This window comes from Oryx dammah, unplaced genomic scaffold (assembly GCF_014754425.2).
Source record: "Oryx dammah isolate SB20612 unplaced genomic scaffold, SCBI_Odam_1.1 HiC_scaffold_17, whole genome shotgun sequence".
Classification (NCBI taxonomy): domain Eukaryota; kingdom Metazoa; phylum Chordata; class Mammalia; order Artiodactyla; family Bovidae; genus Oryx; species Oryx dammah.
The window spans coordinates 44,166,701-44,238,469 of record NW_024070201.1 but is presented as its reverse complement, the minus strand read 5'-3'; the positions used below and the strand labels follow the sequence as shown (position 1 = coordinate 44,238,469).

The following is a 71,769-nucleotide window of genomic DNA, read 5'->3' as shown; positions in this document are numbered from 1 at the left end:
AAGAGACGACCAATGGATCACTGAAGAAATCAAAGAGGAAATAAATACCTAGAGACAAATATGAAAACACAATGTTCCAAAACCCTGAGATGCAGCAAAAGCAGTTTTAAGAGGGAAGTTTATAGTGATACAAGCTTACCTCAGGAAACAAAAGTTCCCAAACAACCTAACCTTACACCTAAAGCAACTAAAGAAAGAAGAATGAACAAAACACAAAGTTAGCAGAAGTAAAGAAATTATAAAGATGAGAGCAGGAATAAATGAAATAGAGGCTACAAAAAAAAAAAAAAGAAAATATCAGTGAAAATAAAAGCTGGTTCTTTGAAAAGATACACAAAAATTGCTAAACCTTTACCAAGACTCATCAAGAAAAAAAAAAAACCTAAATCAGTAAAGTCAGAAATGAAAGTTAACAACTGACACCACGGAAATGCGAAGGATTACAAGAGGCTATTTCAAGCAACTATGAGCCAACAAAATGGACAATCTGGAAGGAATGAACAAAGTTAGAAAGGTATGATCTCTCAAGACTGAACCAGGAAGAAAGAAAATATGAACAGACCAATTACCAGTACTGAAATTTGAATCAGTAACTTTAAATCTCCCCCAACAAACAAAAGTCACACATGAATTCTATCAAACATTAGAGAAGAGATAACACTTACCCTTCTGAAACTATTCCAAAAAATTGGAGAGAAAGGAACACATCTGAACTCATTCTGTGAGGCAACTGTTATCCTGATAATGAAAATCAGACAAAATTATCACAAAAAAGAAAATTAAAAACACTTATCACTGATGAGCATAGATGCAAAAGTTCTCAGCAAAATACTAGCAAACCTACTCCCAACAATACGTTAAAAGGATTGTATACCATGATGAAGTGGGAACTATCCAAGGGCTGCAGAGATTTTTTTCAGTATCTACAAATCAATCAGTGTGATACACCACATTCACAAACTGAAGAATAAAAAGCACAGGATCAATTCAATAGATGCACAAAAAGCTTTTGATAAAACTGAACATCCATTTGATAAAAATTCTCCAGAAAGTGGGCATAGAAGGGATATACATAAACATAATAAAGGCTATACATAGCTTTTCATGGCTAGGTATAGCTAACATCATAGTCAACAGTGAGAAGCTGACAGCATTCCCGCTAAGATCAGGAACAAAACAAAGATATCCATTCTCACCTCTTTTATCCAAGTGTTTTGGAAGTCCCAGCTGCAGCAAAGAAAAAGGAAATAAAAGGAATCCAAATTGAAAAAGAATTAAAACTGTCACTGTTGCAGATGACTCTATATAGAAAGTACTAAAGGCAGGACCACGTTACTGGAGGTCATCAGTGAATTCAGTAAAGTTGCAGGATACAAAGTTAATATATAGGTGTTTGTAATAACCACCCCTAACCCACCACTCCAGAATAGGACTTGGCATTTAGAGAATGCTAACAAAGACGCACCTCCTACCTCCATTTGTTGTGCCAAGTATAAGGAATCTAGGATTCCTGGGGCCCACCTTGACTACTGCCCTGATGTGTATTTTAAACACCATTCACATTTCAAGGGTCTCCTACAAGAGAAGGGAGCGTGCACGTGGAGGGTGCCTGAGCACTCTAATAGGTCTGGCCTTTAAAACCACACTCTAGAAAGAATGGGGTCAAGAGAAATTATCACAAGTTGACGTGACCCCACGTGGATTCTCCTGGAGTTCTGCCCCAGCATTTTTTGACAGTTCTGACCTCCCAAGGACACAAGATGCCAGTTCACATGTGGAGCAAGCCAAGGCCTTCTACCCGTCCAGCGGGTCACCCTCAGACCCACACTCATGGGCTATCTGCCTTGCACTGAATTTTATCTCACTGAACTATGGGAAAAGATACTGAAAGGGAGTTCCTTCAAACCTCACCAGGCAAGGAGGCCCCAGAAGCCCCTTTATCTCCTGCCTCTCGAACCTTTTTCTTAGGCCCACACCGAAAGAGAGGAGTGCCAGCATACCCGAGGGTACATGACAAGGGTCTTTGGATACTTCCCAGGTTAACGTGGTGAAGCTGAGCTCACTGTGAACCATGAACAGGACCAGGCAAATTTGGAAAGCGCAAGAGAGGCTTTAGTAGGTGAAAATCATGTCCTTGGTATAACCCAGTTTCTTCAGGTTAGGGTGCGCAGCTGTCTGGATCAGGGGTGGCGGGCCACACACCAGGATGAGCGTGGACTCCCCAGGGGGAGGGAGGTGCTCCTTGATCATGTCCTTGGTAATGAAGCCTGAGCTGTACTTCCAGTCTGACGTTAAGCACAAAAAAGCTGTTGGCGGAGCCAGTTTGCATCCTTGACCCCAGGCCTCTTACCCTCCCTCCCTTAAGCCTGGGAGCTTTGTTGGCCAAAGCTTAGACATCTGTGCTGCTGTTTTCTGCAGAAACTTGAGAGTAGAGGATGTGGGTGGGTCCAGGCAGCCCTCTTAAGTATTTACCCCAGATCCCAGGCTCACTGCTGGGATTCTGAGTCCATGGCTGGTGTCTACCGGCTCTAAGCACTGACAAGGGTGAACAGCACAGTGAGACAGATGCACCCACGTGTAGTGTGAATCCAGGCAGAGAGCGGGAACTGTGCCCGGCAGTGGACCTGTCGTGTTTGGGGGCCCGCTCAGTTGGGTGGTGCCCTCTGCTGGCCAGAGAGCTCTATGACAAGGCAGGCATAAGTGCTGTGTGGGAGAGGCAGCCTGCCAGCGGTGTACACTGGTCGCTGGGTGCTGGCTGGAGCTGCAGCTGCTGGCTGGGGTTCAACTTGCGAGGACTGCTGTCCTAGGTGAGGTGAACGGTGCCAGGTGAAGGGGTAAGTCTCCATACTGGATGCAGTGAGTGATGACTCTGTGGGATGCTGTGTGGAGTGGGTGCTCAGCATAACCCAGGGATCCCTCTGATGCCACAGGGCAGTGTGTGGAGTGCCGCTGAGAAGCTGGACACCTACCCTCTCCTGCCCTTACAAACAAGTCAGCCCAAATCATCTCTCCCTCAAATTCCTGCATTTCCCAGTAGGGACATAGCCCAAGGCCTCAGCCACCAAGCTCACAACCAATCAACCAACCCAGGGACTGGTTGGGTCCAAGGCTGGAGCTGACCCATGGTGGGGACAAAAGGGGACCATACCAACAGGAGGCCTGTCCAGTGTATACCACAGGTTGAACTGCATTGGATGAGTTCTGGCAACTTCTTCAAGCTCGTTTCTCATCAAGATATCCTCCTCTGTCTAGGAAAAAAAAAAGCAGCATGAGCCGAGCTCCTCCAGGGCATCCTACTTGTTCCCCACACTAAGCACGTGGGTCCGCACATTCCTGTGCCGGTCTTCCAGTACTAGCTTGAGGGCTACCTGCAGACTCTGGGGCAACAAGTTCTGCTGAGGCTCCGGCACAACAAACACCCTCTGGTGGAGGGAAGCGGTGGGTGACTGCCCTCCACCTGGAAGGCTGTGTCTGAGCACTGGGCATCCCAATCCCAGCCCAGCTCCTGCATTCACCCTGAGTGCCAGGCAAGGCAAAGCCAGGAGAGCTACAGCAGAGGAAGACAGATGCTGTAGCCTCCACTAGGGAAACTGAGCAAAGCCAAAAGATCTGTTGCAGGCTCAGAGATTTGCTGCACATGAGTCCTGGACCTTAAAACTCGTCACAATCCTTGTGCTAACAATTTCATGTCTAGGATTCTGTTTAAGAAAATCATCTGTGATCAAGCCTAGGCACAGTTACTCATCACTGTATCATTTATATCCATGAAAACTGAGAGTAGCCTGGAAAAGGAAATTTAGTAAATGATGGTACAACTTGATATCGACTGATAAAAGTATTTACAAAGTAATAATGAGAAGAAAATGCCTGTGATGTAATATTGAGTGGAAAAAAAATGAAAAACTATAATTGTGACTACAGCACGTATAGGACAAAGACAAAAAAATGAAGTAAATTATTTACATGCTTCTGTATTTCCTGAAATTTCCACTAAACGCATCTATGATTTTATATTGGGGAAAAGCACAGAACTATGTATTAAAAACAGAAAGCTTAGTGCTTATGGTTGGTTGGGGAGACAGAATTAAAAAAACAAACAAACGGAAAAACAGGCCTAGACTCACTTTCTCTGGCTGCCAGTGGCCCTGCTTGAGCCCAGTGAGCCCTTCCACAGCCGCAGGCACAGACTAGCATGAGCTCAGTGGGCAGGGAAGGGCCGCAAACAGTGGAACGTTATTTCCCTGTTCAGGGCCGACTCAGCAGCACTGACCTGGTTGGCGAAGATGAGGGACATCACGGTCTTGTCGCCGGGCTTCCTGGTGATGCAGCGGATGAGCTGTAGCATGGGCGTGATCCCTGAAACACAGTGAGCACGCAGGCTGGCTTCCCCGCCCCCTCTGATGCCCACAGTCCCCGTTCTGCAGCAGCTTCACAGGTTTCCTTGATCTCGATTACTTTTCTCACTTCTGTGCCCAGAACTCAGCGTGCAGAACTACCCTTCATCTTGGTTTCTCTTCTAACGCAACAGTCCATCAAAAGCCCTTCTCATTTTCACAGGGCAGCATCGGCTTTGAAACTGGACTGCATTTTACATCCAGCTCCCTCACTGTCTGAGCTTTTTAGTGTCCTCGTTTGTAAAACAGAACCAATGACAAGTAAATGTGATAGTTTTTTTTAATGCCCATTATGCTGCCTGGCGTGTAGTAGTTCACATTACATGATTGTTCTCATCTTTGAGGCATTCATTTTCAAGGGATAGGGAGCATCAGGCTTGAATAGGATCCAGGAGCCCTTGGGAGCCCATGTGTGGGCCAGCCCAGCCTGCCCCCCAAACTCACCTTAGAAGCTCCAGGGGCTCCTGGTGTAGCCCCCATGTTGGTTAAGGGGAGCAGGGCATCCAGGATCAGAGTCAAGCACTGCCATTGACTTTGCATCCCCATTTCAAACAGCCAGGGAAAGAATCTCTGACATCGCCTCTTCCAGGACCATGAGCCCACAGTGAGAAAGGTCTCAGGGTCCACCCTGTGGATGAAGCCCCCAGTAGCCTCTTACCTGTGCCCCCAGCAATCATTCCCAGGTGGCGTACCAGTTTAGTTTCAGGCTCACTCGTTTTGTATGGTTTGAATACAAACTTCCCTGAAATCACAAGAGGGTACTTCTCATGTCTACAACTTGCACGAACATCGTCTTGGACCTCCTCAGCCAGCCCTGGTCCACCAGGGCCTAAAGGGGGAATAGAGCTGGGGCATTCTTGGGGAGTAACTATCTTTTCTCCTGAGGAAGGAGGAAGGCATGCTGAAGATAACATGGAGCCTCACAGAGCACTCTCATCCAAGCTAGTGAATGAGTAAGTGACGAGTGTGTGAGTAAATGATGAGTGTGCATTCCTTCCACCCATCAACGCTTTATCCATTTTTTAGCAATAGCCAAGTGCCTTTTGTGTATCAGGCATTGTGCTAGAGATACAGTGATGAGGAAATACCAAATCACCCCCTTACCTTCATGAACCTAATAATCTCAAAGTGGGTATGTGAATGAATGTATGAAGACTTCAAGGACAAGAGCATGTGACTCAAATCTTAGGAGTTTTCTAGAATGATGCAACAAGAGTGGGGATATTCCTCCCAGCTGGAGGCCTAGTGTGAAGCTCCCAGTACCTGACCCATGATAAAACAGGCACCCAGATGGCCCTTGAAAAAGGATGGTGTCCCCAATTTTCATGTTCTCCAAGTACTGAGTCATCTTCCCCCCTTCTGGGTGATTAGGATGTACATTTTTGAAGTAGATCTGAAAAATAAAGCAGCACAGTTTTCACACCTTTAGACCCGAGACTGCAGCCACATACAAGTCAGGAATATATTTGCTACCAGAAACTGTCAGGAGCAAATCCACTGTGCTCACAGTTGCTCTGAGCAACCCCTGAAGACTTTACTAGGGCGACAGCTTCACTGTTAAATGCCACTGCCAGGAAGCCCTGTCTAGCGCATGCACCCCTTCTCCACCCACTGCCCTGAACAGGCTTGCGACAGTGAGGCAGCTGGACATGGCAGGCATCCTTTACCTTGATGATTAAGTCCACAAAGCCTAGGTCGTCATCACTGGACACAGGCGTGTAAGCCCTGACCACCAGAACACCGTCAATTTTGGCCAAGAGATGAACATAGTTACCTACAGAAAAGACACCAAATGTTAAGACTGAGCAGGGCCAGCCTAAACAGGACCCAGGATTTCTCTAAAGCAGCAGTCCCCAACCTGTTTGGCACCAGGGACTGGTTTTGTGGAAGACAAATTTTCCACAGACGAGGGCAGGAAAGTGGTCTGGGGATGATTCAAGCACATTGCATTTATTGTGCACTCTATTTCCGTTTTGTGGCAATCTCAGGATATTCCACCGTGACTTTAGGGCTAGGATCTGGGTTCCTATGGGAATCTATCTAATGCCGCTGCTGATCTGACAGGAGGCGGAGCACAGGCAATAAAGTGAGCAATGGGGAGCAGCTGTAAATAGAGACAAAGCTCCACTCGCTGGCCTACTGCTCACCTCCTGCTGTGCAGCCCGGGTCCTAACAGGCCACGGACCAGTACCTGGTCATGGCTGGGGACTCCTGCTCTAAAGGGTTGAGCTTACAGGGGTTGGGGGGGTGCATAGTGTGGCAGGATGCATGGGAGGACGACCAAGAAGGGAAGGAGTCCAAGTCCAGGATGCCTGGATCCTAGGCCTGCCCTTATCACCACATGTGCAACCCTGAACAAGTCACTTCACCCCATACACCTGCCCTGACTCCGTCATTGTGCTTACTGTGTCCAAGTACTCTGTGGAGCAGGAAGAGCTAATTAAAGTTGGAGGCTGAGTATTAAAAATTATAGAAAAGTGTTTCATTTTTAAAGTAAAACATGCTGCCTTCACAAAGTCATTTCTTCCTAAACTGGATGTATCACAGGGGTCTATGAATGAATCACAGCCCCCTCATCTGTATCCTGCTGCCTGGAATGGAGCAGGCCTGGGCTCACAGGTATGTGGAGACTCAGGATTTAGATATCCATAGACCATGAGTTCCAGCAGAAGCACTGTGTCTCCCTGGCCCATGGGTCTGCTGAAGGGCAGAGTGAAGTTTTGAACCATGTAATTCTGCCTCTCCGAGGTAGACATGAGCAGACCACGGTGGCCAGAGTCCTATGGATTCAGCATCACATGATGAGCTGGGCCATTCAGGTTTCTGTTGGATCCAAGCTGGAAGACTTAAGTGACTAAGGCAATAGTGGTGAGGTCAAAAGCTGCAATCAAGAGATGGCAAGAGGCAAAGGCAAGAGGAAGTTCTGTGCCAGAGTATCTGAGGGAGGACAAGCCGTGTGTGCACAGGACAGAGAGCCTATATGCAGACAGAAGCAGAGATCAGGGAGAAGGAGGAGAAGGGAAGGAGGAAAAGGATGGATGGGGCATAAACCAATATCTCTGAGGGTCCCTGAAGCTTGACTATGGGTTAAGAAAGAACAGGCTTAGGATGGACAGACAACAAGGACTTATTGTATAGCACAGCAAACTATACTTAATATCCTGTGATAAACCATCATGGGAAAGAATGTGAAGAAGAAGAAATAAAACTCTGTCACTTTGAAATTAACAGAACATTGTAAATCAACTTTACTTCAATAAAATTAAAAAAAGGACCAGCTCAATGTCTCTGGCTATGGCCTGGTTGGTCACCAGGGATACCCAGGAATAAACACCTGCAGCAGCTTTCTGCTGAGAACTCATTTGATGCTGGAAACCTCAGAAAGGCTCTTTCAGATGCAGACAACCTGGGCCTGGCGTGGCAGCAACCTCAAAGAAAATGGGTCCGCACAACTGGTCCCGAGCCCCCATCTCTGACCAGCTTCATTTCAGCAGAGCTGGGATGCATGAGCACTCCCTGAATCTTCGTAGCTGACTCTCCCAGAAGCCTCTAAACTACTTTTCCCACTAACTGTGCACTGCCCACACCAGGACTGAGGAGAGTGGGTCATGGCAGTTTCTAAGAAATTCTACTTCTCAAAGGTTTTCATTCTTTAGTTTTCTTGCCAATAGGACTGGCCTCAGAGGCCAGGCAGAGGGCTGGAAAGCAAGCTGATACTCAGCTCTTAGGGCTGAAGAGAGGAAGAAACAAGGAGGCTCAGGGGCCAGGCTGACTGCCTGGTGGGTCACTTCCTCACTTGAAGAGGTGACGTCAAGGTTCTGTCCCCTGCGCACAGGACAAGCAGGCTCTGGATGAGGATCTCCACCAGGAAGGCAAACAGCACTAGCAGTTTGTACAAAGTTTCAGGCTCTGGGCCTAGCAGACACCAAGACAGACTCAGCCATCTGGTGGTGGTACAGATTGGTGTGGCTGTGCTCAGTTCCTCGGTCATGTCTGATTCTGTGTGACCCTATGGACTGTAGCCCGCCAAGCTCTTCTGTCCATGGGATTTTCCAGGCAAGAATACTGGAGTGGGTTGCCATTTCCTCCTCCAAGGGATCTTCCTGACCCAGGGATCAAACCTGCATCTCTTGCATCGGCAGGTGGCTTCTTTACCACTGAGCCACCTGGGAAGCCTGGTGGTACAATTAGAAATGGTATTAACTCGGAACTCTAGGACTGTTCAGGCTCGTACCCACAATGGGTACCTCTGTGTGTGTATGGATCTGAAGCCCCCGCTGAGAATCCATGTAGCGGGGTCGGGGGAGGACACCAATTTCCTCCTGCCTCTCCAAACATTCAGGGCCTTTCCCCCCACAGTAGGGGAACATCAATTCCTCCCATCCCTCCCAAGTGCACAGCACTTTACAGTTTGAATTTCACATCCATCCATCACTTCTCACAATACCACCAGTAGCAGACAGGCCTGGGAAGCCCCATTTTATAGACAGAGGCTCAGAGAGGTGAGGGACTTGCCTACACTTGCCCAGCAAGGAGCTGACAATGGGATCTTAGACATTCTGACTCTAGAGTCGCTTCTTTTCAATGCTCATCACAGTATCAGTGTTGTGTCAGCCCATATGGAACAATGAGAAAGGGAATGGACTGTCCCCAAGCCCATCTCCCCAGCTCTCTGAGCTTATATGGCTCAAGCAAGGTAGCAGGGTAACCTCTGCACCTCAGCTGAGTTTCTGATGGGAGCAGAGAGCCTGCAACACCCAGGTCTCAGTGGTGACAAAACCCCACTCACCTACAGGAAGCCCTAAGGCATGGTCCAGGGAGGGCAGTCCAAAGCGAAACCTCCGAGTGTTGTGGCTGATTTGCTGATAAAGTAGAGACAGGCTCTGTCAGCTTTCTGGCAGTCTTGCTGGGCAGCTCAGATGCCTGGGAAAGGAGCTCTCCACACACATACACAGACATGTGTATGCTCTGGAGAGCAAACCGGAGGCCACGGATGCCCACCCCACTGCCCTGGCCTCCCCAGCCACCACATGCCCCACACCTTGTCTTCTTCTCACATCACCCCACCCCCAGCCCTGATAGCAGAGGGGGCTCCTGCCCCATCACCTCTTTTTCAATCAAAGGCAGTGGGTACTTGGTATCAGAGTTCTGTAAGGTGATGTGACGACTCTTCATCACGTTCTTGCTCTTCAGGGCAAACAGGAGCACAGTGATCCCAATAACAGTGACAGCAAAGAGCAGGGACGGGTCCTACCGGACACAATGTGAGCAGGCCCCTCAGGTCCTGCCGGCGGAACCCTCTCCACACCAAAGGCATGTGTGAAGCTGGACGGTGCCTGAAACTAGGCAGAAGTAAAGGTGCCAGAATGGAAGGCGGGCTGAGCCTCCGGCAGACCTGAGTGTGGGGAGGGGCCAGCTGCAGATCGGACTAGCTGGGAGGTGTTAAACCCCCAGCCAGATGGCCCAGGAGTGCTAATGTCACCAGACCTTTCAAGCCCATCTCTCTATTTTGTCTACAGTCTAGGGTGCAAGCCCTGGAAGTCTCTCCCTTGAGGTGGAGGGGGTGCTTCTAATACACAGTTTGGAATGAAGGCCTCAATCCTCAGGATCAGAGCTAAAGAGGGGGGATTAGCTGTTGACATCTACGAGGTATAGGGCTCCCCTCCCCTACTCCCTCCTTCCAGGTCCGGCTAAGGCAGAGGTAGGGGTGGGGTGAGTACCCCCCGGTGCCAGAGCTGCTCCAGGTCTTTGCTCAGAATCCACCAACTCCCACCCTTAGCAAGAGTGTCCTTGCTCACAACCTGCCAACTCCCACCCTACCCACCCTTAGCAGGAGTGGACATAAATCTTTAAGTTGAAGGGTTCAGAGATAAAGGAAGTTATATGCACACACAAAAGAGAAAAAAACAGATGGAACCAGTTGAGACCACAATGGCAATGAATCTGACCTCCAGCAGACCCTGAGTCCTCCATTTTACTATATGAGCATATTAAATGACACACCTATTAGTAGTTGGGCTTCCCTGGTAGCTCAGCTGGTAAAGAATCCACCTGCAATGCAGGAGATCACTGATTCCTGGGTCAGGAAGATCCCCTGGAGAAGGGATAGGCTGTCCACTTCAGTATGCTTGGGCTTCCCTGGTGGCTCAGAGAGTAAAGAATCTGCCTGCAATGCGGGAGACTGGATTTGATCCCTGGGTTGGGAAGTTCCCCTGGAGGACTGCATGGCATGGCAACTCACTCCAGTATTCTTGCCTTGAGGATCCCCATGGACAGAGGAGCCTAGTGGGGTCACAAAGAGTAGGACATGACTGAGCGACTAAGCACAGCACAGCATTGGTAGCAGGACCAGACGTTAAGGACCAAAAATGGATAAAAAGGGGGTAGCACCCCACTCCCTCATAAAAAGCCCTGCCCCTTCCCCATAGACTAATGCATTTTATCCTTGTTACTCTTTAAATACATACTGCCAGGTGGGCAAGGAGTTGATCTGTGAACTTAGTTCCCTCTTCTCCATTCTTCGGCCACTGAATCAAGCTTGTGCCTTATACTCGCCTACGCAAACCCGAGTGGAAAAGGCACTCCCTGCCACCAAGCGAGGACCCCAACTGAATTCCGGAACAGCTGATTTGGGATACTCCGTTACCTTAGCACCCAGGATACACCCACATCCTTCGAGGCAGACCAGTGAGGGCTTGGCACTCACCTGCCAGGGACTCCGCGGGGCTCCCGCATCCGCCCCCCACCCTGCCACCCCTCCAGTGGGTGGATTTGGGAAAGGTCCTCCCGGCCCTCTTCTCACGCTGGGAGATCCCCGCCCCGCACCGGGCCTTCTCAGGCTCCGCCCCGCCCAGTGCCGGCCCCTCCCAGGCCTGCCGGGATGACACCGTCTCCGGGCTCCTCAAGGCCTGCGGAGTCCCGGGGACTCTGGCCGGCTCCCGCCCTGGCTTCTCTGGCCGCTTCCCGCCAGGGCCCCTGCTGCTGGGAACCCACCCGGAACCAGCCGCTGAACATGTCGGCGGGGCGCTGTCTGGGAGGCGGGGAGGACTCCGGGGACAGGAGCTAGGCCTGGAAACTGGCACCCAGGACGGGCGGTGGGCCCCTCTGTCGTCCCCACCCTGAGGGCCAGTGTTCCGAAGCTTCTTTCTCGCGGTATTCCGGCTCTGCTCCAGCCCTGTCCCCAGGACCCCAATCCAGGGACTTCCAGGGTGGAGCTGAGGCCCCCCGCTGGGAGCTGGGGCCTGCCTCGCATCCCTTGTTTATTACGTGGCTGCCCCTGCATCCTGGTCCTCTCGCCGGACACGCTGAGCAGCTCTGGTGGAGAACTTCCTCTACTTGCTTGTTTACACTTGCGGCAAAGCTGGAGGAAGGCTCTGCTGGTCAAAGAAATGGGAATCCACTCCAATTCAGAAAGCACAGAAATATATACAGCAGACATCCATAATAAGCTCCTACTCTGAGCCTAGTCCTTGACCAGGTGTTTGGAGGGGGCGGGCGGTGATTGAGTTAAAGAGGACAAAGCATTCATTCATTCTCTGTTGGGAGAGATGATAGGTACCCAACACAAGCCCAAGGAGGGTGCAGAATGGCAGGCGTAGATAGCTTTGGGGGGACTTCACAGCAAATTTCAGAACCTTGGTGATCCGCTCCCCCATCAATTCTCCCATCGCCAGTGGCAAGGGTGAATCCCTGCCTCCGGGGCCTGAGTAAGACAGAGAAGCCAAGAAATGGACTCCACTCCCAGCCCCACACACCACCACAGCCACATGCATAATGGAAGCCTCTCCACCCCAACACCTGCAGGTGCCAGGATATCATTGTCAGACACTTTAATTTTTGGCAATCTATTAATTGTAAAATGATGGCTTGTGAACTAATTTCATTACCTAATTACTAAGGAGGTTGAACATCTTTTTTTTCTCATGGAGTTTCTTTCTTTGAAAAAAAAATGATGCCTGCTTATGACTTTTGCCCATCTTTGTATTGAGTTGTCTTTTTCTCACTGATTTTTAGGAGTCACATATATTTTAGAGATTGCTTCTTTGCCAATTATATCAGTTACAAATGTTTCCTCCTGGTCAGCAGCTACTCTTCCTTCTTTTCTTCCATAGTGTTTTTTCTTTCTCCCTCCATCTTTGGATAGAAGTTTGTAATTGTAACGTGGTCAAATGTATCAAGCTTCAATCTTCAATCTTTTTCCCTTTATGGTTAGTGCTTTTTGTGACTTATCTATTCCTACCCAAGGTCAAAATATTCTATATTTTCTCTGGCAAGACTTAAAGTTTTTTCCTTTTAAGTTTTTCAATCACCCAGAATTGATTTCTGTGTACGATGTGAAGTACACAGAATCCAGTTTAATTTTTTCTTTATTGATTATGCATTGTCTTGGTAACATTTATTGTATTGCTTGCACCTGATCACTAACCTGCAATGCCAACGCTGTCATATATCAGTTGTTACATATTTATGAGTCCAGTTCTGGCCTCCCTGTTCTCTTACATTGATCTAGTTGCCCATCTCCTGTGACAATGCCATAATTCTCTAATTTCAATAGTTTATAACAACTGTTTATATCTTTTACTCTTATTTGGGTTTCAGTTCAAATATTACTTCCTTAGAGATGCCTGTTCCAATGCCCCAATTTAAGGAGATGTACATATTACATTCTGTTCATAGCTGTTACTTTGGTTTGTAGCTGCTGTTTCTGAGTATTTAATTGTTAAATATCTGACTCACATTAGTCTGGAAATCCCACTATGGCAGAGATTTTTTGTCCCCGGGGCTTAGTACAGTGACTGTCACGTAGATAACATTGAATAAATATTTAACAAAGGAGTGAATGCATTCATCTCTGCCCCGTAGCATTTAGCACGCTGCCTGACACAGAGTAGATACTTATAAATACAATGCACGGTAGATGCTCCAGAAATACTGAAGAAAGAACCAATCCTTTCCGAAAGTACGCTGTATGCCTTGCTTGCTTAATTTGTCTCTGTAAGATGTATCACCAGATGATAAACTACATATCTTACCTACTAGCCTACTGTCTTTCTCTTCCTGCCAAGATAAAAGCTCCATGAGGACAGGATTTACTTTGCTTTAACTCCTAGAACAGTGCCTAGGATTTATTGCATGAATGAATGAATGAACTTCATTTTTTCCCTTTGATTCAATTAAAAGTCTTTATTGACTTTGGAATCTAAAGATGCCTCACTTTGTTCTATGGCTTTCTTAGTGTTTTGCCTTTACCCTCTAGTCTCTCTTCTCATGTTCCCTGCATAGCATGGTCCCACTGTGTGACTAGAGGGGCAGATGGCACATCTTGCTTTCCTTAATCTTGGGGCAGGATGAACGTGAAAGTGTTAGTCACTCAGTCGTGTCTGACTCTTTGCAACTCTATGGACTATAGCCCGCCAAGCTCCTCTCCAGGCAAGAATACTTGAGTTGGTAGCTATTCCCTTCTCCAGGGGATCTTCCAGACCCAGGGATCGAACCCGGGTCTCCTCCATTGCAGGCAAATTCTTTACTGTCGGAGCCACAGTGGCAGGCATTTATCTGGGCTCCCAATAATTTCAAGAGGGTGATGATTCCCCTATCTCCTCAGCTCTTCTACACGCTTTCTATGTGTCCTTCAGATGCTCATGTGTGGCCAGCTTTTGGTTCAGCTTCTACTCATTTCCTGAAATAGACCACGAGCACATGTCTCACTCCCTACACCCCCAGCTTGGTAAGAGAGCCCAGCAAAGAGAAGCCCCTCAGCAAGTGTTTGCTGAAAAAAAAAGAATGAACATCTGTTGTCACTATTTGAGCCTATATAACAGTACCGAGCCCCTCTCATTGCTGAAAATTCCCTGGGGTAAACCAGTGCTCTGACTAAGTGGACGTTTGGAGTATGTGCTTCTTAAATCACCAGCTTGTTGTGGGGTTTTCATTAGCTTTTATCTTTGAAAATGATTTATTTCTATTTTATCCTTTGAACAAATGAGCAACTCTGGCCATTTTAAGCTTAAATTGTGTTAGGCTCAGTAAGAGTCACCCAAATGTACCACATCCCAATGCTGCCTAATGCTGCCTTATAGCTGCACTGAAGTTAAAGATTTGGGGTTAAGAGGTTAAGACTATCCTGGACTGTCTCATAGGCCCACACAATCATGATACTCTTTATAAGAAGGACACAGGAGGGAATTCCCTGGTGGTTCAGTGGCTAAGACTCCATGCTTCCAATGCAGGTCTGGGTTTAATCCCTGGTCAGGGAATTAGGTCCCACATCGTGCAACCAGGGTCCTGCATGTCACAACTAAAAGATCTTGTATGCCACAACTAAGACCCAGCACAGCCAAATAAATAAATAAATAAATAAATATTTTTTAAAATAGAAGGACATAGGAAGGGACAGAGGTGATGTGATGCCAGAAGCAGCAATTGAAGTGACATATTTTGAAGATGGAGGAATGGGCTAGAAATCAAAGAACACAGGCACCACTAGAAGATGAAAAGGGAAAGGGAAAGGATTTTCCCCTTGAGCCCTTTGAAGGAAGTATCTCTACTGATATCTTTACTTTAGCCCAGTGAAACTGATTTTATAACTCTGGCTTCTAGAACCTTCTAGAACTGTAAGGGAGGGACTTCCCTGGTAGCAGAGTGGTTAAGAATCTGCCTTTCAACATAGGGGACAGTGTTACGATCCCACATGCCATGGGGCAACTAAACGTGAGCACTACAGCTAGAGAGGTCACGTGCTCAAGAGCCCACATGCCACAATGATTGAGCCCACACACTGCAACTACTGAGCCCGCAGGCCTCAATGAAGGTCCTGTGTGTTGCAACTAAGACCCAATGTGGCCAAGTGAATATTAAAAAAAAGAACTGTAGGAGGATAAACTTGTGCTGCTTAAAGCCAGTAGATTTGTGGTAATTTGTTACAGCAGCAATGGGAAACTAATACGCTGAATGAACTATTGGTTTTGTCTCTTGTTATTCAGTTGCCAAGTTGTGTTCGGCTCTTTGCGACTTCACGTACTGCAGCATTCCAGGCTTCCCTGTCACTCACCATCTCCCAAAGTTTGCCCAAGTTAATGTCCATTGAATCAGTGATGTCATCCAACCATCTCATCCTCTGTCCCCCTCTTCTCCTTCTGTCTTCAATCTTTCCCAGCATTAGGGTCTTTTCCAATGAGTCAGCTGGAGCTTCAGCTTCAGTCCTTCCAAAGAGTATTCAGGGTTGATTTCTTTTAAGATTAACTGGTTTGATCTCCTTGCTTTCCAAGCACTCTGAAGAGTCTTCACCAGCACCACAGTTCAAAAGCATCAATTCTTCAGTGCTCTGCCTTCTTAATTGTGCAGCTCTCATATTTGTACGTGAGTACAGGAAAGACCATAGCCTTGACTATATGGACCTTTGTCAACAAGTCTCTTAGGACTTGTTCATTTATACTTGTGAGAAGGCAATGGCAACCTACTCCAGTGTTCTTGCCTGGAGAATCCCAGGGACGGGGGAGCCTGGTGGGCTGCCATCTATGGGCTCACACAGAGTCGGACATGACTGAAGTGACTTAGCAAGTCTCTTAGGACTTGTTCATTTATATTTAGATTTACTGAAAACTATATTTCCTGTAATTTGGATACGAGAAGGCAGGAGGTGGCACTCCCCTCTGATCTTGATGTTCTCCTTGCTCTAATTATGGGTATCTTTTTTTAATCTTAGCAGCCTCCTGCTGCCTGGCCACAACTTCAACTTCTTGTCTCTGGCAGGCCACGTGAGCAGCTCACCCACTCCACCACTTTTTCTGCACCCTGGCGCTCTCCTGTCCTCTGTGCATTGTCCAAAAGTGTCATCCTGAACAAAAGACCTTGGCAGGCAAATTTAGTTGACTAGGGTGAACTTTATAAGTGAACACAGATGGAGAACTCAAGCACTCAACCATGACCTAGGCAGAATACTACTTGAATTGGAGTTTCTTTGGTTTTCCTCTTCAAGGATTTTGAACTAAAGTATATTGATGCTGGGCTTCCCTGGTGGAGCTGTGGTAAAGAATCCACCTGCCAAGCAGGAGGCCTGGGTTTGATCACTGGTTGGGGAAGATCGCCTGGCAAAGGAAATGGCAACCCACTCCAGTATTCTTGCCTGGGAAATCCCCTGGACAGAGGAGTCTGGTGGGCTATAGTCCATGGAGTCGCCAAAGAGTTGGATATGACTGAACAACCAAATAGCAACAATATTTATGCTACCTGATCAGAATTCAGCACCGAGCCCTGCAAATGGACATAAAGCAATGGTAACGCTTTGCTTTCTGGAATGTTTCAACCTGGGCTTGTAGAACAGAAATGTGGCATGAAAAACTTGGCAAGCTCCTGGCAATCTGGGGCTGACACAGGCCTGATGGGATAAGACTTTATAAAGACAAAAGGCTTAAGACCCTGGGAGTGACCAGAATTTGCCAAAAACACTATATTTGGGAGGAATCAAAAGAATAGCTTGAGACAGTGTCATGAAATAGAAATAATCATGTACATAGAGAACAGATATGTGGTTGCCAAGCGGGAGGGGGTTGGGGGTAGGATGGAGTGGAAGGTTGGGGTTAGCAGATGTAAGCGTTTATACATAAAATGGATAAACAACGAGGTCTTACACAGAAATCTATATTCAATATCCTATGATAAACCATAATTGGAAAAGAATATAAAAAAGAATGTATGCATAAAACCAAATCACTTTGCTGTACAGCAGAGATTAGCACAACATTGTATATCAACTATATACTTCAATTAAAAAAAAATATATATATATAGGGAGAGAGAGAGAGAGAGAAAATAAAAACATTTCAAAAAAGGAGACTGGTTTGAGGAGTCTTTTTCCTGTTGTCCCCTCCCACACCCAGAAGAATGCTCCCTGAGCAGCTTTGTGGGCAGAGCTTCACCAATGATGCTAGTCGAGTTCCCCCCAGTGTTTATAGCAGTTGCTTCAACTCTTCCCAAACAGCATCTGTTGTGGTGGGGCTTGGGTAGAGCCTCCAGAAGGTAGTGTGTAATTGTGAGTTCACAGCTTGGGCTGTGGAGACAATAGGGAGTAACTAGGGCAGCAAATGAAGCTTCCAGGGGTGGAGTTCCACCTACACAGACAGGTGTGGCTGCCTGCCCAGGCTGGGAGCCTCAGACCTATATTAGGAGAAAGGCTGGTCTCCAGCAAGGGAAAAGGGGAAAATGTCCCAAAGAAAGATATGGAAGAAGGTATTCCCGTCTCCTAGTTGAATACAATCAGCCATTTCTGTTTTTTTTTTTTTCTTCTTTTTTTGAAAGCAATAACAAGTGAAGATGAAATAAACCAGGCTAAAGCTTCCATTTTGAGAATCATGATAGAACATTCTTTCTCATGGAACTGTATGGTTTACAAAGCACTTCCCAGAGTGGAAGATATCCCTCTGAAATTATTGTGGTCCTTTTATGACCACTTTAGTTTGGAAAAAAGAACCTCCAAGAGATTCCATGCCTTGTGTAAGGTCACAAAGCTAAGACACAAGGCCATGTTCCTGACTGTAGGTCTTTCCCCTATACCACGGCAACACATGATACAGTCAATGCATAAAAAGCATTTTGTTCGTAAGCCATACAAACTTAAACTCAATTCTTGACTTCAAATTTAAAGAAGCCTTCCGTTTTTCAGCTGCCAAACTGAAGCCCAGAAATGTCAAATGATGCTTTAGGAGAAAGGACTGTAATTGGGTCATTAGTACTGAGATTTCAGTCTTTCAGAGCCTGCAGTTTGATTAAGAGCAAGTGTAAGTTTCTTCCATTGTGGAAGAGAACTCAGATGGTACAGAAGTGTAGAAAGGCAGCTTTTTTCTCTGTCTTCCCTCCTGTTACCGTGTATCACCTGCCATGTTCCCATCTAAGTTCTCTTCCCCTCTGATCTGCTAAGGAACATTGCCCCAGCAATTCTTCCATCTTTTCCTTTCAATATCAGTTCCTTCTCTCTGCTTGACAATTCCTGGCAGAGTACATGTGTTCTGAAATTTTTCTCATGTTAAAAAAATTGGTGGTCCAGTGGTTGAGAATCTACCTGCCAATGCAGGGGACACACCTCTAGAGCCCTCAAGCTACAACTACTGTGTTCGCATGCTGCAATTGCTGAAGCCCATGCCTAGAGCCCGTGCTCAGCAACAAGAGAAGCCACGCAACGAGAACCCTGTGCACCTCAATAGAGAGTAGCTCCTACTCTCTGAAACTAGAGAAAACCCATAGGCATCAATGAAGACCCAACATAGCCAAAAATAAATAAATCAATTTTTTAAAAAGTGATAAAACCTTCTCTTGACTTCCATACCTACATTGAGATGCTATTCCATTTCTGAGTTTCCAGTTACAATAAAATTTCTTGAAGGAGTTACCTGTACACATCATCTTCAAATCTGTCTATCCAATTCTCTCTTGAGTCTACTCCAAAACAGCTTTCACTCTCACCACCATTGTTGAGATTTCAATATGCCAATGGTGCAAAATCTAATGATCAGTTCTCCATCAATTCCTTCTTGTTTCTACCCCCTGTAAACATCAAAGTGCTCCAGAGCTCCAATCTCAGTTTCCTTGGTGATCTTGTCCTATGACAGTTTAAATATCAACAATATGCTTATTCTACATACATAGCCTGGATCTTTTCCCCTGAACTCCATGTTCATATATTCAGCTGTCCACTTGATATTTCCTCTTGAATGGCAATAGGCAATTCAGATTTAACGTGATCAGATATAAAGTCACAATTCTCCCCCAGAATCCTGTGCCTTATAGCCATCTAAGGAAGTCATCTCAGGAGGAGAATACCCGAGATCAAAATAGTCATATGTAAATAGTTTAGATCCTTTCTTTGCCATGTTGGTTAGTATACATTGTTCAAAACATCTCATTTCAGGAAATGGCAGCATTGTACTTCCAGTTGCTCAGGCCAAAAACCACTGGGGTCATTTTTTACTTCTCCTTTTATACCTTAATTCAATTTCTCTGGAAGTCGCGTTGGCTCTTAGTTCAATGTCTGTCTACTTCTCACCATGTCCACTGCTTCTACTCAGATGTCAGTTTTTCACCCTGGTTATCAGTCTCTCAACTGATCTCCTTGCTTTGTCCCATGTCTTCTCCCAGCAGTCTAGTTTCAACATAGGAGCAAGAGTGAACTTGTTTAAATGGGTTGAGGCTCTGCTTCTCCATTTGATGTCTTTTCACTTGGAGTCTCTTTTCACTTGGAGGAAAACCCAATGTCTTTCCACTAGCCCATAAGGTCCCACACAAGCTGCCTTCCCATCCAACTTCTCTGATCTCCCTGTGTTCGTGCCTCTCCTGGCATTCTGACCTTCTGGTGGGTTTCGGTATGTCTCAGACATGCTCCCACCTCAGGTCTTTAGCACTTGCCATCCTCTGTGGCTAGACTGCTTTAGTCTCCAGATATCTACCTAGCCTTCACCCTTACCACCTTCAGATCTTTTCTCAGATGTCTCCTTATCAGTTTTCCCTGGACCATAGATTTTTTAAAACTGCAAACATCCTTCTATTTTGCATTCACTATCGCTCATCCCTGATTTATTTCACTCTATCATTTATTACCAACTGCTATATATTTTCTACTTCTTTATTATCTGCCTCCCCGTCTCCACTAGATTTTTGTCCATTTTGCTCACTGAAGTATCCCTTGTGACTAGATACCTGATGCAGATAGAGCCATTTACAAATGTTTGTTGATTAAATGAAGAGAGAAATCTAAGAAGAGCCTAAAGAGCACTCATATCCCATCAGAAAGAAAAGCCCTACTAGCCCCTTGCAATACATCATGTTAGAGTTCTTATTCTAGATATTTAAATTATGAGCTGGGCAGGAATTAGTAGCATAAAAGCAAGTCAGCCTCCCCCACCCCTTAAGTTAGGGAAAAAAAGACCAAAACTTTTTCAAGATGTGAAAAGATATATAAAATACTCCAGAGTATATAAAAATTATTGATAAACAGCAGTGGTTCAAAATACCTATTTTTGAGAAAACATTATTTCAGCCACATTGTCATGTTCATAATCTTGTTTCAAGTCAATTTGATTTCATTCAAAACAATTTGGAACCACAGTCTTGTTCGAATGGGTTTTCAGGATGCAAACACCTGAGAACAATACAGTCGTGTAACAGTAGTTCAAATCTTCCCTATTCCACATTTGTTAATGTGTATTGTTCAAAGCAAATATTATTCTAAGAAAACTAGAATGCCTACTATGTGAGTTGATTGTCTACAGGGGCAAATTCATGTGGCCCTAGAACTCTCAAGGATGACCTGAATTGACACATAATGAGCGAGACTAGCTTGCCTGGAAAATCCCATGGACGGAGGAACCTGGTGGGCTGCAGTCCATGGGGTCGCTAAGAGTCGGACACGACTGAGCAAATTCACTTTCACTTTTCACTTTCATGCGTTGGAGAAGGAAATGGCAACCCGCTCCAGTGTTCTTGCCTGAAGAATCCCAGGGATGGGGGAGCCTGGTGGGCTGCCATCTGCGGGGTCACACAGATTTGGACACGACTGAAGCGATTTAGCAGCAGTAGCAGCAGCTTTCTGTAACACGTGGCACTTTGTTAACCGTCATTGAATGTCTACTATATGCAGGCACTGGGCTAGTCTCGTTACAATCCAGGACATTGTTTATAAATAGGTGATTGTGGATATTAGGGAATACCCGAATCTGATCACATTGTTTAGGGTGCAGTATACTGTGTGTGGTACCTATGGTTAAGAAATATATGCTCTGAGTCATTGCATTACAGTCTATCCTGAGGACTGTTAACATGAGACAGGTATTCATGGGGCCTGAGAGAAGGGAAGTCAGAGAGCAGGCCTCAGCCCCGGTGTTTACTACCCTGCTTGGCATCAGAGCGTTCTGCTTCCTGGAAGGGTGACAGGGCTGCCTCTGAGGGTGATGGCTGGTCTCTGTTGTCCTTCAAAAAAGTTTGGCAGCAGAAGTTGGGAAGAGTGGATGTGCATATCCCATATCACATATTCCATTCACTAGAAGTGAACTGCCCCAGCCCTGCATTAAAACACCCACCTTTGTGTTTATATATCCTTCCGCTGATCCTGGGACTCGTTTCCACGAGCCTCCTCACTGAGAAAATCTTGACACAGTTGAGTTTCCGGTCTGACAGGGCTGAGGACCTGGACTCGTTGGGCACCTCCAGGACTTCATTTGAGGAGCCAGACACCCTCCCTGAAACAGAAACATTTCTTTCATTGGCTCTTAAATCAAGCTTCAACAAGCATTAAGAGCTTATTTCTTGCTTCTTTCTTCTTACTTTTTGATCTTGTGCCCAGAATCTTATGTGTAACATAGAAATTAACCCCAATAATTATGGTGTATGGAGTATCTATAGGACATAGTTAATTTTCTTATGTAGGAATAGGTTTCAGCTTGAGTCCAAGTTTCAGTTTCAGACTCTTCCAGGGATGTTTGAACAGGGATGGGATGGAATTAGCAGATGTCTATTTGCTTAGGGCTGAGGAGATTCCTGAGAAAGAATTTATATTGAGGGAGAGTGATTCAGGTATAAAAAGTCTGAGGAGATGACAAAAAGTTAATCATTTTAAGGGGTCAATTCTGAGAACATCATGGTGTCTTCTGTTCTTTTTTCCCAATTAAAAAAATGTAGTAAAATACACAACATAAAACTTACCATCTTAACCATTTCAAGTGTGTAGTTCAGCGGTATTAAATACATTATTATTGTGCAACCAATATCACCATCCTTCTTCATAACCTTTTTTTCACCTTGCAAAACTGAAACTAGATAATTTTTAAACAATAACTCCCCATCCCTCCCTCCCTGCTCCCAGCTCCAGTAAGCTGACCCAGGGATAGAACCTGCATCTCTGGCATCTCCTGCATTGGAAGGTGGATTCTTTTACCACTGCACCACCTAGGAAACCTCAATTATTAACATACAAATTTTACATATGTTAATAATAAGTCTGGTGAGAACTGAGGAGGAATAATGAATGCATGATTTATTGACTATATTCCACCTGTCCAAATAGGATGAAATAGATCTTTTGAAGCCATAGAGTTGCCTGCCCTACTCTATGCTGCAATCAGTAGTGATCTAATTCTGGAAGCAAGGAGAAAATATAAAAGGAATATCCTTTTTTTATTTCCTATCTGGAGTGGGATGCTTCTGAAAATCCAAAATAAGTGCTTTTATAAAGGACTATTCTATTCTCAAAAGTCTACAGAGGGTCCCTGAGCATCCTGGAGATTCTAACCTCCCATTGTTCCAGCAGCTCTACTAGAGGCCCCCTTACCAAGCCACCAGGTGACAACTAGAATCTTTCCCACAGGCTGCTAACTCCCCAGTCCCCCATGAGCATTGTGAGAGAGGGGAGAGACTGTGGGTGGTGAGCAAATCAGCAGGAATCCATGCCTCCCGAGAAGGGAAGCCACAGCACTGTCCACAGCATCCTTGGAGAGAGAGACGCACAAACACCTGGCGGCTTCAGAGGCAAGGATGACGATGCTGAGCTGCAGTAACTTGTTGACCTTCTCTCCACCTTGAAGGCAAGAAATCTCTTTGTTAAGGTCAATTAATGTCTAGGAAAAAAAAAGGCAGAATATATTTTTAAGGGGATATTTGGGCATTTTATTTGTAAAGACAAAGGGAAAGAGGATTCTACTGTGTGAATTAAAAGGTGTGTGATGTTTCTTGGCAAGCTGTCAAAGAAAATTATATTACCTGAAACATTTATAAGAAGTGACGGCTGTGAGAATAAGAAAGAGGGCCTACTACATGATTTTAATACAGTGCCTTCAAAAACTAAGGCTGAGAAATAAGTGGCTATCAGGATCATACTAGTGTATTAGTCTACATCCATGAATCCTGAAGCCAGGAGCATCAGCAGCCCAGAGACTAGCCACTGTACTTGGAGACCGTTCTTCAGAGAGGGAAGTCTATCTCTCTGTGGCTTCTTTGTCAGCTCCTGTTTATTCTCCTTCTTGAGCCATCAGACCATGGAATCTTGACTTACTAAGATTACCCACAAGCTGCCAATGGCCAAATCAAAAGACCTCTTTCCCTTTTCTTACAGGACTAGATTTTGTCCAGCATTTTACATTACTGACCATCCTTCTTTTTGAAACCTAAGCTCTCTCCCCACCTTCCATGCTTGTCCTCCTTCTCCCCTTCCTCTTCTGCTCACTCCTTCAGCCTTTCCTCAGCTTCTCCTCTCTCCCTTTGCTCCTTTTCCTCTGAAAATGGCCTTTTCCACGGCTGCAACCCTCACCCATATCTGCTACCTCTCAAATCACATCACCTGTGGCTGTTTTCCTAATCCCTATACATCTGTAGCTGGACATCCCACAAGTATCTCTAAAGTTACCTGATACAACCTTAACTCATCTGTACCCCTCACACTCTCCCCACATCTGCTTCTGCTATGATATTTCTTTTTTGGGCCAAGAGTACATGCAGAGGCAAGTATAGTATAGTGGTTAGGGGCACCGAGTTCTGATTTCAGACAGTCCTGGCATAGAATCCCTATTAGGCCACTTACTGGAGCAAAGAAATTGATCACTGAGCTTCAGTTTCTTCATCTGTAAAATTAGGGTTAAGAATAGTACCAATTTCTCAGGTTTACTGAGAGGATTATATGCACGTAAAGGGTTTGGCCCAGAGTAAGGAATAAATGTCAACTATTATTATGGTTTGAGCTTCCTGGGGGGCACAAGTGGTAAAAAAACTATTAGCTTTTATCTACACAGTCACTTGAGTCAGGTACCAGGAAGTTATTTGCGTATGTGTGTGACCTTTTCTTTCCTCCATTTTAAGCATTATTGATCATCAAATCTTATTGAATCTGTAGACACAATGTTTTTTGAAACTACTTTTTCCTTTTTGTCACCCTTGTAGTCCTCAGCATATTTTATTTGGACTCTTACATCTAAGCGTCTTCTCTACTGTCAGAGTAGTTTTTCTTTAGTACAGGTCTTTTTTAGCCCCTGTGCTAGAAGGGCAATAGTTCCCATCTCTTGACTACAAGATAGAGTCTAACATTTTTAGCACCAACATAAGACCCTTTACAACTGTAACTCAGGCTGTAATTTAAGGTAATCTCCACTCATTTCCCCCTTTCAAAGCACCAGATTCATAGGACTGCCCCCTTTGCCCCGACTATCCCTCTTTGCAGCCTTTCTGATCCTTTGTTCATGCCAGTTCCTCTGAATGGAAAGCCTTCCCTTCTGTTTCCCTAAATATCTCTGATTCTTTTAAGACGCAGCATAAGTGTCTAATCCTTAGTTAAGCCTTCCCTGATAGTTCTAGGAAGTCACTCCCTTCTCTTTGTTCCCTCTGACACAGTTCTCACATATGTTACAGTGTTTATCACCTTGTACTGAGAACAGTCGCACACCCTTCGTAAACCCTATGCTAGAAATCACAGGTTGTTTTATTTGCTTTTGCATCCCCAGAGCCTAACTGAGAGTCTGGCAAAAAGATGGTGCTCATTGGAGACTTGCACGTGACCATGGAAAATAATGAATGAACAGGGATCAGCTGTGGGCTTGGAAGGGTGGCACAGCACCAGAGCAGTGTGGAATTAGTCCCAAAGCGGGGCTGTGCAAGGATGGCTGGGCTTAAGCTGAGTCTAGTGCAGGCTCTGTCTGCAGTGGTCTGACTCTGTCACCTCAGCTTTATAAGCCTGTTTCTTTTCGTGAACACAGGGTAAGGGTCCTCACCTGTTCACACGTCAGGGGCAGTGTGAGAGACTCTGGGAGCAGGCGTGCAAGTCAGGAGTCTGTGAAGGGCTGTGGGGATGGAAGTTTCCCGGGACGCTCGTGTGAGGCTGATCGCAGACATGGAGGGGCCCGCATCCTGTGGCTGAGCCCCACACTGGAAGCAGCTGCTCATCGCCTCTCACAGGCACTCAGGCTGGAAGAAGGTGGTGATGCAAGTGAAGCTAGGCTACCGGCTGCGGTGGTGCCAAGTTGTAGTCCGCAGGGGTGCTTCAGGAGGCAGGGTAGCTTGCGAGGTAGGTGACGGACCTTTTCTAATAAGACAGAAGGAGTGTTAAATAATATGGAAGAAGGGAGGCTCATGGAGCCTGAGTGCTTGAACTCCCCCTGAAGGGGAAACAGCATGAAGTGAGGGCACCTGGTCACTTTGTGGGATGCTGTCAGACTGCCCCTTGTAAGTGCCCGCATGGCTCCAGGCAGACAAGGGCTCCAGGGAGGGATCCCTAAATGACTAGCTTGTTCTACAGTCTTGCGGGACGGGAAACAAGGGAAAGTGGCCTGTGGGCAGTAGAGGGTTCCCAGGAGAGGAGGAGGCCTCGACTGTGAAGCTAGACACAACCGACAAGCCTGGAATTGGCTCTTAAATCCTGTTTCTCTCTTTATAAAGAGAAGGGAGACTCAGTCCAGATCCTGTACTCTGGGCCAGAAACATGGTCAGTGCTGGGGGAGGCCCATGGTCTGTGGGGCTGCGGCAGTCACGGTGATGCTGGTGGCCAGGCAGGCTGGAGAGAAGGGAGGCGCCGAGGTCTCTTACCTGAGGGGAGCCATTGGCCAAGTCATGGATGCTTGCTTTCACCACCCAGGTAACTAGAAAGTGAGAAGGAAAGAAATCACAGATACGGTGCTTGCTTCGGCAGCACATATACTAAAACTGGAACGAAACAGAGAAGATTAGCACGGCTTCTGTGCAAGGCTGACACACAAATTTGTGAAGTGTTCCATATGTTTGTGTAAAATAGATGACCAGTGCAAGTTGGATACATGAAGCAGGGCACCCAAAGCCAGAGGGATAGGGTGGAGAGGGAGGTGGGAGGGGGTTCAGAATAGGGGGGTGCAAGTATACCCGTGGCTGACTCATGTTGATGTAAGGCAAACACCATCACAATATTGTAAAGTAATTATCCTCCAATTAAAATAATAATAAAAAATCACAGATAGGGCCTCATTAAGAAAATATGGGGTTAGGGGACTTCCCTGGTGGTTCAGTGCCTCAGAAACCATGCTCCCAAAGCAGGGGGCCCGGGTTTACTCCCTGGTCAAGGAACTAGATCTCACGTGCCACAACTGAGTTCACGTGCCACAACTAAGACCCAGCACAGCGAAATAAATATTAAAAGAAATCTGAGGTTAGGAGGTGGCTCTCCAAGGAGCCCTAGAATCGGAGGGAAAGCAAGGCCCCCATCTTGACCACTGTAATGAAGGCAGCAGCCAGTCTTCCAGAAGCCCAGCGAGGCTCTAGAGACTGCTCTCTTTTCTAAGTATAGATGATCCTAGGGCTCAGTCTGTTTGACATCACCTGGTGAGTTAAGAGCTCTAACAGGAGCATAATCAAGACTTGCAGCTGCATTCTGATGGTTGTAGCTATGCATCTTCATCATCTGCAGGAAATAACTCAGAGCCACAGTCCCAAGGCCCTGGTTAGCATGCCTGTCTGGGTTGGCTGAAGAGACTCAAGAGGGTGCAGCCAGAGGAAATAGGTTCATTACCAAAGTAAGTTTTCTTAAATAAAAATAAAATTTCTATAAAATGACAAGATACTAGGCTAGTCTAATTTTTTAAAAAAGATTTTGAAAATATCCAAAATTGGGAAAGTAGAAAATATCACAAGGTATTATGGGGAAATATTTTTTACAACACAAAGCAGTTAGTAGGAAAATCTGAGTGTTATAGCTGTTATTAGGAGCTGATAAATGATCAAAATTGAGTGAAGGTGAAAATTTTAAGCCTAACAACTAGCAATCAGGAAAGAAACAGAAAGTTATTGTCAACATCTTCAAGGAGTAGATGGCTGGTATATTTAATCATGTGGTATCATTATTTATTATTCTCCAGGTGTAAGTTTATGCAGAGCATAGAGCTAGAAGGACAGCTCTAAGAGAAAGTTGCTAAAAGAATAGATCTTAAAAAAAAAAAAAAAAAAAGAATAGATCTTAAAAGTTTTCATCACAAGGAAAAACAATTGTAACTATGCAGCGTGGTAGAAATTGACTACACTTACTGCAGAGATCATTTTGCAAAAATACAAATATAAAACCATTATATTGTACACCTGAAACCAATATGTTACATGTCAATTATAACTCAGTTAAATTAAAGGAGTGTTCTCCAGTTCTTTTCACAAAGAATGGCGATACCAAAGTCTGACAAAGGCAGATGATAGAAAACCATAGCCAGTGGTTCTCAAACCTTTTGCTCTCAAGTCACCTTTACACTTTGAAAAATATCACTGAAAATCCTAAAGAGCTTTTGTTTATGGAAGTAATATTTATCAATAGTTCACATGCTAGAAATTAAAGCAGAAATTGTTTAGATTATGCATTTTTAAGATAACCACAGTAGAACTATTAGGTATTAACAAATAACATGTATTCAAATAACCAAATCTTCTAAAATAAAATAAAAAAATTTACATTAAACTGGCATTGTTTCCCATTTCTTCAAAACTGTTTAATGTCTGGCTAAACAGAAGTTAGATGGAATTTGCTTCTTACATGCAGTCTGTTGAGATATCACACGTTATGTAGTCTCTGGAAAACTCTATGATACATCCCTGAGATAATGGGAGTGAAAGAGGATAATATGTGTTAGTATTACTATGAAAGTGTTAGTCCCTAAGTCATGTCTATTTGTGAAGCCATGCCAGGCTCCTCTGTCCATGGAATTCTCCAGGCAAACATACTGGAGTGGGTAGCCATTCCCTTCTCCAGGGGATCTTCCCAACCCAGGGACTGAACACAGGTCTCCTGCACTGCGGGCAGGTTATTTACCATCTCAGCCCCCAGGGAATGCTGGGAAACATTGAGGGTAGGAGATGAAGGTGACAGAGGATGAGATGGTTGGATGGCATTACCCACTCAGTGGACATAAGTTTGAGCAAACTCCAGGAGATAGTGAATTACAGGGAAGCCTGGCATGCTGCAGTTCATAGGGTGGCAAAGAGTTGGACACAACTTAGCAACTGAACAGCAATTACTATGAAAAGCCTTTTGACCTTGCAGACCCCCTAAAAGGATCTTGGAGATCCCCATCGGTCTCCAGACCACATTTTGAGAACCTCCACTGTAAGTCAATTTCAATGATGAATGTTGATGCAAAAATCTGAATGAAACATTAGTAACAGAGCCCAGCAGTACATTGAAAGATGAATGCATCATGTCCAAGTGGGATTCAGAACTGTAGGAACATTAAGTCTGCCAGGCTTCTCTGTCCATGAGATTCTCCAGGCAAGAATACTGGAGTGGGTTGCCATTTCATTCTCCAGGAGAACGTCCCGATCCAGGGATCAAACCTGTCTCCTACTTTGCAGGCCAGCTCTTTACTATCAGAGCCACAAGGGAAGCCCTTAGGAAATCTATTAACATAGATTTAATATACTAATAAGTCAAAGGAGAGAATCAGTCATTACAATAGATGCTAAAAATATTTCACAAAATTCAATATTCATTTCTGATTTAAAAATCTTAGGAAGAGAGATATAATAAAATATATCTCTGTCCAACAACCAGCCTCCTGTTTAATTAAAATATACTAGAAACATATTTTAGTGTGAAATAGTGTGAAGGGGCAGAAATTTCCCAAGCACTCAGGAACTCAAGTTCTGCTGGGTAAGCAGATTGCCTGTGATGGTGGTGAATGGGGAAGCATCCTAGTGGCTGACAGAGATGGTAGCTGAAAAATTAATGATCAATCAAGTTAAACCACGAGCTTCCACCATGCTCCATTCTCCAGGTGTACTTACGTATTGGTGAAGCAGCGAGCAAGGGTGACTACCTGGTCTTCCCAGCAACGCTTGGTGGCGATCTGCACACTGACCTGCTATGGCCAAGAACTGACCATGGCCTCCTGCCGCCCACAGTCTGGCTGGGAAGGGACCTGGAAAGGGGGAGAGAGAGTGGCGCTGCAAAGCCCACCCGGAAGGGGGCCAGCGAGACACAGCTCAGCTACCCATGAAACCTCCTCACCATCAAGTCCAGCTCTGAGCATCTCCCTGAGCAACTCTAATGATACCTGGAAATAATGAGAAATGCTTATTGAATTCTAGAAATTATATACACACACACACACACACATATATATAACTAGAAATGATGTTTTATACACACACACACACACATATAACTTATATATAACTAGAAATGATGTTTTACCCAAGAATAAAATATCAAGCTCACTCTTGACTTTTTTTTTTGGTACCACTTATCAAGTCTCCAAACACTTTAGATCCTATATTCACAATATATCTTGAATCCATCTTTTGTCTTTGGGCTTGGATCTTCAACATTGCTCACCTGGACTACTCTCCCTGGGGTTAATCTTTCCCTGTCCTCTCACTCCCAAATTAACCATCAAAGAATGCTTGCTTTGATTACATTACATTACATCACTCCCATCCAAGGGTTCCCCACAGTGTATGGAATAAAGTTGACCTCCTATTTTTCTTCGTCAAACAGCCCCAGTCAAACAGCAGTGTCCTAATCACCTCAGAAGTTATTTCTTGCATTTTCTGGTATTCAGGATTTTCTTGCATTGTAGTTTTTGGTGCACAGTTCCCCATTTGTTGTCAACTTTATGGCACCCCACTCCAGTACTCTTGCCTGGAAAATCCCATGGATGGAGGAGCTGGGTAGGCTACAGTCCATGGGGTCGCAAAGAGTCGGACACGACTGAGTGACTTCACTTTCTTTCACTTTGTCAACTTTATTAAAGTAACATCTATACAGAAATATACTCAAATAATAAAACACTTTAAATTAATTTCTAAGAAGTACAGCTGGAACCCAGATCAAGATTTAGACTATTAGAATCTCTAAAGACACTTCAGGAGTCCAGTCACTATGCCTCCAAAGCATAACTGCTATCTTGACATCTAACACCATCTATTAGTTTTGAATGCTTTTAGTTTTACATAAGTCTACTCTAGTCCCTGATGTAGGAAATGGCAACCCACTCCACTGTGCTTGCTGGAAAATTCCATGGACAGAGAAGCCTGGTGGACTGTAGTCCATGGGGTTGCAAAGAATAGGATATGAGTGAACACACACACTCTCTCTCTCTGTACATGTAACTTTCATTATTAGGATATAAATCCCTTTAAGATATCTAGGTTAGTACCTATGTAGTTCCCTGTACCCATCTCCTCCATGCCCTGAGCTCTGGTACAGAGATTTATCCAGAGAGGACACCAAATCAGGGCACCATATCAAGACAACATGAAAGGATGTCAACAGTTGAGGAATATATACAGGAGTTCATGTATTCTTCTTCCCTCTGTTGTGTAGATTTGAAAATTTTCAAAATAAAAGTGAAAGATAAAATAGCTTATTGGACGACTTATGCAATCCAGTTAGGTGTGCTATTTAAAACAGGACACATGTAAACTCTTTATCTTACCCTTTGTAAGTTTTTGTGTATTTGTATAAGGGAAGAAACCCACCAAAGTAGGTGGGAGTTCAGTGAGAGGGAACCAGGAAAGCCTCCCTTACTGGAGCTATTTGTGGATTATTTACTTTCACTCATCAAATATTTATTTGGCATTCCCTGTGTCCTGGGCATTGTGATAGGCACTGGGAATAAAATGATGAATAAAATCTAGCCGAGAGTAGTAATGAGACTCCTTGGCAGATAACCTGTGTAGTTCAGGCTGAGAAGACTTTGTTGACTATATCTCCCCCTGGTGGCCAAGAGTAGGAACCACTGCAGACACACCGCAAAGAGGTTCCACCTGGGGTTTCTATGACTCAGGCCGTCCAAGAAGCCAAAAAACAAAACCCAGAAAATTCAGACTGCTTCTATACTTCCTCATTAAAAGGGATACTCACCCAGCACACTCTGTTTTTCTGTGTTCCACGTGTCAGATAATTTATAAAATTGGGGCTGGTGCACAGGGATGATCCGGAGGGATGATGTGGGGTGGGAGGGGGGTTCATGTTTGGGAGACACCCGTGGCGGATTCATGTCAATGTATGCCAAAACCAATACAGTATTGTAAAGCAAAATAAAGTAAAAATAAAAATTAAAAAAAGAAATTTTAGTTAAAAATAAGGTGATTTTTCTTTTGACGAAATATCAAAATGGCAATCTGAAGATTCCTTTACCCTCAGCCTCTACTGCCCCCTCATCACGTTTCCCACAGGAACTTGGATGTCACACGTGGATGTCAGTGATGTTACGGAGGAAACAAGGAAAAGAGAAAGCCCAGCGTCTCAGTGCTTACCTGCATACAGACATAGCAGTTCACTCACTCTGTTTGCAGCGGATGGATCTTGTAAGTCAGATCAGATCTGGCAAACTATTTACCCAATCCTACTGCATGAATCACTTGAATTGGGAATTTGATTCTGTGACTGAAAGTATTTCAGTGCTGCTTTGAGCAAAGGGACAGTGACCACATCCCATCCAGCTCTATGTGATGGCTTTTTTGATATGGCAACTTGGCCAAGCTACAGCCTCCAGTTATTCAATAAAACATTAGTCTAGATGTTGCTATGAAGGGATTTTGCAGATGTAATTAAAGTCGCTAATCAGTTGCCTTTAGGTAAGGAAGACTGTCTTGGATTGTCTGAGTGGGCCTGACATCATTAGTTGGAAAGGCCTTAACACAGAAGGCTCCCCAGAAGAGCAAAGAAGAGAGCTTGTGGAGAATGGCCTCAGCCCACATCTGTGAAATTCCAGAGTCCTGTGATCTTCCCTTCCTGCCTGCCTGCCTTATAGATAGACTTGCTTAGTCAGCCCCCAAATCCTGTAAGACAGTTCCTGGCGACTTAGCTTGCTAGATCTCCCATAATAAAATATCACAGACAGGGTGACTTAGACAAAAATTTATTGCATCACACTTCTGGAGCCTAGAGGTCTGAGATGAAGGTGTTGGGAAGGTTGAGTCCTTCTGAGGATGAAGATGATAATGATGGACAGCCTGCTCCAGGCCTCTCCTCTAGCTTCTGGTGTTCTGCTGGCCATCTTCAGCATCCTTTGGTTCATAAAAGACCCATCACTCCAGTCTCTGCCTTCATGTCCGTGTGGCGTTCTCCATATGCGCATGTCTCTCTCTCCAAATTTCCCCTTTTATAAGGACATCAGTCATACTGGATTAGGGCCCATACTAATGATATCATTTTAACTTGATTGCCTCTGTAAACACACTGTCTCCAAATAAGGTCACAAAACGTGTCCTTAGATACTGGACATCAGAATTCCAATATTATCTTTTGGGGGTTCCTGGTTGAACCCTGGACCAATACACGGGCATGTGCTTCTCACGGTCATGTTCTCCAAACCAGCTTACCAGAATCACTGGGTTCTTCAGGTGGTACATTTCATGTCTCCAGAAACACGGATTCATTCTCTAATCCAGAGATGTTAAAATCTGGGTATAAGCATAATACAATTGCTCAGATCATGCAAACAAGGTCAGTGTTTAGGATTTATCAGAAAATTATTATTGCTAGAATTCTAGGGCATCTCGTCAGTTGGATTTTATGGGTATTTGAACCGGAAAGTGGAGTGTTTTAACTATAACCTGGGTTTGCCATAAGCAGCTCTTTATTGCTTAAAAAGAATGAACATCTTGAGAAGCTAGTAACTAGCTTTCTAGGATTTTGACTGAGTGCTCATGGGTGAGAGAGCTTGGAAGGAAGCTGAATCTTCTGGTGTCCAGGGACCAGGGGTTGGTGACAATACTTCATGTCTCTGAGCCTCCCTCGTGTGTCACACACCCTGGCTCCTGACCAACCATATCTTGTCTGATTTAATCCTTATTACATTCTTACCATGGGTTTATTACTTTCCCATAATAAGACTGAGGAGGATGAATCTTAGAGGACCCTTAGGTCACACATCTAGTAAGGAAAGGCCAACATGCAGACATACAGTTGATCTTCATTCTTTGTGGATTCCGAACTTTCAAATTCACCTACTTGCTAACATTGATTTGTTAATTCAAAGCCAGTCCTCCTGGTACTTTCACAGTCATTCATGGACATGTGCAGAGCATGAGAACTTTGAGTTACTTGAAGCACGTGTCCCGGCTGAGGTCTCAGCCACACTCTGTCGTCTTGTTTCAGCTCTCACACTGTAAACAAGTGTCCTTTCATGGGTCTGCCAGCACCACTTTCTGCTTTGTCTTGCTTTTTGTATTTTTGTACTTTTATTTTTTCACTTTCAGGCATGCTGTTTTTATCACCTTATTTTCTTTTTAAAAATGTTTTATTTATTTTTAAATGAATTTGTATTGCATTATAGTTGCTTTACAATGTTGTACTAGTTTCTGCTGTACAGCTATCTATATCTATCTATCTATAATATCTAGCTATAGTACATATACATACACATATATGTGAGAGTTGGACCATAAAGAAAGCTGAGCACCGAAGAATTGATGCTTTTGAACTGTGGTGTTGGAGAAGACTCTTGAGAGTCCCTTGGACAGCAAGGAGATCCAACCAGTCCATCCTAAAGGAAATTAGTCCCGAATATGCATTGGAAGGACTTATGTTGAAGGTGAAACTCCAATACTTTGGCCACCTGATGCGAAGAGCTGACTCATTGGAAAAGACCCTGATGCTGGGAAAGATTGAAGGCAGGAGAAGAAAGGGATGACAGAGGATGAGATGGTTGGATGGCATCACCGACTCAATGGACATGAGTTTGAATAAACTCCAGGAGTTGGTGATGGACAAGGAGGCCTGGCGCGCTGCAGTTCATGGGGTCACAAAGAGTCAGACACGACTGAGTGACTGAACTGAACTGAACACATAAATATTTCTTCTTTTTTGGATTTCCTTTCAGTTTAGGTCATCACAGAGCATTGAGTAGAGTTCCCTGTGCTACACAGTAGGTTCTCAATTAGTTATCTAGTTTATACATAGTATCAGTGGTGTGTATATGTCAATCCCAATCTCCCAACTCATCCCATCCGATCCCCCTTTCCCTCTCGGTATTCATACATTTGTTTTCTCTATCTATGTCGCTATTTCTGCGTTGCAAATAAGATTATCTGTACCGTTCTCTAGATTCCCCCTATATGCATTAATATATGATAGTTGTTTTTCTCTTTCTGACTTGCTTCACTCTGTGATAGTCACTAGTATGACTATTTTTGTGCTTTTCTGGGTGGGTGAAATGGCCCTAAACATGGTGCTCCAGTGCCATCTAGTGTTCCTAAGTGCAAAAAGGCTGGGTCGTGCCTTGCAGAGAAAATACATGTGATGGATAAGCTTTGTTCAGGCACAAGTTACAGTGGTATTGGCTGTGAGTGAGTTCAGTGTTAATGAATCAGCAATGTATATTAAATAAGGTGACCTGAAACAGAAATACAAATAAAAGCAGAGGCTGATAGGAACCTGGCTCCTCCGCATTACCCCAGGAGCAGTGGTTCAGGATTCCCAGATTCGGTGAATAAAGAGTTGACTGGACCCACGCCGAGCCCTAAATGTGGCCCTATTTACCACATCAGGAGGATGAGACTGAGTGGGTACCTCAGTCCCCTTACCTGTTTCATGAATGAAGGAAACTGTCGCCTGGAAGCCTCTGAAGGTCGCGTTTTCATTGGACTGGAAGCTGATGGACATTACCCTGGTGATGCTCACCACGGGGGTGGGGACAAGAAAGCCACACAGCCGAGCTGGTTCGAGCCCAGCCCAGGCACGACAGGATCGAGGGCCCAGCAAATAGACATGGCAGTGGATAGAAGAAAAAAGATTGTCCTTCAGGTAACTGTTAAGAAATAAACTTTTCCAGCGGATGTCACCATTCATTTTCAAAATGGAAAAGGCAGACTGCTTCTTTATACTACATATTTAACCTTGCTAACATTTCAATTCTGTTTATCTCCCAGATACTCCCATTGGGAATGCCACTAAGAGAACTGATTCCAGCCCCAGGGCTTATTTCAATGGCACTTCCCCCTCTGATCCCTAGACTATGTGGGCCTTCCATTCAAACGGTTCTTTGATTTTCCCTGAAGCTCTCCCCACCCTCGCTCCATGCCTCCCCCCACATCTGGGGAGAAGGGGGAGAGGTGATGAGAGCACAGGGGAGGATGAAGATGATGCAGGGAAAGGAACACGGAGCCACAGCCCATTTATTCCCTAAAAGGATTCCCAAGAAGGACCAGATCCAGATGCAAACTAGGGACGCTGAGGCTCCCAGGGAACACAAACTTATTTCTTTATTGCTTTTAAAAATGTATTTATTTTTTAATTGAAAGATAATCACTTTACAGAATTTTGTTGTTTTATGTCGAACCTCAACATGAATCAGCCACAGGTATGCAGATATCCCCTCCCTTTTGAACCTGCCTCCCATCCCCTCCCCACCCCACCCCTCTAGATTGATACAGAGCCCCTGCACAAACCTATTTCTTTCTTCCTTTCTACATCCCGGTGCACGCTCACATAGTCAGAAGTGCAGTCTCCATTTTCTTCTATTTTTAGGTCCTGAAATGAAAGCTGAGAAGGCTCCACATTACATTCAGAGTTGACAATATGAATACATTAACCGATTTTGATCAAGCGGAAGAATTTCAATTGTTCAACTTGCTCTGGAGCAAGATGAGAAAGGTAACGGGCATTTCTGAATGAGTTATATTACTTAGGAAAAGATGCTAAACCACAGGCTCCCAAACCTCTTGAAACATGTAAGCACCCAATTATGGGCCAAATGTAAGGGTGGGAAAACGCGCAAATATTTGAGCTCCCCAGCTGCCTCCTTAGAGGAGCAAAGGAACTTCGAAGAACAATGTTCAAGCAATCTGATATCCCCAACCAACCGAGTTTAAAGAGAGGAGCAGTGGGAGATAGAAATGATGAGGCAGCAGTCTAGATTTTATACACGCACGTGACGGGGATTCAGTGGATCCTAAACTTGGCAAAAGACACAGAGGCCTGCATGTCTGGGACAAGAAATGGAGCCAAGTGCTGATTCATGGTAACAAGACATGGGGTCAAGGAGACATGTCAGAAATAGGATTCATTCAAACATTTCTCAAATCCTTCCTGGAATTCTTTCTGGAAACAGATACTTTCAGTTACTCTGACCATTCTGTCTTATTGAAAGAGGTTTTTAAAAAAAGGAGGAAAATTACATAAATCTGTTTTAAACCAGAAATTTCCCACACAGGGGAATCTATAATCCCTATAATAAATAACTTAAAGAAAGTTCAAAATATTTCTAAAAGTGAGGGGGTTGCAGAGGCTGAGATGGTTAGATAGCATCACTGACTCAGTGAACATCAGTCTGAGCGAACTTCAGGAGACAGTGAAGGACGGGGAAGACTGCTGTGCTGCAGTCCATGCGGCTGCAAAAAGTTGGACATGACTTAGCGACTAAACAATAACAACAAACTTCTTTTGTTTAATATCGATAATATTTAAAACAGAATTTAAAATGTTCAAAGTTGGTGAACAGAACATGCAAAGCAATAAAACTTATGATGAATAATAAAAATAGACTCTTTTCTCTTTGAGTCAGATGGTATGCACATAGTTATGAACTGTCGTACCAACTTACAAATGACTGTCTCAAATGGGTCCTGCAGGGCAATGCTGCCGCTGGCCGGATGTGAGTGCGTCTTTTCACTGATGAATAGCACTCAGTGTACTTGGCTGTACACGTGTTTTTGAATCACTTCTAGCTCTTGTATGTTTAGACTTTCAACTAAATTTTGTCTTCTTCCTCTTTTTGGAAATATGCTCATAGTTAATCTTTTCTCCTCTGTCACTATAAGGTGGTGGTGGTTTAGTCACTAAGTCGTGTCTGACTCTTGCGACCCCATGAACTGTAGCCTGCCAGGCTCCTCTGTCCATGGGATTCTCCAGGCAAGAATACTAGAGTGGGTTGCCATGCCCTTCTCCAGGGGATCTTCCCAACCCAGGGATCGAACCTGGGTCTCCTGCATTGTAGGCAGATTCTTTACCAACTGAGCTATGAGGAAAGCCCTGTCACTACATAGCTGCCCTTAATCCCACTGCTTTTTGAACTGTCTGCCTGACTCTGCTCGGGTTTCAGGAACTTTTAGGAAGACAACAGCTACATTTGCCTTACTTCCTCTGTGTCTTCTCACATTTAAAACCTGTGTGATCTCGTTCTGCTACTGACATCTGACCTCACCTGACCTTTCAGCTGCCACCACCTCCACCTCCTTTCAATTGTCCATCTCAGTTATTCTACCTTCTTTATGAGGGGTTGAGGTGGGCACTAGCAGGTGCTCAGTCCTTCTTATGTTTTAAAAAAGTTCTGTCTTTTTACTTTGTTAACATTTAAAAGCATGTTTGAGATGAACAAAAGGTTTCAGAGCTGTACAATGGTTTCTCTGTGGAAGGGAGAGAGAAAAGAGGGAAGGAGATCAAGATCTATCAAGAGAAGAGGTGGTGGAGGGAGGGAGGGAGGGAGGGAGAGGAAGGAGAGCCAAAGAAGGTGGGGAGTCCTGTTTCTCTTCAAATTCTAACTTTGCGTGGGAAATTCTAGCTACTGGCCATACCTCTTTGTTTGTTTTGGTTTTTGTTTTAAAAGCTCTCTTCTCTGGACTGTCATAACACTGCACCAATTTGGTTCTTCCTGGGTCAGATCTTTTATTTTTTTGGCCTCAAATATACAAGAACTTCGAGGTCTTGTTCACCCTTGCTCCTTCCCCATTGTTTTATAATCTACTTTCTCTCCTTAATATACTTTATTGCTTTCAATAATTAAAGAGAAAATGTTCTAAGTAAATGCTGAATTCCAACCTTACCCTGACTGCAGTACCATCTACCTGAAGGCATGTCTGCAGACAGCCGCTAGTGTTAAGTGAACAAGCATACAAACAGACGGCCAAAACACCGCAGTCGAAGGCTGATATATTCTGTATCCTGACACTTAAAGCCCTCCCTACTTTGATCTCAGCCTCGCCTTCTATCACCCCTCCTGCTACACATTATGCTAGTCCCTGAAACTGTTCTGCACTGCACTTTTGTTATCTACATCCCACAACGTGTTTTGGTAACAGTTTAATTAATAAGGAAGAAATGCTTATTTCTTGAAAGGACTAGACATTGATGGAACAAGTTAACCTGGTACAAAGGTAAAGGCAGCTTTTCAACAAAAAGTAAAGGCACAGTTGCCTCTGCAACTCAAAAACGACAAAAAGTAAAGTGCACAGTTGGACAAAATGGCAAAAAATAAAGAACACAGTTGCCTCTGATCTCAAAAATGAAAGAATGATCTCTGTTCGTTTCCAAGGCAAACATTCAATATCACAGTAATCCAGGTCTATGCCCCAACCAGTAATGCTGAAGAAGGTGAAGTTGAATGGTTCTATGAAGACCTACAAGAACTTTTAGAGCTAACACCCCAAAAAGATGTCCTTCTCATTACAGGGGACTGGAATGCAAAAGTAGGAAGTCAAGAGATACCTGGAGTAACAGGCAAATTTGGCCTTGGAGTACAAAATGAACCAGGGAAAAGGCTAACAGGGTTTTGCCAAGAGAACACACTGGTCATGGCAAACACCCTCTTCCAAAAATGCAAGAGAAGACTCTACACATGGACATCACCAGATGGCCAACACCAAAATCAGATTGATTATATTCTTTGCAGCCAAAGATGGAGAAGCTCTAGACAGTCAGCAAAAACAAGACCAGGAGACGACTTTGGCTCAGATCATGAACTCCTTATTGCAAAATTCAGATTTAAATTGAAGAAAGTGGGGAAAACCACTAGACCATTCAGGTATGACCTAAATCAAATCCCTTATGATTTTACAGTGGAAGTGACAAATAGATTCAAGGGATTAGATATGATAGAGTGCCTGAAGAACTATGGACAGAGGTTTGTGACATTGTACAGGAGACAGGGATCAAGGCCATCCCCAAGAAAAAGAAATGCAAAAAGGCAAAATTGCTGTCTGAGGAGGCCTTACAAATAGCTGTGAAAAGAAGAGAAGTGAAAGGCAAAGGAGAAAAGGAAAAAAATACCCATTTGAATGCAGAGTTCCAAAGAATAGCAAGGAGAGATAAGAAAGCCTTCCTCAGTGATCAGTGCAAAGAAATAGAGGAAAACAATAGAATGGGAAAGACTAGAGATCTTTTCAAGAAAATTAGAAATACCAAGGGAACATTTCATGCAAAGATGGGGACAATAAAGGACAAAAATGGTATGGACCTAACAGAAGCAAAAGATATTAAGAAGAGGTGGCAAGAATACATAGAAGAACTATACAAAAAAGATCTTTATGACCCAGATAACCACGATGGTGTGATCACTCATCTAGAGCCAGACATCCTGGAATGTGAAGTCAAGTGGGCCTTAGAAAACATCACTATGAACAGAGCTAGTGGCGGTGATGGAATTCCAGTTGTATTTAAAATCTAAAAGATGATGCTGTGAAAGTGCTGCACTCAATAAACCAGGGAAATCTGGAAAACTCAGCAGTAGCCACAGGACTGGAAAAGGTCAGTTTTCATTCCAATCCCAAAGAAAAGCAATGCCAAAGAATGCTCAAACTACCACACAATTGCACTCATCTCACATGCTAGCAAAGTAATGCTCAAAATTCTCCAAGCCAGGCTTCAACAGTACATGAACCATGAACTTCCAGATGTTTAAGCTGGATTTAGAAAAGGCAGAGGAACCAGAGATCAAATTGCAAACATCTACTGGATCATGGAAAAAGCAAGAGAGTTCCAGAAAAACATCTATTTCTGCTTTATTGACTATGCCAAAGCCTTTGACTGTGTGGATCACAACAAACTGGAAATTCCTTGAAGAGATGGCAATACCAGACCATTTGACCTGCCTCCTGAGAAATCTGTATGCAGATCAAGAAGCAACAATTAGAACTGGAAATGGAACACCAAGCTGGTTTCAAATCAGGAAAGGAGTATGTCAAGTCTGTATATTGTCACCCTGCTTATTTAACTTTTTTGCAAATTACATCATGGGAAATGCTGAGCTGCATGAAGCACAAGCGGGAATCAAGATTGCCAGGAGAAATGTCAATCACCTCAGATATGCAGATGACACCATGCTTATGGCAGAAAGGGAAGAACTAAAGAGTCTCTTGATGAAAGTGAAAGAGGAGAGTGAAAAAGTTGGCTTAAAATTCAACATTCAGAAACCAAGATCATGGCATCCAGTCCCATCACTTCATGGCAAATAGATGGGGAAACAATAGAAACAGTGAGAAACTATTTTTGGGGGTTCCAAAATCACTGCAGGTGGTGACCGCAGGCATGAAATTAAAAGACACTTGCTCCTTGGAAGAAAAGCTGTGACCAACCTAGATAGCATATTAAAAAGGGGAGACATTACTTTGCCAACAAAGGTCCGTTTAGTCAAAGCTATGGTTTTTCCAGTAGTCATGTATGGATGTGAGAGTTGGACTATAAAGAAAGTTGAGTGCCAAAGAATTGATGCTTTTGAACTGTGGTGTTGGAGAAGACTCTTGAGAGTCCCTTGGACTGCAAGAAGATCCAACAAGTCAATCCTAACGGAAATCAGTCCTGAATATTCTTTGGAAGGACTGATGCTGAAGCTGAAAATTCAATACTCTGGTCACCTGATGTGAAGAACTGACTCATTTGAAAAGACCCTGATGATGGGAAAGATTGAAGGGGGTGACAGAGGACGAGATGATTGGATGGCATCACCGACTGTCTGGACACGAGTTTGAGTCAGCTCCGGGAGTTGGTGATGGACAGGGAAGCAGCTGTGCTGCAGTTTATGAGGTCGCAAGGAGTCGGACACGACTAAGCGACTGAGCTGAACTGAAAGCGCACAGCTGCCATCTAGTGGCAAGTATGGATAGTTGCAGGACAGAATACATTGGTCTGATATCAAGTATTTATCAAGAGATTTGTGTGCCAGGTGCTAGGTTCTAGGTACAAGGGATACAGCAGTAAACGCATCAGATAAAAACCTCTGCCCTCATGGTGTTCATGTAAGCGATTCTGTGGAGATCCACAGCCAAGTAAGGGTACCTTAACTAGGTAATGTTTGGGGGCTTGAAAGACCCAATTGCAGCTGGCCATATCGGTGTAGTCTTCAGGATAGTGAGGACTCTGTATGAGGCCTTCTTCAAACAGGATCGTTAAGGAGTCGCAGCCAGAATCTGCAATACAAAGGAGAAGGTCCAAGCAGTGGCATCACTATGGACAGAGGGGACCTCTTTGTTCTCACCCTTGTGTCCCCCACGAAAGATGCCCGAACTGACTCTTCAGGCAGAGCCATCAAGAAGGGGGAGGTCTGTGCACTGGTTCTGGAGAAGTCATCAAGCTCTCTTGGCTCATGTGGGTGGGCAACAAGCATGCATTTTCAAGACTTCACGAAGAGCCTCTGTACCCCGTGTCTCACTGACCTTGGGCTCTTTGCTGTGGAGCTCAGTGGGCCTTGGGTGGTTTCCCTACCCATCATCTAATTCCTATGGGGCCTCAACTTCTGCAAAAGGTCAGCATAGTGTATGATAAGAATAAACAATTTTACCAGGAAGGTAGTTTGGTTTAACAGCTTTATAGGTGAGATTGAACCCAACGGCATAATCTGTGTTATCAGAGATGAAGCTTAGCCTTATAGCGCTGGAGCTAACAAGAACTGATGAAGCCAGTCTCTCTCCACAGAATTTTGCTGCAACATAAGAAAGAAGAGTCTTTGCTCAGAGCTTAGAAAACAGCACCCATTAAAAGACTTACAGGGACCTGAACATTCATGATAGTGCAGGCTTGTCTGAATCAGGGCTTCTCAACTTTGGTACTACTGATGTTCTGAACTGGAATGTTCTGTGTGTTCAGGCCATTCTGCACAATGCAGGATGTTTTGCAGCATCCTGGCTGCAAAATTGTTTTGCAACATTCCCTCTAGTTGTGACAGCCAAAAATTGCTCCTGAGACATTGTTAAAGGTCTCCTGGGGGAAAGTAGGGACAGGCCATATTATCTCCAGTTTAGAACCATAGGAATGCGCCTCCATTTCTGTTTCTTACATAAGTAACTTTTGTCTCCTACATGTGGTTATCTGTTGCTGTCTTCCTTCTGAGCTGGATGAGGCAGGTAAAGGTTATTTTTATCCTCAGGAGAGCAGCATTCTGCCCAAGAGGCCCTGAGAGGCACAGCTATAGATCTGCATTTTACTCCCGATGGGCTCCAGGTCTGGCAAATGAGTCTAGGAAGCCTGGTTCCATGGGAAGCAAAGGCAGTAAGTGAAATGCACTGTGGCCTTCCAGCCCTCACACAGGCTCAGATTTCGTTCCTTTCCACCATCATTTCTAAGTCTCAACAGTGGAGACAGGAAACGTGCTGTTTATAAATGCCTTGGGGCTAGACATATTATAACCAGGCCCTGTTAAGTCTTCCTGGAATAGTGTCCCTTTGACAATGTGAAAATCCACTCACCAATAAGTGTGTCTTCTAAAGAATATATTGACAGGTAATTATGGTCACAAGACTCTGCATCAAAGTGGGAAAAACTGAGGAGCACATGCATTCCCTCTGGTACCAACAGGGTCCAGGCACAGTGTCTGCAGGTAGACACATTGAGAGGGTGTTATTTTCAGATAGAAAGTGGCTGTCACAGTCCAATGAGTGGGGCAGAGTCAAACTGGAGGTGGGACAAAGGAATGGATAAAGAAGATACGGTACATATTTATGATGGAATATTACTCAGCCATGGAAAAGAATGAAATAATGCCATTTGCAGCAACATGGATGGACCCAGAGATTGTCATACTGAGTGAAGTCAGAGAAGAAGAATATTGTATGACATCCCTTATATGTGGAATCTAAAAAGAAATGATACAAATGAACTTATTTACAAAACAGATTCACAGACTTAGAGAACAACCTTATGGTTACTGGGTGGTGGGGGGAGAATGGAGGAGAAGGATAGTTAGGGAGTTTGGGATGGACTTGTACACAGGGAGATGTTTAAAATGAATAACGAACAAGGTCTTACTATATAAGCACAGGGAACTCTGCTCAATATTATGTGGCAGCCTAGATGAGAAGGGAGTTGGGGGAGAATGGATACATGTATACGTATGGCTGAGTCCCTTTGCTGTCCACCTGAAGTGATCACAACATTAGTAATCGGCTCTATTCCGATATAAAACAAGTTAAAAAGAAAAACTGGAGGTGGGAGTTGGGGCAGGGGTGGCTACTCACTGCTTGCTCTCATAATATAGGAAGGGGCTTTCTGGGAAGTGCAGTTCCCCCTCCGATGCTCTGACCACATGATCATGCTCACTGCACGTGGCTGGGAGGGAAAGCCATGAAAATTAGGACTAACAGCAATGGCTAGCTATAGCAGCCCTCTCCCTCCAGAATACACGCAGACACTGGCACCTCTTGACTCTTCCTCATGCGCCCTTCCTTTCTCCATGAAATCTTTTCCTGTCTTGGCTTCTGTGACGCTTTATTCTTTTTGGTTCCTTGTAGATCTTGCTTAACTTTGAGATTCTATGATTTCTTCTCCTTTACTCTTCTTTCTCTGACCCCATAGATCCACTCTACGGATGCAAGTATTTACTAGATTTTGTTCTGAGTTTTCATTTCTCTCTACGTGAGCCTTCTGACCTAGTTCACTCATACTCTCAGTTTTAATTATATCTCTACCTAAACTTCTGATTTTTCAGAAGACCCCTCCTAGGTCTCTTCCCCTTAAACTTAACGTGCTACAAATACAATTCCTTTTCTGCAAAGCTGCTTCTGCTTCTGATTTGAATACTTTTTGTGTTCTTAGCTCTTCATGCTCAGAGATTTGGTGTCATCCTCCACTCCTTTTTTCTCACCACCCTTAAGTTAATGACTATCCAGTCCTAGTTCATCCTGTTTCTGTGCCCTCCTTTTCATTCTCTGGCCATTGCCCTAAATCAAGCCTTATTTTCTTGCATAATCTCATAATTCTACTACGCATTATTTCTCCTCCAGTTTATTCCCTATGTACAGTTCTTACAGCACTTCAGTATAGCTCTAATCTATTTATCTAGTTAGTCAACTCCTATTACTCAATAAAGTCTAAATTTTTTTGACTGGTGTTCAAAGTTTCCATAATTTGGTCTCAAGTTATATGTTTAATCTTCTTTCTCATAAAACCCCTCACATATCCTACACTTTAGCTGCTTTGACTTACTGGGTCTCTATTACACCCTAAATTTTCCTATCTTCATCTTTTAGTATCCATCTTCTCATAAGAATGATTCCTTGAGCTGGAATATTTTTATTTACCTGTATCCCATCCCACCTGACAAAATTCTATTCACCCTTTATTCTCTAAGGTTCAGGTTAAAAGATGTCTGTGCTCCAAAGCCTCCCTTGTCTTTTTGTCTTTTTTTTTTTTTTTTTTTCCAGCTAGAAGCAGCCATTCTCTCCACTGAGCTCTCAGGGTACTCTTTTCCCACTTTGCTCTTTGGAGTTAGTTCTACAGACTCACAGAACTGCTGAGCTAAAGATGCCTTTGAGACCATCTGGTCCAAACTGCTTCCTTTTTGGATAAGGAGACTCAGGTTCAGAGGTAGAAAGGAGCTTGCCCCCAGTCACAGAGTGAATTCACTGAAGACTTGCAATGTAACCCTGGGGTGGGTTCCCTGTGCTTTCTGAACAAGCTGAGCTCAGAAACCTGAGCACTATCCACTTCACCTCTTCCCTCATGTCTGAGATGCAGGTTGAGAATTTGACAACTGTTTGTTGAGTTGTGCCGGAGCTCTGGATTGACAAGAAGTGAACTGGGAGGGAACGTGGGGCTCCTGCTGGTGAGGGTGTGTCCTCACTGGCTGGGGATGAATGACAAGTGCGCCAAGTGCTATTCTTATACACAGTGAGTATGGAGAACTCTTGCTGAGGAAGACTTTTGATCATAAAGGGAACCGATATTCAGAAATAGTAGAGATTAATCCATGTTCCCAGAAGAGCAGGCAATGAAAAATACCCACCTCTGGAGCTCTTTCTCTGCTTCCCTGGGAAAGAAAAAGAAAGATGGGATTCAAGGTTTGTGGTATCTTGAATAATATTTCAAGAAGTTAGCATCTCCCTGGCAAAAGTGCACAGGTTTTTAAGTTAGTTTGCAGCTAATGGAAATATAATCTGTGGAAAGAACAGAAGGGATAAATTGACAAAGCAGCAGAGGGGCCTTTGTGTTTTATGAAAATGATTCACTCTCTTTATTAAGTGGGTTCATTGGCTTGGGGATTATGCAAAGCAAGAAGAGGTCATCTGGGGTACGCTTCTAATTTTTCATGACAAGAGAGGGTAGAGATGGAAATAATGTACCCACAATCACAAAAGAGTTGCTGAGATAGCTATGACTTGAACTGAGGACTCAAATACCTGCCAGCGTTCCATATACTTGAACATAATCACAAGTTTTTCCTGAACTAGTTTGAATTAACCCCTTTGGGAAGAAATAGAAGTCCTAGTGAGGTTGGAAGCCACCAGTTAAGTTGGATTTGGAGGCAAAAAATGAAGTTTCAATTAACTAATTGGTCAGTCTAGTAGAAGGATGTATATAGACCTTAGCCTTTTCAGATTTACAACACCTGGCTCTATGTCAGGCCTTCTCAGCCACAGCATTATTAACATTTGGGGCTGAATCCTTCTTTGCTGGGTGGGAGTGGGGGTGCTGTCCTGTGCATTGTGGGGTGCTTAGGAGCATCCATGGCCCCCTACCCACTAGATGCCAGTGGTTCCTCTCTCTCCTGTTGTACAACCAAAACTGTCTCCAGTCACGGTTACCTGAAGGGGCAAAATTCCCCCTGGTTGATAACCACTGACCCATGCTATAGCTTGCTGAATCTTGCTAGCACAGTTAGTGAGAAGCAAGTGGTGGAAACATACCACCAGCTGAGACAGTTTCAATTCAATGCAAATTTGACAAAGTCTAGGATGGATGTATTCATGTTTCATTGAATAGTTGTATGGTGTGCAAACCACAGTTTGTCCTTTTTTTAGACTCAGTGAATACCACACTCCTTATGTGAGACACTGGGAATGAAAGCAGAGTCTGTCTGCTCAATGGTCTCGACTTGCCTAGACTCTGCTGATGCTCTCTTTTTCCCTAGCTTCTCGACCTTATGTTTTGGCTTGATTACCAATTCGGATGTGTTTGTGGATCCACGAAAGCACTTTAGTAAGATCTGTGAAGATCCCAGGGGATCCTTGATCATCTTTCTGCAGATTGTCTTTCCAGCCTCGACCACAGCCCAAACCCCAGGAAGTCACACCAGCCATAGTCCAAGTCCCTTTCTTATTCCGGCACATGAGGGAACCTCCTGAGTCACCCTGTAGGGGGAAAAGATCTCTGTCACCATCGTTGTCACTGTGCCCCACAAAGATGCTAGACAAGGATCAGTGAACTGATCAATGAATTTCTTCACTTCTAACACTTTGGACTCAAGGACCTGAGAGAACAGGCAAGTGTACAATTCCCATTCGCTCCAGAAATACCACTGGAGTCCACCAAACCCACCTCCTTCTTCCCCATCTGGGGCTTTCATCAGACATCACATTGTTTCCTTCTCCCGTCTCATCCTACAGACTCAGAGAAGTTTTGCCCAGAAGTCATATTGACCTTAGTTCCTGGTCAGCAGGAGGGATGGAGAGAAAGAAAAGCTCCCATTATACACAAACCGGAAATCTCTTAAGTAGGAAGGAGCCACCTGTCCTTCAGGCTGGAGAACTCTGAGTTCATTGTTGGCATCATCTTCAGTGTTCGGTCTTTTGGAAAGACCTCCTCTGAAATCAGTCTTTGCTAAAAACAGGTTGTTTAAACTGTCCCTTTAATTTTTTTTGTCTTTTCAAATCAGTTCAGTTCAGTTGCTCAGTCGTGTCCAATTCTTTGAGACCCCATCAATCGCAGCTATTTATTGGTAATAAATAACCAAGAGATATCACTGACAGTCATCAGAAAGTTTAGAAACTAGGTATTTGATAACATATACACATTGGAAATATCATTATGATGTCACTAATAATTAGGAATACTTTTGATATTTTAAACAGATTTATAATCTTTCTGGAGCCCGAGGCTTTTTCTTTTTTTGAACTTTTTATCTTGTATTGAGGTATGAAAGTGAAAGTCACTCAGTCGTGTCTGTCTCTTTGGACCCCATGGACTATACAGTCCATGGAATTCTCCAGGCTCGAGTACTGGAGTGGGTAGACCTTCCCTTCTCCAGGGAATCTTCCCAACCCAGGGATCAAACCCAGGTCACTGATTAAACATGCTATGATAATTTCAGGTGAACAGTGAAGGAAATTGTCCCTTTATTTTGACTTGACCTCCCTTCTCACTCCTGATCCTTCTTCCCAGAGTCTAGTCTTCCCTATAGCCTTATTTCAGCCTCTCATCTGATGACAAAGCTGAGGGAAGCTCTGTCTGGGACCTGTCAGCCCGACCACTCCCACCTACCTGACATGCATCTCTTCCACCATCTGGGAAGCCTGTGCAGAGAAAGGTCCGCCCACTGATGGGTTTCTCTAGGGTCAGCAGAGCTGTAATACACTCATCCTGGGTCAAAATGGGCAGGTTCACTTCCTGCAAGACTTGTGGAGAGATGCCATCTAGAAAACACAAAACCCCGGCAAGGTACTCTTTCACCTCCCTGCATTGAAGATGCCCCATTCAGGCTTGTGTCTTTTGGAAAGATTTGAATTTTTAAGTATAATGTGGCATTCTCTATTTTTAAACATGTTTACACACGGTCTTTTACAAATAGATGAAAAATTCTATTTTCTGATTACCTACCAGAAAGTTCTGATATCAGATTAAGAGCAGAACATGGAAGTTCTTACTTTCATTCAAGCGGCCCCAGCCTGCTGTTGTACAAATAAATCCAGGCTTAAATCGTTCCCCTGGCTCTGGAAGACACATGGGCCCCACAAACTGATCTGAAAAAAAAGAGCAAGGCAGGGTTTGTTTCATTCATGTAGGAGAGACACCACAAGCCACTCACCAATGGGCGTCTAGGTGGATCCCTCAAGGCCTTGTGATATCTCTGGCACCTCCAGGGGTCTCTTATCAAAGAAAGACAGACCCTTTCTTGACTTCACTTAATTGTATCTCTAAAGTCACAAGCAAAATAAGTTTCAGGTAGGGGAACCCCACCTCGATTTTCTGTCTCAAAGTCCATGATCCAGAGATCTTGGGCACAAGCTACATAATTTATACTTTAGGAACTGTGCTATGGAACAGAAGTTCTGGAGAGAAGGGGTGGACAATTCAGAGTAAACTTCAAATGTTTACCAAAATGGAAAGCTCCAGCCATCTTCAAAAGAGCGATATCATAATCCATTGGTTTCTTGGTAGAGAAGTGTGGGTGTATGATGATGGTTTCAATGGCAAGGGTTTGCTCTCCTGGCTCCACATGTCTCAAGTCATATTCACCAGCAGTAACGTTGAAAGTTGATACAGTATTGCTATGAGGAGGAAAGAGTAAAAGGGATGGATTTCACTGAAGCTGAGTACAGTTGTAAAGGTTGACAAACTGACCTCTTCAAAATGAGGCAGATGGAGAATGCACGTGTGCAGCTACTGAACAGAAAAAGTAGGAATGATTCCAAATGTAGAGGCTCCCAATGTGGGTGGGGGACTAGTGAAAGTGGCCTCATGTGGAACTGATAGTAAGATAAACTGAATACTTTGCAGTGTTACTTGTCAAGTGTCCAAGGGTTTGTGTATACACTGTAATTCAGAGATCTAAAGCTACCCCAGATGGTTAATTTGGTCTCTCTTTAATATAAATTTATTCATTTCAATTGGAGGCTAATTACACTACAATATTGTAGTGGTTTTGCCATACATTGACATGAATCCACCACAGGTGTACACGTGTTCCCCATCCTGAACCCCCCTCCCACCTCCCTCCCCATACCATCCCTCTGGGTCATCCCAGTGCACCAGCCCCGAGCATCCTGTCTTATGCATTGAACCTGGACTGGTGATTCATTTCACATATGATAATATACAGGTTTCAATGCCATTCTCCCAAACCATCCCACCCTCGCCCTCTCCCACAGAGTCCAAAAGACTGTTCTATACATCTGTGTCTCTTTTGCTGTCTCGCATACAGGGTATCACTGATATCCTTTGGGAGTATTTGGTGATTCTTATGAAGATAGGCTGCTTTAATGTCAGAGATCTAATACCTAATGCATACCATGAAAGACATAATAGCATCAGAACTCTGATATCCCAGAGAGTATGCACACTCAGAACTTTGGGACTGATTACCATACTGGGAAGAGGGCATCTTTCCTTACTTCCTTCATGTTTTTTTTTAATATAAATTTATTTATTTTAATTGGAGGTTAATTACTTTACAATATTATATTGGTTTTGCCATACATCAACATGAATCCGCCACAGGTATACACGTGTTCCCCTTCCTGAACCTCCCTCCCTCCTCCCTCCCAGTACCATCCCTCTGGGTTGTCTCAGTGCACCAGCCCTAAGCATCCAGTATTATGCCTTGAACCTGGACTGGCGATTCATCTCATATATGATATTATACATGTTTCAATGCTATTCTCCCAAATCATCCCATCTTCTCCCTCTCCCACAGAGTCCAAAAGACTGTTCTACACATCTGTGTCTCTTTTGCTGTCTCTCATACAGGGTTATTGTTACCATCTTTCTAAATTCCATATATATGCGTTAGTATACTGTATTGGTTGTATTTTAGAGATCTAACATGGGGAAGACTGAAGACCTATATTACTTCTACCTGCTGCAAAGTTATCTGAAAGGAACTTGATAGCAGGCGTTGAGGTGGATTAAGACCTTAGGGATCTAGAAGGGGATCTCCGGGGATCCAGAAGAGATGATTTGATACAACATTGGAAAAGGCATCATTTTATCTTGGCATACTTCCCTAGCATCTCTCTAGCCTAACCACATGCCATACTATGGTGAAATTATCAGTTGACTCTTCTTTAAACTATCAACTCTTGGAGGGCAGGGTTCACCTCTGAGTCATCTTTGTATCTTTGACAGCTATTAGTGTACAGCTTTAAGGAAATACCCAGGAGATGTTTGCAGACATGAAATGAAAGGGGGAAAATAGGGGGACATGATCTTGACTGCTGCTTTATGTGTATCAAGAACACTGGCAACAATAGAACATTTGGAGCACACAAGAGAATGGATAAAAGATGGAAATTGTTAAAGTTCAGAGAGCCAGGATCAATAGGAAGGAAGACACAGAAGCCTTCTTCATGTTTTATTGGCCTTCTTTTGTTTTCTTTTATTCATTTATTAAGATGCATAATGAGCTGGATGATTTTTTCACTGGAATTTAAGAAAACTAGGGGAGAACTTTCACAAATTATCTTTGTGATGCTTTTTTTTTTCTCACTTGGATATTATTCTTTATTAATCCAATCATTTTAAATATCAAAGTATTCACTCCTATAAGGAATGAATGTTTTCTATCAAGTTTAGAGCCCTCGACAATGTCGTGGAGCCGTATTTATTTTATGCAACCAGCATGTCTTCCCCTAAAGCATACATTGCACCATCCCATATTTTAATAGAGTTATTGCTGCTGATTCCCAGGAAGAAGAAATGTAACGTGACCTTTATCAATCAGCTGGACTTTCCTTACCTGTTGGCAACGCAGTGAGCAGCCGTGATCACCCACTGTGGGGAGATGATGGTCCCACCACAGACATGCTTCTGCCTTCGTTTCAGAGACACCTGAGTTGCAAAGACCTTAAATGGGAGCAAGTTAATGCCCTGGGATACCCCCAGACCTGGAGACTGAGCATCTTCTGAAAAAGAGACCCAGATATCTTACTCATAAATATCAGAAATCACGAACTGTGAAGTGGTAGACCAACCACACTATAGTTCAGAAAGAAGGGCAAAGCTGGACTCAGAATATTCCCACCCCTGGTCCACAAGAGAGGTAGTTAACATGAGGCTTTAGCAAGTTGGTAGCAAAAAATGTGGGTACTTATTTATATGATAATGCTCAGCCAGTCTGTTACTCTAACAATATGAATGATATCTGTGAATGGAGAGAGAGAGAGGGAGAGAGACATAAGATACAGCATAGACCAGATGAAAAAGTCTGGGATAAAGACAAGGTGAGCGCTTAAGGGAGTCTTCCAAAGTCTGTTCCAATTCCTCTAGGCATCCCAGAGAAATAGTTTGGATTTACTGCTTTCTTAACAATCTTTAACTATTTAACCTTTACAATTTCGTCAATCTTATTTTTAGATCTATTTCTACAGTATATTTTCTATCATGTCCTATCCTGCTCATGATACTTGGCTTGACTCCAACATGACTTAGCGGGTACAATAAATACTTTTACTTCCATTGTTGGAATTAGAAAAAAGCAATTTTTTAGAATTGTCTCCTTTTTGATCAAAATTTTTCTATGAACAAATAAAAAAATAATACAGAGAAAAGGCTAAGAATAGAATAAATACAAGTAAGTAAAAGTCAGTGAATCATCCCTGACTATGATTTAAATGTGAACTTCTGAATTGACTGGCCAACTAACTGACCAAGTAAGAAACTGATAAACCAACTCTTCAACCAAATAATTAATTCATCAGTTAATTGAATAACAATAATTCAGCCATTCCATCAACCCACTGAACAAAAATTCAATCAACCAATTGTTGCTAAATAGCCACTGATCTAAAAGTTAATATGACTGACTCAAGAGAAGTGAAAATAAAAAACTTTCACTCTACTTACAAAATGAAGAGACAAGATGGGTCCCAGGGTAAAGAAAATTGGGAGACTTTCAAAGACGATAAATGAGAAAACCATAGTCTAGGGGCAGAAGCACAAACTCATTTCTATAGGCACAGAAGGACCAGGAAATTACATTGACACAGAATTCTTAAGACACCAACTGTATACTAAGAAGACTAACTATATACTATAAACTCTTGATTGTTTCCTGAAGGGCCCTATGGTATAGGTATGAACCTTACATCCCAAACATAAAGTAGACCCATGGATATGACACCTTTGACTTCCCTCATCATCTTTAACTATAACAAGATAGGTATATTTTAAATATGTTTATTGAATCAGAAAATTATTTTTTAAATTATAAATTTGAAGGATTTTTGTCTTAGGGACTGAAAGTTTGGGATGGCATTTCTAAATTTTGGAGTGAGCCAATAGTGCTTGTAACTATTCTGAACACATCTTTTCTAGAAGTCAACTAATGAAAATCAGGAGGCTCTTGGATCCTTGTACACACTCATGAGATCTCTGCTGATGAACTAAGCAGAATGGAGCATACGGATGAGTAGCATGGGATGCTGAGAGATCCAATCTTGAGGCAGCTCGTAATCCCACCAGAGAAGGTTTCCTGAGACTCACCTGCCAAGGGTAGGAACCCTTTGCCACTTGCCTTCCCCCAACGATGCGACTGAAAATGTTCAGGTAATTCAAAGGCTGTGACTTCACTGGACTCTGCCCACAAGTGGGAACTGGGGAGGGGAAAGACAAAAATTTGGAGATTAGATAGTTTTTAGTTCTGAGGTGTACAGGAAACTCTTCTGAGCAAGAAATACTGTAAGACATAGAGCAGGTAGAAATAGTACAAAATGGCTTTAAATTAATTGTGGGATTTTCTGTGATTTGCAGTATAAGCAATTGTTCAGCTTTTTCACATGGAACCTGCATACCGTGAAGATCTACTTTTCTGATATGAAGATTTAGGGCCTCAGAGGTAGATCTCTGCTGGGTTAGCACAAATACAGTCCCCTTTTGATTCTAAGCCATCTGGCCCCTTAGAGGCTCCTCAGAGCGCTCTGTGCTTCTGTGTCATTTATTACATTCCATTGTGGTTATTCTTTCAAACCCACTAGACTGATGCCCAGACGTTGCTCAATTAATTGGTTGAATGGATAATACTATAATTTGCCTTAAACTTTTTAAAAAAGTAATTTTACTTATTTATTTACATATTTCTTTGGCTGTGCTGGGTCTTTGTTGCCCTGTGGGCTTTTCTCTAGTTGCGACAAGCGGGGGCACTGTATCTCTGGTTGCAGTGCACAGACTTCTAATTGCAATGGTTCTCTTGTTGTGGAGCACGGGCTCTAGGCCATGCAGGCCTCAGTAGTTGGGGCACACGGGCTTAGTGGTTGTGTCTTCCAGACTCTAGAGCAGAGGCTCAGTGGTTGTGGTGCATGGGCTTAGTTGCTCCGTGGTGCGTGGGATCTTCCTGGATCAGGGACCAAATCCATGTCTCCTGTACTGGCAGGCAGATTCTTTACCACTGAGCCACCAGGGAAGCCCCTGTAGTCTGCCTTTGATTGCACCTGTGTCAGCATCTTTTCCTCTGCTTGACCCAGGAGATGGTGGTCAGCAGTGCCTGGCACAGTCAACTATTAGATTTAATGCTCTCTAAGAGTGGAAAGTAACAGATTGTTTAATGATAGTGGACTAGAAAGGAGACAGTGTCCTAATTCATATACCAGAATGGTGTTAGGGTAGAAGGGTTGCTAGGTAATGGGAAGAAGAACCCTTTCCTTTTTATGGAAAAGAATTTTATCCTTGAAAAGCTGCATTTACTTAGTTACTCTCAGTTTGTTCTGCCCTTTTTTTTTTTTTTTAATTTTGGACTCCTCACTAAGAGATGGGCTAGATTAAGATGTTTAAAATGCAGTGTTAATTTTTAGTTTGCCTAATTATCGGTGACATCAAATTTTTCAAATTTATTTGCTAGTAACTAGTGTTTATTTTTCCATGTATTGAAGTTTTGTATCCTTTGTTCATATTTCTACTTGGTTTATGCTTTTACCTTTTTGTAATGGAAAACTTAAAATCTCTCCAAAAGTAGAGAGAACAGTATAAATGAACCTCCATGTACTTATCATTCTGCTTGGTAATCAGGGAAGATCCACCTTCTGTCCCTACTGCAGGTCATTCTTTTCTACATGTTCTCTCGGAAGGCCTAGAATGCCCTGCCTCATATTTGCCCCACTTCTTCACCTAGTTCAATCCTCTAATCCCTATTCTTCAGCTTGGAGATGACTTCAATTGAGACGTCTTCCTTGATTTCCTCAAACTGTGTTAAGTGTCTCTCCTGTGTAAAACCCTTTCCTCTCCCTTTTTATAGTTTTCACCATGAAATAGTGGGATAGAAAATTCTTTGCCTGTATCCCTCATTTACTATGAAAATGAAAAAAATCTGTTTTATTCATCTCTGTATTTCCAAGATTTAGCACATTCCTAGCATACAGTGAACACTTAGAAAAGTTGGAAGGATGGACAAATGATTTTTCCTGAGAAAATACCCGTGAAAGCATAGCTATTTAGATCAATATGTTAAAATATACAAAACTTTTTCAAATAGCTTCTCATTTAATTTCCATTCTCTGACTATAAATCAAGCACTATTATCCCCACAGCACAGATGGGAAAATGAAGAATCAAAGAGATGCACAGTTAATTAATGACAAAGCACAGATGTAACACTGCCTTTTGATTCTGAATCCAGAGCAGGCATAACACTGAATCAAAAGCTTATTTTCTAGCTGTTTCAGTTAACTGAATCATAAATACCTTTGTATACATAAAATTTAGTATTTCCTGAACTCATTGAAGGAAAAATAGAAAATATGATGATACAAATCTGACTATGAAGAAGATTGCCAAGAACTGTTCTCAGCTTATGTTACTTGAAGAAAAAAACATCATTTATATACAAAATATACTGTAGTAAACAAACTTCACATCTATTATTTAATGCAGTATCCTGTATACAGTAAACTACAGTAAGTGAAAGTTGCTCAGTCGTGTCCGACTCTTTGTGACCCCATGGACTATACACTCTGTGGAATTCTCCAGGCCAGAATACTGGAGTGGATAGCCTTTCCCTTCTCCAAGGGATCTTCCCAATCCAGGGACTGAACCCAAGTCTCCTGCATTGCAGGTGGATTCTTTACCAACTGAGCCACCAGGGAAGACCAAACTACAGTAAAAAGTATAATTTTTTAAAAGACTACAAATGCTTCCAAATTTATACTGATTTCTCAAATTTGTTCCATTAAAGGAGATGGGATTGTGGAATGTGTTCAAATAAATGAATAATTCCAGTCTTTTCCAGATCAGTGCAACTTATCCAAGTTGTATTTTGTATTCCATAAATTTTCTATTCAGTTTAATATGATGATTGCAGGAGAGAAGTCCAAATTAATTACAGGAAATCTAACTACATCCCCAGAATATATTTGCTTCTCCTGTTCTCTTAAAGGAATATGGAGTGAAACTGTGATACCCACTGCCAGCAAAGGTTATTTCTTCAAAGATAGTGATAGACTTCCTAGAACTTACCTTTGGGGAGAGAGAGAGTTGCAGATTTACTCTGTTCCAAAAAGACTATTCCAAATAGTAAAATGAGCTGCTTCTTGCTTATATGCATTTTGAAACTCAGAATTTTTCCCTGAAATTTTAGAGAGACTGAAGAGAACCAAAATAGAAAGCCTTGTGAGAGTAGAAATATACCAGCTTAAAAGAAGGTTACTCATTAACCAAGACATGAGGCATTCAACCATGTCCAAATGATGTTTCTGAATGTGGTTTCTTGCAAAGATCTTTGAAAGATGTGGGGAGTCAACCACAGAAGCATAGTCTTGATCAAGCAATAGTACATGTCCCTTTACACCCACATCAATTCATTTCTTCCCCTGGAGTTTATCTGGCAAGCCTAGAGGTTGGTGACTTAAGGCTTCCATTTGCAAACAGTACTTGCTTCTTGGGACAGGTTACCATGTTCTACAAGAGGAATGAATATCAAAGTTGTCCTCATTTGCAATGATAGACTCTCCTACATGCTTGCAAATAACCTCTCAGAATATCCTGAAGCATCTGTCTTTCTCTTGTTTTCCAAATGTAAATGGATGGATATAGCCATGTGTTAGAAAAAAGATAATTTGGTAGCACACTCAGGAAATCAATTTAGGATACTATTCATTGAGGTATTTGTGAACTGCATTCTTTCACCATTTTTTGTATTTGTGGAAGGCAAAATTAAATTACCTTGGTTTCTATACCTGGTAGATGATGTGGCGTAGGGAGGCAGCTCTGATTATATCTGTCTTCCTTTTCCTTGGCTGAGTTTTTGGGATGCAGTCACTGTGTAAGAGGCGCCTGTGGATTAGCCAATGCCCTATATGACCACATAGCAATATGAAAAATTTTCTATCAACTCTTACAAATTACCTGCCCCAAACAGCAATTTCAAACTAGAAGTCTCTTTCATGTGGCAACTTATACCCCTCTACAAAATAAGTCTATAAAAATATAACACAGACAACTAATACACATGCAAACAAAGACGTTTTAAGACCTAAAGTTTGTGAGAACTGCAAATTTAGGGAAGAGTCAAGACTTCCTTATGAAAAGAAGGACACTCGAACATCATTTGAGGCTTTATCCACAAACAGTAAGAAAATAATATTTTCAAAGAGCTGAGAAAAATGACTATTAACCTAGAGTTTTATGCCCAAATAAGTGATCCTTTAAGAATAAGAGTAAAATAAAGATATTTTTTTCAGAGAATGCAATGGTACCCCACTCCAGTACTCTTGCCTGGAAACTCCCATGGACGGAGGAGCCTGGTAGGCTGCAGTCCATGGAGCCTCTAAGAGTTGGACACGACTGAGCGACTTCACTTTCACTTTCATGCATTGGAGAAGGAAATGGCAACCCACTCCAGTGTTCTTGCCCGGAGAATCCCAGGGACGGGGGAGCCTGGTTGGCTGCCGTCTGTGGGGTCGCACAGGGTCGGACACGACTGAAGCGACTTAGAAGCAGCAGCAAACATATTTTTGGGGAAAAATAAAACACTTAAGAGGATTTAATATCAGCAATCATTGATAAGAGAGTCAATAAATGAAGAAAGTACATCAGTAGAAGCTAAGTCCAGAAGGAAGGAGAGAGATGTAAGAGGCCATGATGAATAAAGAACAAAAAATATAATATATATAAAATAAAAAATATAAAGAAAAATATTAAATATATATATATATATATATAACCAAACATAAAGTAACAATAGTAATGACTAATCTGAAATTATAGGGTGAAGTTTTCTGGTTGTATATCCTATGTATATTCACCCCTTTTTTCTTGGTAACAGACCCCTGATTTTATTGGGTTCTTCAAAGTGCCTAATTTAAACACAAAACAAATGACATTTTCCAGCTTCCTCTGTATATGAACAGGCCTTGTTACTGAGTTCTTTTTGTTGATTTAGGGTTCAAGGGATACTCTAAAAAAGTTTAGGTGGACTCAGCTGACATAAATCATTTGGCTCTGGACTTTCCCCCTTCCTCCTTCCTGAAAAATGAACAAAATGGTCAAAGCTGGAGCAATCATTCTGTGGCCCCAAAGCAAGGTAAGGATCACTGAGTGGAAAGATAGAAGTCTAGGTACCTAATACATTGTAGAACTGATGTATCAACTTTCTCATTATATGCAAAGATATAACCTGTACCATAAGTCACTGTTGTTAATTTTTAGTTTGCCTAATTATTGGTGACATCAAATATTTCAGATGTATTTAGTGGTAATTAGTATTTATTTTTCCAGTTATTATAGTTTTGTATCCCTTGCTTATATTTCTACTTGGTTGTTTATCATTTTAACTTTTTATGGTGGTAAATTTAAAATCTCTTTTAAAAGAAGAGAAAATAGTGTAATAAACCTCCATATACCTATCACTCTTCTTCAATAATAACTTATATTTGGCCCATTTTATATTTTTTACAACTTTGCTGCTGCTGCTGCTGCTAAGTCGCTTCAGTCATGTCTGACTCTGTGCGACCCCATAGATGGCAGCCCATCAGGCTCCACCATTCCTGGGATTCTCCAGGCAAGAACACTGGAGTGGGTTGCCATTTCCTTCTCCAATGCATGAAAATGAAAAGTGAAAGTGAAGTTGACTCTTAGCAACCCCATGGACTGTAGCCTGCCAGGCTCTTCCATCCATGGGATTTTCCAGGCAAGAGTACTGGAGTGGGGTTCCATTGCCTTCTCCGTTTACAACTCTATAATCTTATATATATTTTTGAAGTATAGTTGACTCACTATATTAGTTTCAGATGTACAATGCAGTGATTCAAAATTTTTATAGATTATTCTCCATTTAAAGTTACTATAAAATATGGGTTATATTACTTGTGCTGTACGATATATCCTTCTAGTTTATTTATTTTATACATAGTAGCTGTACCCCTAAATTCTCTATCATGTCCCTTCTATTTTCCCTTTCCCCACTAGTAACCACTAGTTTATTCTTCATATCTGTGAGTCTGTTTCTGTTTTGTTATATTCATTTGTTTTATTTTTTAAGATTCCACATATAAGTGATAACACACAGTATTTGTCTTTCTCTGTCTGGCTTATTTCACTAAGCACAATATCCTCTAAGTCCATTCATATTGTTGCAAATGGCAAAATTTACTTTTTTATGGCTGAGTAATATTTCATGGTGTATATATATACACCACTTCTTCTTTATCCATTCACCTATTGATGGACACTTAGATTGCTTCCATATCTTGGCTGTTGTAAATACTGCTGCTGTAAACACTGGGATTCATATACCTTTGTGAGTTAGTATTTTCATTTTGTTTGGATATATACCCAGGAGTGGAATTGCTGGATCATAGAGTAGTTCTATTTTTAGTTTTTAAAGAAACCTCCGAACTGTTTCCACTGTAAATTGGCAGCACCAATTTACATTTCCTCCAACAGTGTACAAAGGCTTCCTTTCTCCACATCCTTGCCACAATTTGTTAAGTGTGGTCTTTTTTATTATATCCATTCTGACAGATGTGAGGTCTTGACTTGCATGTATCCGATGAGTAGCAAAGTTGAACATCTTTTCATGTAGGCAACCTGTATATATTTGGAAAAATGTTTATCCAGGTCTTCTGCTCATTTTTTAGTTAGGTTTTTTTTTGTTGTTGTTGATGTTGAGCTATATCAGCTGCTTATATATTTTGGATATTAACCCCTATCAGTCATACATTTTCCACCATTCAGTAGGTTGTCTTTATATTTTGTTGATGGTTTCCTTTGCTGTACAAAAGCTTTTCAGTTTACTTAGGTCCCCTTTGTTTAATTTTGCTTTTGTTTCCTTTACCTTAGGAGATAGATCCAAAAAACTAATGCTATAATTTATGTCAAAGAGTGTTCTGCCTATGTTTTCTGCTATTAACTTTATGGTTTTCGGTCTTCATTTAGTTCTTTAGTCCGTCTGAGTTTATTTTTGTATATAGTGTGAGAGAATGTTTTAATTCTCTAGTATGCAGCTATCCAGTTTTTCCAGCATCATTTATTGAAGAGACTCTCTCTTCCTCATTGTATTGTCTTGCTTCCTTTGTTGTAGATTAAATGACCATAAGTAAGTGGGTTTGTTTCTGAACTATTTATACTGTTCTGTTAATCTGTGTGTCTGTTTTTGTGCCAATATCATACTGTTTTGATGGCAGTAGACTTGTGGTACAGTTTGAAACCAAGGAGCATATTTATATCTCCACCTCAGTTCTTCTTTCTCGAAATTGTTTTCTCTGCTTGGGGTCTTTTTGTTTAAATACAAATTTTAGAATTATTTATTCTCAGTTCAGTCACTCAGTCATGTCCGACTCTGCAACCTCATGGACTGCAGCTCGCCAGGCCTTCCTGTCCATTACCAACTTCTGGTGTTTACTCAAACTCATGTCCATTGAGTTGGTGATGCCATCTAACCATCTCATCCTCTGTTGTCCCCTTCTCCTCCTGCCTTCTCTCTTTCCCAGCATCAGGGTCTTTTCAAATGCCACTGGCATTTTTATAGGGATTAAATTCAATCTATATATTGCTTTGGGTAATATGATCATTTTAAAATATTAATTCTTCTAACACACGAACAAGGTATATCTTCCATATGTTTGTATTATCTTCAGTTTTTTTTTGTCAGTGTACTATCATTTTCAGAGTATAGGTCTTTAAATTCCACAGAGATTTATTCCAAGTTATTTTATTCTTTTTGATGCAATGGTCAATGGGATTATTTTCTTAATTTCTCTAATAGTTCATAGTTATCATATAGAACTGCAACAGATTTCTATATATTAATTTTGTATGGTGCAACTTTACCAAATTCATTGATGAGTGAGTGCTAGTAGCATTTTGGTGTGTCTTAAGCATTTCCATCTACAATCTGAATTTGAAACAAATCCCAGGAATTATTTTATTTCATTTACAAACAATTTGGTATACACCTCATAGAAAGTGAAGTCACTCACTCGTGCCCGACTCTTTGCAACCCCATGGACTGTAGCCTACCACACTCCTCTGTCCATGGGATTTTCCAGGCAAGAGTACTGGAGTGGGTTGCCATTTCCTTCTCCAGAGGATCTTCCCGACCCAAGGATTGAACCTGGGTCTCCCACATTTTAGGCAGACACTTTACCATCTGAGCCATGAGGGAAGACTTATAAGGACTCATAAAAACATGATCACAATAGCATTGGTGGTGGTGGTTTCATTGTTTCATTGCTCAGTTGTGTCCAACTCTTTGTGACATCATGGACTGTAGTCTACCAGGCTCCTCTGTCCATGAAATTCTCCAGGCAAGAATACTAGAGTGAGTTGCCATTTCCTCCTCCAGGAGATCTTTCCAACCCAGGGATCAAACCCGTGTCTCCTGCATTGGTGAGCAGATTCTTTACCACTGAGACCCTGGGAAACCAATATCATTAGTAACCCCCAAACTGATAATTCTTTAATATCAAATATCTGGTGTTTGAGGGACTTCCCTGTGGTCCAGTGGTTAAGAATCCACTGTCAATGCAGGGAACATGGGTTTGATCCCTGGTCTGGGACGATCCCACATGTTGTGGAGCAACTAAGCCTGTGTGCAACAACTGCTGAGCCCAAGTCTAGAGCCCATGCCCCGAAAGAAGAGAAGCCAATGCAATGAGAAGACCAAGCACTGCAATGTAGTCCCCACCTGCTGCAACTAGAGAAAGCCTGTGCACAGCAGTGAAGACCCAGTGCAGCCATAAATAAATAAGTGGTTTTTTTTTTTAAAACTTGATGTTTGAATTTCCCCAATTGTTTTAGAATATTTTTACAATTGTGTTATTAAAATCCAAAAAATCTCTACTCATTTCATTTAGTTGTTGTATATCATGTCTTTTAAAGCTATAACTTCCTTTTCTTTTGTTCATACAATTATTTTTTTTGAAGAAATTGGCTATTTAGTCCTCTAGAATTTTATACATTACGTGTTTCACTGATTACGTAACTATTTCCTCTAATGTGTTCCTATGACCTCTGTGTGACCTGTGAACTGATAGGCACATCCAGATAGAGTCTTAATCAGATTGAGGTTAGATTTTTTTGGCAAGAAATTTTATAGTAAGGTTGTATACTTCCTATTGCGTCATATCATGAGGCACATAATGTCTGGTTGTCCTTTCTATGACTTTAAAATTAGTAAGTGGGTTCAGACTCATTCAGTATAAAGTTCCTCATATTTTTTCATTTAATGATTAAATAGCCCTTGATAATGATTGCCTAGATCCACTGTTTAATTAATGGTTATAAAATGATGATGTTCTAATTTTATTATTTCTTCTGAGTTTATCAACTGTAACTATTTTATAAAGATTTTTTTTCATCAACTATCTAAGAACCTTACAGTATATTTGATATAGGAAAGTTAAGACAAATACTTGTTTCTTTTTCTTTATCAGTCATTTTGAAGAATGAGGTGTCATTTTCTGGCATTCTCTAAAGATGATCAACTAATATTTCTAGTATCATTGTGAAGTAATGTAACATAGTACAATCTAAATAATCCTTGTAGCATATTATCCCACTAGATATTCAAGAAAATTCCAATCTGGTTTTATCCATATTTTACAAATATGTAATATAAGATTCAAATAGACTTTCATAGACTTTCCCAAGGTTAGACAATTAGTAAATGCTGGAGTGTTGATCTCAATTCATGCCTTTTGATTCCTGGTCCTCATACTGTAATCATACTGTTATGTCAACTAAGTCCATGAAAGTTTCCTTAGGTACCTTTTCTGTTTTTCTCTGGCAGACCAGGAGGATTCAATCTCCTTTCTATTTTCCTTCCTTCCTCCCTCCCTCAGTCCCTTTTCTTTCTCTCTCTTTTCTTCCTTTCTTTCTTTTTTGGCTTTAATTAATCACTTGTCTCCAAATTTGCACAAAATAAAGATGCATTTGCGCAATTTCTCTCTTTAACTAGATTTCTATGGAAAAATAATACAACCTCCTTTCTCATTTTATGCTTGTGAGACTTTTTTTGTGGTTGTTCTAAACTACTCTTTCTCTGGCTTTCTCACTAACCTCCATATTCCTTGATCCTCTTCCTCTATTGCACCACCAAAGTTTGGTGTTCATCAACACTAATATCTAGAAGAAAGCTTTCTGAGTTAGAAGCATAACGCATAAAGTTTTCATCTTGAATTTTGGAGCTAGTTATATCTCTTCTACTTGCAAATACAATATCTGTCCAACTTTCTTTCCTCTACTTTCTTCTTTCCAGTATGTGAAATTTTGCTTTTCAGCCTTGCCTTGGGCACATCCATATGCCATTTCCCCCTTTCTTCTCATACTTCTGACTTCCTCACTTTTGCCCATTTGTTTCTCTGCTATACATCCCCTATGTCTACTACTTCTGAGAACACCCTTCCCACTCTTCCTTTCCCCAATATTCCTGAAATTCCTGAACATAATTGAACCTCTTTCCTCCCTGGAATCCTCTTATTTGTATTTTTAAACTCACAGTGTGAAGAGAGGGAAGCACATATCCCTTTTTACAGTTTCTCTCCATTAGCACCTCTTATTTCCAAATAATCTCTTCCTTTTTAGATTGGATGTTTTGAAGTAATAGCCTCATTGTTTTTGATTTCTCTCATTGTATTCTCTGCTTGCCCTTGATTATTTTACAATTTGTCTCACAATCTCCCTTTTTCACTTGGCTTCAGGGTCAAGTGTGCTTTCTCCTGTCCAACAGGGATTAAACAAGACATCTATAAAGACAGAGTCCATGACTCCCACCTAGAGACTGGATTAAAGTGACAACCTGAGAGCATATTGTAACTTCTTGTTCCTGATCCAAATTCATGATAAGAACTGTATATGAAATCAGTGAACTAATAGCAATTCTAGAAAACCAGAAAAGGATATTTAATGGGTCCAAATTACTAGTATTCCTAGAAAGGCAAAAAGCAGATGAAACTGAATTGAAGCAAAGGTAAAGGAGAAAACTACTGAAAAAGTTCTAGAGTGATAGAGCTTTGGAAGCAGTAGTAAAGGTGAGAAGAAGAAATCTACTGGACAATAAATAGGGTCATTTTCTGAGATATCCCAATAGAGAAATTAGGCACTTTAATCTTTTCCACTCTAACTTACTTCAAACAGGAATCTGTTTCAGTCTTTTCCCCTGGAAGGGAAATGCAAAGGATTATTTGGGTCCAAGTAGCAAAGGTAGCATTCCAAGCAGCTGGCAGCATCCAGAGAGAATAAGAATAGGAAAAAATTCAGAAGCCCAGCCCCTTGGAATTCCTATCTGACAATACATCTTGTCTCAGAGGCACTGAGGTATCTTTGGTAAATGTTTATGGCATCCACATAAAGGCTAATAGATAACTGAAAACATAAAGTTGACCAAATAACAAGAAAGAGTTAAGCATCAAGAAAAAAATAAAACAAAACCCAAAGCTATGAAAGAAAACAGTAAATGTAATCATCAGAAGATCCAATGCCTAAGGGAAGGAGTTAATAAAGTAACTAGAATGAAGACTTTAGAATAAGTATAATTACTATACTCAGAGGAAAATAAGAATATATTACATGCATAAAAATCGACTTGAGATATTGGAGAAGTTTATTGTTGAAATAAAAAAACAAACCCTCAGCAGATGAGTTAAACCTCAAAATGGACATAGGGAGGGAGGACTCTATTAGTGAGACGAAAAACAAAACTGAAGAATATGCCCAAGATGTAGCACAAAGGTCAAAGAAGTGAAGAATAAAAGAAAAGGTAAAAGCTGTGGAAGACGGATCAAGAAGCTTCACCACTTATTCAGTGGGAGTCACAGAAGACAGTGAAAATGGAGAAGTGAGAGATGAGAAGTAATGCATAACGATAATTAAAGAAAACAGTTTAGTGCTGACCAGACAAGAGTCTGCAGTGAGAAAGGTCCCCTTCAGTACCAAGTATGAGGAGTGACACAAAAGTGCTATATTTAAAACTGTGTGATTAAACATAGAAAACACTCTGCAAGTTTCTATAAGTAGCAATATCTATCTCCAGAAGGACAAAATATTGATATCACACTTTTCATCAGCAATGTAGGAGGCAAGAAGATAGGAAACAACTCTTAAGTTATGAGGTGGGAAATTCTTATCTACACAAAATTCTATATTTTAAAACTATATGATTCAAGCAAGAGGGAATCTAGAGACATTTTCATATCATGGAAACACACCAACATTTTTATTTCTCACAACCCATATTTTTCTGGATGAAGAGAGAGAGAGAGACACTAAGGAAACACAAAAACACAAGAAGATGGAATGAGCAAACAAAATTATAGAAACAAAATAATTCCAGACATTGGTAGATAATGTAAACAAAGCGTTAAAATTTGAGATGTGAAAGAACAGAAATAGGATGTATACGTGGACAAGTTTGATAATACCAATGATTAAGGAGTGAGGGAATGAATATGCTCAGATATTGCAGATGAAAAACAAATCAGCACAGGTATTTTTAAAGGGTTTATAAAAACAAAAGGTGTAATTTGCATGGACTTTAGAGTAGTGTTAAAAATTTATATAACTGATAATACAGTGTCTAAATATTTAAAGCAAAATCTGATAAGAATATGAAACACTGAAAAATCTACAATCATAATGCAAGACTTTTAGAACTTAATAGATCAAATAAACAAGTAAAAACTTAATCTAATGGATTATTAATGTAAAACATTATTTTAAAATGATACCATTTTTTAAAAGTTTAATGTGGCAGTATCTATTGGAATTTAAATTGTATAAATTTTTGACCCAGTAATTCTACTTCTTAGAGCACATCCAGGCAGGAGGGGCAAAATCATGTTTAGAAACAAACCCCAAACCTGCCAGAGATGCTCAGAGGGCTCAAACAAGCCTTGTACACACCAGGACCCATAGACCCCACAGAGACTGAGCCAGAACTGTGTTTAAGTGTCTCATGTAGAGGTACGGGTCAGCAGTGGACCGCTGCAGGGGCAGGGGCTCTGGGTGCAGTAGACCTAGGTATGGCATAAGCCCTCTTGGAGGAGGTTGCCATTAACCCCATCATAGAGCCACCAGAACTTAAACAGGACTGAGGAAACAGACTCTTGGAGGGTACAAACAAAAGCTTGTATACACTAGGACCCAGGAGAAGGGAGCTGTGACCCCACAAGAGACTGACCCAGACTTGCTCGTGAGTGTCCAGGAGCCTCTGGCACAAGAGAATACTCTACCCATGGACATCACCAGATGGTCAATACCAAAATCAGGTTGATTATTTTCTTTGCAGCCAAAGATGGAGAATATCTATACAGTCAGCAAAAAAAAAAAAAAAGACCAGGAGCTGACTTTGGCTCAAAACATGAACTCCTTATTGCCAAATTCAGACTTATATTGAAGAAAGTAGGGAAATCATTCAGGTATGACCTAAATCAAATCCCTTATGATTATACAGTGGAAGAGAGAAATAGATTCAAGGGATTAGATCTGATAGAGTGCCTGAAGAACTATGGACAGAGGTTTATGACATTGTACAGGAGGCAGGGATCAAGATCATCCCCAAGAAAAAGAAATGGAAAAAGGGAAAATTGTTATCTAAGGAGGCCTTACAAATAGCTGTGAAAAGAAGAGAAGTGAAAGGTAAAAGAGAAAAGGAAAGATATACCCATCTGAATGCAGAGTTCCAAAGAATAGCAAGGAGAGATAAGAAGCCTTCCTTGGTGATCAATGGAAAGAAAATGAGGAAAACAATAGAATGGGAAAGACTAGAGATCTCTTCAAGAAAATTAGAGATACCAAGGGAACATTTCATGCGAAGATGGGCTCAATGAAGGACAAAAATGGTATGGACCTAACAGAAGCAGAAGCTATTAAGAAGAGGTGGCAAGAATACGCAGAGGAACTATACAAAAAAGATCTTCATGACCCAGATAATCACAATGGTGTGATCACTCACCTAGAGCCAGACATCCTGGAATGTGAAGCAAGTGGGCCTTAGGAAGCATCACTACGAACAAAGCTAGTGGAGGTGATGGAATTCCAGTGGAGCTATTTCAAATCCTAAAAGATGATGCTATAAAATTGCTGCACTCAATATGCCAGCAAATTTGGAAAACTCAGCAGTGGCCACAGGACTGGAAAAGGTCAGTTTTCATTCCAATCCCAAAGAAAGGGAATGTCAAAGAATGTTCAAACTATTACACAATTACACTCATCTCATGCTAGTAAAGCAATGCTCAAAATTTTCCAAGCCAGGCTTCAACACTACATGAACTGTGAACTTCCAGATGTTCAAGCTGGATCTAGAAAAGGCAGAGGAACCAGAGATCAAATTGCCAACATCCATGGGATCATCAAAAAAGCAAGATAGTTCCAGAAAAACATCTACTTCTACTTTATTGACTATGCCAAAGCCTTTGACTGTGTGGATCACAATAAACTATGGAAAATTCTTCAAGAGATGGGAATACCAGACCACCTGACCTGCCTCCTGAGAAATTTGTATGCAGGTCAAGAAGCAACAGTTAGAACTGGACATGGAACAACAGACTGGTTCCAAATTGGGAAAGGACTATGTCAAGGCTGTATATTGTCACCTGTTTATTTAACTTATATGCAGAGTACATCGGAGAAGGCAATAGCAACCCACTCCAGTACTCTTGCCTGGAAATCCCATGGATGAAGGAGCCTGGTAGGCTGCAGTCCATGGGGTCGCAAAGAGTAGGGCACGACTGAGCGACTTCACTTTCACTTTTCATTTTCAGGCATTGGAGAAGGAAATGGCAACCCACTCCATTGTTCTTGCCAGGAGAATCCCAGGGACGGTGGAGCCTGGTGGGCTGCCGTCTATGGGGTTGAACAGAGTCGGACGCCACTGAAGCGACTTAGCAGCAGCAGAGTACATCATGAGAAATGCTGAACTGGATGAAGCACAAGCTGGAATCAAGGTTGCCACAAGAAATATCAATAACCTCAGATATGCAGTTGACAGAAAGTGAAGAAGAAGTAAAGAGCCTCTTGAAGAAAGTGAAAGAGGAGAGTGAATAAGTTGGCTTAAAACTCAACATTAAGAAAACTAAAATCATGGCATATGGTCCCATCACTTCATGGCAAATAAATGAGGAAACAATGCAAACAGTGAGAGACTTTATTTTGGGGGGGTGGCTCCAAAATCACTGAAGATGGTGACTGCAGCCATGAAATTAAAAGATGCTTGCACTTTGTAAGAAAAACTATGACCAACCTAGAGAGCATATTAAAAAGCAGAGATATTGCTTTGCCAACAAAGGTCCATCTAGTCAAAGCTATGGTTTTTCCAGTACTCATGCATGGGTGTGAGAGTTGGACTATAAAGAAAGCTGAGCACTGAAGAACTGATGCTTTTGAGCTGTGGTGTTGGTGTTCAAACTGTGGTTTGAACTGAGAGTCCCTAGGACTTCAATGAGATCCAACCAGTCAATCCTAAAGGAAATCAGTCCTGAATATTCATTGCAAGGACTGATGCTGAAGCTGAAACTCCAATATTTTGGCCACTGATGCAAAGAACTGACTCATTTGAAAAGACCCTGATGCTGGGAAAGATTGAAGGCGGGAGAAGGGGACGACAGAGGATGAGATGGTTGGATGGCATCATCGACTCAATAGAGGTGAATTTGAGTAAGCTCCAGGGGTTGTTGATGGACAGGGAAGCCTGGTGTGCTTCAGTTCATAGGATCACAAAGAGTCAGACGCGACTGAACTGAGCTGAATTGAGTACATCCAAGAGGACTACTGGTACTGGTGGCTCAGATGGTAAAGAGTCTTCCTGCAGTGTTGGAGTCTTGGTTTCAATCCTTGGGTCAGGAAGATGCCCTGGAGAAGGGCATGGCAACCCACTTCATTACTCTTGCCTAGAGAATCCTGAATGGTTGTTGCTGAACTTCAAAAAGACCCCGGGATTCTTGGCCTCTGGAGGAGATGAATTAAATCCAGGGCCAGAGACGAGGCTTGATTGCTCAGAGCTTTTGTGTAATAAAGTTTTATTAAAGTATAAAGGAGATAGAGAAAGCTTCTGACATAGACATCAGAAGGGGGCAGAAAGAATACCCCCCTGCTAGTTTTTAGCTGGATGTTATATAGTCACTGGTGAAGGTGAAGTCACTCAGTCGTGTCCGTCTCTTTGCGATCCCGTGGACTGTAACCTACTAGGCTTCTCCGTCCATGGGATTCTCCAGGCAAGAATACTGGAGTGGATTGCCATTTCCTTCTCCAGGGGATCTTCCCGACCCAGGGATCGAACCCAGGTCTCCCGCATTGGAGGCAGAGTCTGTTAATGAAAGAAAAGGAAGTCTTAAAACTCAGATAATGGCACCAGGCCCCTCATCCATAAGATGCATTTGGGGATAATCTTGGCACCAGAAGAGTCATCCTGGGCGATAAAATGATTGACTTGAATGTTGAACAAAGGCAGATTACCATACAGTTTCATTTACCTAGATTAGGGAAACAATGTGTGAGCATAAAATACTGCTTTGTCAAGTTGGTTCTGAGCCATTAGGCAGAACTGACTTGAAGACAGAGTCTGGGGTAAATGCATAGTATATTAACATAGCTTAAGACAAACATTTCCATAAGAAAAATGCATTGATTAACTCAAGGTTTGAGAACAGTTAACTTCAGGTGGAACCAGGTGTCATTATGGCAACACAGTATTTTAAGAGAAACCTCCTTTTAAATTTGTATAGAGAAGGGAAAAAAATATATCACTAGTTTGTTTCCTCCTGCCGCTTAAGAGAGAGATAAAAAAATGTCTGACACTTGCAATCTATTTCTTCCATTTGGAGACCTCTGGCCTTCCTGTCTGTACCCTCTCTGTCCCATGGACAGAGGAGCCAGACGGGCCACAGTCCATGGGGTCAGACATGACTGAGAGACAAAGATTTTCACTTTCATTTTCAGTGAAGCACTAACAGATGCATTGTTAAAAAAAAAAAACTCATTAGATACTCTAGAATATTGTGAATCATTACAAAGAATGAAGGCAATTAATACATACTCACATGGAATTGTCTAAATTTTTTTTTTTTTTTTTTTTTTTAGTAAAGAAAAGTAATTTCAAAGCAGTACAAACAATAACTAACAATAGGCCACATGGAAGTCAGGAACAAGGAAGAGATTCTTGGCTTATCTAGAAAAGGAAAATTGGGATGGACATTAATATGGGCAGGGAAAGAAAGTATCTTTTTTTTTTTTCTTAAATTGAAGTGTAGTTTCTGTACCATTAGGTAGTTAGAATAGGAAACAGGAGTCCAGAATGGCGGTGGCTAAAAGACAAGAAAGAGAAAAGCCTGAGAAAAATAGAACAAAGGAAGGTCCGAGGACCGGAGTGAGGACCTCAGGTAGAATAAGCAACACTCCTGGCTAGCATCCTCTTGGATATACTCAATTCAGCTCAGTTCAGTTGCGTCTGACTCTTTGAGATCCTATGAACTGAAGCACGCTGGGCTTCCCTGTCCATTTACTTAGGGCAGGCCCAGGGGGAGAAAAAACCAAATAAAGAGAGGAGCGGGAGCCAAAGGGCCGGGGGTCTCTCTCTTTCTCTCTTGTGCGCTGGGGCACTCTTCTCTTCGCATCTTTGGGTCGACTTACCCTCATGCCTCGAGGATGAATTTTCCTGCTATTTTCTAAATAAAATAGAGCTGTAACACAGATTTGTCTAAGAGCTATAACACGATCTGTTTGAGACCTTAGAGCTATAACACGGTCTATCCAAGACCCGAGAACTGTGACACGCAGAGGGCTTTAATGTCCGTCACTCCAAATCTTTGTTGTGATGAGACAGAACCGAGGAGTATACACTCGCCTGACAATACAATATCATATACAGGTGTATAATACAGTAATTCACATTTTTAAAGGTTATATTCCATTTACAGTTATTATAAAATATTGGCTATATTCCCTGTGTTGTACAATATATCCTTGTAGCTTATTTTATACCTAATAGCTTTTACCTTTACTCCTTTACCCTTGTATCACCCCTCCCTGCTTCCCTCTCTGCACTGGTAATTACTAGTTTGTTCTTTATGAGTCTGCTTCCTTTTTCTTATGGGATATAAGTGTCTTTGATAATTTGACATCTATCTCAAGAATTCAGGATTTGAGGAAACACTATGATAAGTGGGGAATGTCAAGTCTGAATTAAATTGTGGGTCATTCTGACACAGAGAAAAGCATCTGACTCTTCTTGCAATTTCCCAGGTGTGCCTAAACAGGAACCATAGGACAGAGCTCAAGAAAATAGTTCTAGGTACCTAGTCATGATTGTTTCTCAGAAATGTCACAGATGGTCACAGCGTAGCCTATGTTAATTATATTGGTTCAAATCAAGTTTCAAACCTAATTAGATCTTTGTAGTTATAGTATGTATGTAAATAATGAAGAAAATAAATGAAGCCCTTGAGACCTTAATAAATATCTTAGGAAGCATAATCATGTAGGAACATGAAAACACATCTAATTTTCTCAATCTCATTAGATTTTCTCCCATTGGATTTTCAATAGGATATTAACAAACTTGTGTATGTCTGATGCTGAGGCATTTATGGTCTTTCTTGTACTCTAACGTTCCTAAATCCTGCAAAAATAAGCTCTGCTATACACAAGTGATTCCTCAAGTCTGTCTCCATCATAATAGTAGGCAAGGAGGTAACATTCATCCATTGTTGTTGATTTATAAATGTTCTTTTGCACTGGTAGTGGAAGCTTATATTTGCTTACTTGATGTGATTCTCATTTATGGATTATTCATTCATTGTCATCCATTGCTAGGTGTGTTAACCTATACCATTTAACACAATGACTATGTGAAGTATTATTATTATCTCAATTTTTAAAATAAGGACATTGCATCTTAGAAAGATTTTGTAATTTTTACAAGATCACCTAGTTAGTAAGTGGCAGACCTGGATTTTATCCCTAGATCTTTTGGCTCTGAAATCTTCTCTTTTCATTGCAGCCCTGTATGTCATGCTTTCTATATCATACCAGCATTCATATCATATTTTGAATTCATCTGAGTCTTTCATGTATATATTTTCTTACACAAATATAAGATTTATTCTAGATTTGTGTCTTTTGAGC

The 71,769-nt window shown here is 42.3% G+C and overlaps 2 protein-coding genes and 1 non-coding gene across 3 annotated transcripts; 1 reads left to right on the top strand and 2 right to left on the bottom strand.

The window, feature by feature from the left end:
• Positions 1-2,021: 2,021 nt before the first annotated feature.
• On the bottom strand, positions 2,022-11,408 carry LOC120875874 (NADH-cytochrome b5 reductase 2). The gene is made up of 9 exons (XM_040257632.1): positions 11,388-11,408; positions 9,501-9,644; positions 9,184-9,277; positions 6,062-6,168; positions 5,658-5,787; positions 5,053-5,136; positions 4,271-4,356; positions 3,149-3,248; positions 2,022-2,285 (listed from the first exon to the last, which is right to left on the bottom strand). Exons 1-9 carry the CDS (start codon positions 11,406-11,408, stop codon positions 2,113-2,115), a joined length of 939 nt encoding a protein of 312 aa, XP_040113566.1. The 3' UTR covers positions 2,022-2,112.
• A 14,622-nt stretch (positions 11,409-26,030) lies between these two features.
• LOC120877151 lies at positions 26,031-26,137 on the top strand. Its single transcript, XR_005724276.1, has one exon. It is a non-coding gene; the product is annotated as a U6 spliceosomal RNA (small nuclear RNA).
• A 3,087-nt stretch (positions 26,138-29,224) lies between these two features.
• On the bottom strand, positions 29,225-55,759 carry OVCH2 (ovochymase 2). Its single transcript, XM_040257631.1, has 15 exons — positions 55,672-55,759; positions 52,711-52,820; positions 50,966-51,057; positions 48,607-48,779; positions 48,156-48,251; positions 47,773-47,924; positions 46,446-46,643; positions 45,299-45,314; positions 43,533-43,623; positions 42,765-42,889; positions 41,861-42,001; positions 41,359-41,489; positions 35,760-35,853; positions 34,852-35,027; positions 29,225-29,281 (listed from the first exon to the last, which is right to left on the bottom strand). Exons 1-15 carry the CDS (start codon positions 55,757-55,759, stop codon positions 29,225-29,227), a joined length of 1,740 nt encoding a protein of 579 aa, XP_040113565.1.
• Positions 55,760-71,769: the final 16,010 nt, after the last annotated feature.

Bases quoted from the DNA above. Each gene is read 5' to 3' on its own strand.
- LOC120875874 (XM_040257632.1), bottom strand. From the start codon at position 11,408: ATGTTCAGCGGCTGGTTCCGG. The intron at 5,788-6,061 runs GTAAAGGATGCC...TTTATTTTTCAG, and splicing joins TTGTGGACTTAATCATCAAG to ATCTACTTCAAAAATGTACA. The intron at 4,357-5,052 runs GTAAGAGGCTAC...ACTGTGTTTCAG, and splicing joins AATGATTGCTGGGGGCACAG to GGATCACGCCCATGCTACAG.
- OVCH2 (XM_040257631.1), bottom strand. From the start codon at position 55,759: ATGCATATAAGCAAGAAGCAGCTCATTTTACTATTTGGAATAGTCTTT. The intron at 47,925-48,155 runs GTAAGAACTTCC...TGTGTTTTCTAG, and splicing joins CTGGGGCCGCTTGAATGAAA to ATGGCATCTCTCCACAAGTC. The intron at 42,890-43,532 runs GTGAGTAGCCAC...GTCTACCTGCAG, and splicing joins CTATATTATGAGAGCAAGCA to ACACTGTGCCTGGACCCTGT.